The 58,054-nt window shown below is 34.9% G+C and overlaps 1 protein-coding gene across 1 annotated transcript; it reads right to left on the reverse strand.

Annotated features, from left to right (window-relative positions):
- Positions 1-8,901: 8,901 nt before the first annotated feature.
- On the reverse strand, positions 8,902-51,327 carry LOC149800815 (polypeptide N-acetylgalactosaminyltransferase 13-like). Its single transcript, XM_089954220.1, has 10 exons — positions 51,218-51,327; positions 40,063-40,229; positions 39,380-39,554; positions 35,713-35,916; positions 34,831-34,948; positions 32,279-32,464; positions 18,898-19,032; positions 18,250-18,354; positions 11,514-11,645; positions 8,902-9,272 (listed from the first exon to the last, which is right to left on the reverse strand). Exons 1-10 carry the CDS (start codon positions 51,310-51,312, stop codon positions 9,144-9,146), a joined length of 1,446 nt encoding a protein of 481 aa, XP_089810346.1. The 5' UTR covers positions 51,313-51,327; the 3' UTR covers positions 8,902-9,143.
- Positions 51,328-58,054: the final 6,727 nt, after the last annotated feature.

The raw sequence follows: 58,054 nt of genomic DNA on the forward strand, positions 1-58,054 counted from the left end.
TTAATAACTATAGCATATCCCATATCCATCATTAACACGCTCTCGACAACATTGATAGGTACAAAAAACAATATCATTAAGAACGAGCTTTTTTTTTCTCTAACCATCCAGGAACTTCAACGTCGATGTTTTGCCGACGGGTATCTGATGGTTGATAACACCATGGTACAATAAATCTGAAAATTTCTCTCGATGAAGTGAAAATAATCTACGTTGAGGACAGTCACAAACTGTTTTCCCAGATGCGACTATGAGATTGCAAGGTTCCATAAATTCCATAATTCATTAATTATTGTTTTTGGAATTACAGTGCGCATTATCTTGCATTGAATTTTATCCGACTGCAGTCTCATTAACTCTTTGTTTTAACTCTTTCAGCAATTCAGCAATGGCTCTGTAATCATCGAATATTTCTTCATAAACGTTTACGTATTCTCGTAACCAACGATGTGGTTATTCACCGACAAAGGGCTGTCTTTGACCATGATGATTGCAGTATTTTTCGTCAGTAACCAATCAAGATATATGTTTAACACATTTTGGATACCGTAGATATCCCGTCCCAGATAATAATCCTGGGGATAAATGTTTCATCCATTCGTTCAGGTGTCCATGTATCACTGCGCCATCGAAAGAAACTGTGATAAGTATGAGACTTAACACCTCGTTGCTTCATCTCACTGGCAAGTCTATGCGTCGGTGATAGTACCACCTTGTCTGTGCTCTTAAATAAATTTATCGCTCGTGTTGTTTTACCAGAACCACAAGTTCAGTTTTATATATACATATAGGATCATATACCGATGGCGTTGATGACGGTTGTGACATTTGACTATTTTGTTATATATCACAACATGTTTAACGTCCGCGGAGTCAAAATAACCAAGCATCATGTCATTTTTTACTCATTAATGTCCCAAGGACACTAGTTCCCCTGGTGCTTCTTTTATACTTCTATCACATTCATCTAGCAGTCCTACATTTTCGTTACTGATATAAAATGAATCTGTGGCGGCTCTAACAGTATCCTTAGGAAATCTGTTAATGATCGATAGTAAGTTTATAGAAACATAAGATAACATCGATGATCTCAAATGTGTAAATTGCGGTGAATCAGCATCATAATAACATACAGGTAGTTCACAGTCTTGTGTGTCAATCACATTCTTTTTGTTGGGGTTTCTGTATTTACCTAATATTGCGATATGTGTGTCCTTGGTTAGTGATAGCCACTTGCTTACTTCTCACTGATAAAAGGTCACGCCCGTCAAATGCTTTTCTGTCTTTTTAGGTATAAACACGACCGGGCTGAATGCTTCCGATTATGCTAAGATATCGTCAATTTAAATTATCATTAAAAAGGTGTTCGATCATATGAAGTGTTATGTATATTTGATTTACTTGTATCTGATTTAATATATATTTATTTCAATTTAATTGTTTGTCAGTTTTAAAATTTTATTCTTCATTACACGATATTGATTATATTATAGTAAATTTATTCACCAGAGATGATTTTTTTTTCAGAAAATAGTTTGACCTTGCCTGTTATTTTATAAACACCAGGTGTTGATCTAAATGTTGTCCTTGTTTCAAACTTTGTAGCAACCATCATAAACAAGTTATATTTTATTTTAAAATGATTGGTTGTTTTCGAGGCCATGATGAGACTTTGTCTTTAAGATGTGAACCATTTTTTTTATTTCTTAGAGTAAATTGATTGGTTTTCGTCAGGGTCACACTGGGTAAATGTGATCTGTAACAAGTGCTTGCTTTCTATAACCTTCTAGGAGATGATCACGTGACCCCTTGTTTACGTTAAGAATACGATATAACCCATGTTTTGGAGAATTAATCTCAGTAGAAGCTGGGCTGTTAAACTGTTAGTTGTATGTTGGGCTATCTGAAGTTATTTCAAATTACTTGCTTTGGAGTTATTTCAAATTACTTGGATTCAAAAGAGCAAATTCTGTTATTTGTCTGGAAAATACGTGAGCTCATGTAATATTGTGGAACAAGAACATTTTTTTAATACAAATTTATTCAGCTATCAGACTACTAAAATTTTATTTGTGGATTATTCTTGGAAAGCTCATTCATACGTCACATCCAAATTTACGTTTTGATCTTGCAAAGAATATTAGAGTAGTGCCCCCTTTCAGAGAAAAAGAAGTAGACAAATATTTCACTCGTTTTGAAAATGTTGCTGAAAATTTGAAATGGCCACGGGAGCATTGGACTCAGTTATTATGTGTAATCACTGACAAGGATGGTGATATTTACAATTCACTGTCGGGGCCCCGAGTGGCCGAGTGGTCTAAAGGGTTCTCCGTTACGGATCACTGCCATCTCACCTCTGTCTGCGTGGGTTCGAGTCTCGGATTCGGCTAATATGGGTATGTGAAAAAGCTTGCCAGTAGCTTCTCGTGGGTCGGGGGTTGTTTCCGGGGTTTTCTCGGGTTCTTCCTCCACCATTAATACTGGCCTCCATGTATAGCCAACCGTGTGCTGAAAATGGCGTTAAACCCTACACCAAAAACAACAACTACAATTCACTGTCAGTTCACCAAAGTGGTAACTATGATGTGGTTCAAGAATGCACCCTAAGGGGTTACGAGTTAGTTCTTGAAGCTTATCGGTAAAAATTCAGAATCTATAGAAAAGAAGCTGGACAAACTCATGTCGAATTTGCTAGAGAAAAAGAGCAAATATTTGATAGATGGTGCTTAGCCAAGAAAGTTGAACGAGATTATGAAAGTCTTCAACAACTTTTATTACTTGAAGATTTCAATAACTGTGTCCAAACTGACAGTAAGTCTTAGCTAGACGAGCATCATATTGAAACCTTGGAAAATGCTGTTCGAGCTGCTGGTGAATTTTCTTTAACTCATGAAGTTCCTTCCGTAAAGAAAAGTATTTCAACCTAATACAAGCTCTTCTAAAACTCAGACTGGCACAACTTTTAGAAATCAAACTTCGGAGAAGCTTGATTCAAGATCCTTGTCTCTTCCGACGTGTACCTATTGCAAAAATGGACACGTTATTTCTGATTGCTACGAATTGAAAACTAAGCACCAGAATCAAGGCAGACTTTATCCAAATGTTCTTATTTCTAAGAGGTCAAGGTCACGGTCATGTATTGAAAGCAATACATTTGTTGGGTCTTTTATTGTCAGGTACTTTGCCTTTTTCTGAGAAGTCTTCTTCTAATGAGAGTGTTCTTATTCAGGGAGTAGAATGCGGCTTTGTTAATTTTCCTCTCCATTGTGTAAATTTGTCATCAGACGTAGTCGCAGGACCCGTGACAGTTGGAACAGTTTATGTTTCACCCGTTGAGGGGATTCATTTGTTACTAGGCAGCGACCTAGCTGTAGACAAAGTTGCTGTTAATCCACTTGTAACTGACAAGGCTTGCATGGATCGGAAAGTGGATCCAAATGAAAAAGAATTCCCTGATGTATTTCCAGCTTGTGCTTTTACCAGAGCTATGGCAAAGAAAGCTCTTGAGAATGATGTTGGTAAGGAAAGTATTTCTTTAGTTGACACACGTATTGGTCAGGCTTTTGATGAGGTCACTTTCAATCTTTGTTCGGATCAATCAGAAGGTATTGATCACAGTGATCCTCTTTTAACGACTCATTCTCTTTATTCTAATCAGGGTGATAAACGACAATCACTTGTCGTTCAACAGAAAAAAGATCCTGAGATCTCCTACTTGTTTCAGAAGGCCTTTAGTGAAATTGAAGCTACTGAAGTTCCTGCTTGTTATTTCATAAAAAATGGAATTCTTATGAGAAAATGGAGACCTCCCGAGGTACCTGCTGATGACAAATGGTCAGTGAACTATCAAATTGTAGTCCCGAAACCTTACAGACAGGAAATACTTAGTCTAACCCATGAAAATCCATTGGCTGGTTATTTAGGGATCAGTAAAACTTATCACAATATCTTAACTCACTTCTATTGGCCAAAAATCAAAAGTGATGTTGGTAAATGCTGTAGATCTTGTCATACCTGTCAAATGGTAGGAAAACCAAAATCAGAAAAATTCCCTGGGCTCATCTACAAACTATTTCTGCCTTTGACGAACCATTCAGTAGAATTATGGTATATTTTGTTGGTCCCTTACCTAAGACCAAATCAGGTAACCAATACATGTTGACCATTATGTGTGTGTCATCAAGGGTTTCAGAGGCAATTCCCTTGAGGAATATAAAATCTAAAACAATAGTAAAAACTTTGATATAGTTTTTTATACTAAATTTGGCCTTCCCAAGTCCGTACAGTCTGATCATGTCTCAAATTTCATGTCTGGAATTTTCCAGCAAGTTATGTACGAATTAGGCATTCAACAATTCAAATCTTCTGCCTTTCACCCTCTGAGCCGAGGGGCATTAGAAAGATTCCATCAGACTCTGAAAAATATGATTCAATCATATTGTTTTCATACGGGTAAAGATTGGGATGAAGACATTCATTTGCTAGTGTTTTGCTGTTAGGGAATCAGTTCAAGAATCTTTAGGTTTCAGTTCCTTTGAAGTGGTTTTTGGACACACTGTGCGTGGACCATTGAAGTTATTGAAAGAGAAACTTCTTTCTAATGAAGAGACTGAAATTGATCTTCTTGATTATGTTTCTAATTTTAAATACAAGTTGTTAAAGGCTTGTGAGGTCGCAAGAGCAAATCTGAACTCTACTCAATCCAAAGTGAAGTCAAGATATGATAAAAACTCGAAGGAAAGGAGCTTTTAGCCTGAAGATAGAGTCCTGGCTCTCATGCCAATACCAAAAAATCCTCTTCATGCCAAGTATTATGGTCCCTAACACAGTTGACAGGAAAATAAATGATTTAAATTACATCATAAATACTCCTGGGAGGCGTAAGCAACAACAACTCTGTCACATTAACTTGCTAGAAGAGCATATTGAATGAGATAGCCAGGTTAAACATGCATTTAATTTAGTGTACCTGTCCCACTCATTGAGGATTTAAGTGAAGGAATATCATCGGATTATACTGACATTGGTCTGACAAATCTTCAGAATTCAGAAATTATGAAAGATCTGGACCAGAAACGTTTACATTTGCAAGAGCAAGAAAGAAATGAACTTACACAATTATTTGAATATGAGCACTTATTGCCAGATGTTCCTACAAGAACCAACAAAATTTTTTCATGACGTTGAAACTGTAAATTCCAAACCTGTCAAACAACACAGGATGAACCCTCTCAAACACGAATACTTGAAAAAAGGAATTCAGCATTTGCTGGAGAATCATTTTATAGAGCCCCGTAAAAGTGACTGGAGTTCACCATGCACACTTGTTCTAAAACCAGAAAATCTTTTCGTAAGTGTACTGATTATCGGAAGATGACTAGTATGACAAAAACAGATTCATTCCCATTACCAAGAATCGATGACTGTATTGATAAAATCGGGAATGCCATGTATGTCACCAAATTTGACCTTCTGAAAGGATTTTGGCAGATTCCACTAACGGAAAGAGCAAAGGACGTAATTTGGCATTGATATTTCATTCGCCGCCGATAACGTTGGACCGTATACTGTTATGGCGATTCTTGTTTCGTTTTCTGTGATAAATCTGATTGATATTAAATAGTTGATTTTCTCGATTTGATAACTTCCGGTTGGAATACCAACAACGTTCCAATGGGGAGTTCCATCGGGTTATTTTTATATACAAATACGAGAGAGATGTTTGCGTGGATCCCCCCCCCCCCAATGATTTTGATTTAATATTTGACCATCTATTATAGATTCGAAGTTGCGCAAACGCGATTTCAAGTGACCGCTTGGATCCGCTGGATCCCACGGGTGCATAAATTGGTGTAGGAAAACTAATGTCAAATTCTAGTTGCGTTGACTTCACTCTGTCATCATGGTGCATGGTGGTATTGTATTAGCAGCGATTTGTTCAAGTAATTGTGTTACTCTTTAATTGTTTGTCATTATTAATTTTACGTAAGCACTTAAAGTAAGCACCCTCATTTCTTGGGAGCAAATTATGGACTGAAAAGGCTGGCAGGTTATTTCAATGTATAAATAGTCATTATTAATTAGTGTTTATGAAATAACATTGTCATGAAAGATCACTTTTAAATATTAAGTAGCCAAAGCCAGCCACCTGTACAATAATATTCCATTGTTAAAGTTTTACGTTTTACACCTCCACGTATCTATTCATATATTGCAACAATATGAAAATAGATGTACCATAAACAATATGAAAATAATGAACCATAAACGATATGAAAATAATGTACCATGAACGATATGAAATTACATGTACATAAACAATATGAAAATGCATGTACCATAGACTATATGAAATTAATGTATAATAAACAATATGAATTACATGTACCATACAAAATACATGTACATAAACAATATGAAAGTACATGTATCATAACGAACATGAAAACACATGTACCATAAAACATATTCATTTCATAATATATGCAAAATAATATTTAAAAAATCTGTTTTATCACTCAAGCTGTAACTGCTTCCGGTATTTCCATGGGTTTTACCATCACCAATATAAATAAGTGAACACTAAAAATGCTGTCCGGAATATTGGAGAGTCTGCTTAACCAAAGTATAAACATTTCATGAAGACTTTCGTTTTCAAATGATAAAGAAAACTGAACCAGGTGAAAACAAGCAAAGCTGAAATATGCATCACAACCTGTAGAGAAAAACATATAAAGGAATAAATCTTTGATATTGGTTAAAAAAAATACAAACACGCTGATTTAGAGCAATGAGATATACTTAACAGTATTACATTACAATATTGATTTGTATAGGGTATATGTACCTAGCATACAAAATATCAGATACACATAAAATCTGCATGCAGGATAAAATGTAGTGCTCATAAACAATGTTGAATATCATCTGGTATTTCCTTCACCACCATGTTCATAAATAGGAAATGTATACCGGTAACGTTTTTCATGGCTGAATGATTGTACAAATATAAGTGATAAGACTGGACAATGCATGAATTAAATAAAACGTATCACAAACTGGGCAGAATAGTAATTAGAACTAGTGACAGTAAATGGTGACAGTATTTCTAGAAGTATCTTGACTGGCATCTTGAATACTCGAATCCTCAGCATGATGCCACCCTACTACTTAATTAAAGGTATCAAGTCTGAATTTTGACATCAGAACTTATGTTCAGACTTGAATCTAAGTTTAGAATCCAGTGATCGGATTGGCTGAAATTCAAGTCTGACTTCATATTGACCAATCAAATGTCTTACATCTACAATTAACTTAATGCTAATGTTGATGAACTTAAAGCCGGATTGTATATTTGTGTTCCTAATTGAAATTAAATTTATGTGGAAAGACATGAAGCTATCCATCTTGAAGAACGAATAGAATATGCAAATTAAAATAAAAAATCTTTATATGGTTGAATAATCATAAGCAAGAAAATCCTGAAGTAAAAAAGAATATAACTGATTACAAATAATTCCTAGTCAATTTTAGACCTAATTCAAAACTGATGACTGATCAGTGAGTTGACATTAGCCAATCAGACGTCATAATCTTAAGTTGAGTCTTCAATCTGAGTTTGAAAATTGTTCCTAACCTTGGTCTAGTTCAAAGTTTACATACTATCAGTATAACAGAAGTTTCGAGGACACATAATTTTAAAAATACACTCCAAATTAAAGGGTCCTTGGCATATCCAAGTTGACGGTGTATGTTTGCATAAAGAAACAACAATCATTTCTATTCCATTCAATTTGTCCTTATTGATTTGTAATGATTTGATGTATTATTCATAATGAGATACTGAAATGTATCAGAGTGAGGACATTTGTATTTCAGGAAATATATATGTATTAATATTTTTGTTTACATATTTTTAGCTATTTGCTCTTCTTCATCTTTCTCTCCTACTATCCCTTTTCTCTCTCTTCCATCAGGATGAACACAATAAAATATCCCCACATTTTCATTCAGAACCAATATCATAATTTGTGTTTGGTGAAAACGCCATGTTAGAAGGAAGAGCATTATGAAGATTTTCAGGGTGACTGTAATGGTGACCATACTGGATGCCATACTGTCACCATTTTCTTATTGTACAAACAAGACATCATCAAAAAAACTTTGGGTGAAAACCTACTGTCAATTTGACTTCCAGGCTAGGAGGAGTAGTGATAAGAACCCCATGTTGATATAACCATCTTTTAATAAGACCCCCAAGGAGGAGTAGTGATAAGATATTCAAGATTGCCACCCTAGTGGCCATCTTGAATATCAGTTTGGCTCCATTTGTATTTAAGACCTTCTAAACTATATTGAAAAACACCAGGCTGATTTTGAATTTTCACCCTGGTGGCCATCTTAAATATCAGTTTGGCTCCATTTTTATTTAAGACCATCTAAACTCTATTGAAAAACACCAGGCTTTTTTGGAATTTCCATTCATGTGGAGTAGCAATAGCAAGATTTTCAACATGGCTGCTATGGTAGGCATGTTGGGTGTCAGATTAGCACCATTTTCATTTAGGACCAAAAATAGAAGTCTATTTTAGTCTATAGTGAGACCTCTATGTTGATAAAACTATCCATTTGTGAGACCCCCATGTCGATATAACATGGAATTGAGTATTTCTTCTGTGGAAATGGCAAAGAGATTGAATTAAGTATTTAATCTGTTAAAATAACAAAGAGATGGAATTAAGTATTTATTCTTTTAAAATGGCAACGAGATTGAATTAAGTATTTATTCTATGAAAATGGCAAAGAGATGGAATTAAGTATTTAATCTGTGGGAATGGCAAAGAGATGGAATTAAGTATTTAATCTGTGGGAATGGCAAAGAGATGGAATTAAGTATTTATTCTGTGGGAATGGCAAAGAGATGGAATTAAGCATTTATTCTGTGGGAATGGCAAAGAGATGGAATTAAGTATTTATTCTGTGGGAATGGCAAAGAGATGGAATTAAGTATTTAATCTGTTAAAATGAAAAAGAAATGGAATTAAGTATTTATTGTAAGGAAATGACTAAGAGATCTCTTATCCTCCTCCTTATCAGCTGATATTGGTAGATGATATGGTGTATGTATGATGATCTTTGTCTAGTCATGAAGTGGACTGTTGAAAAGTCCACTGCTGTAAGTGGTTCTTTGGATCACAGAGATTCATAAATAGTAGTTTGTCTTCACGGATCTCCAGACATAGGCCTGAGTTCATATGCCTCAGAAGTCCATCCTGAAGTCAGCACCAAAAAAAAAATTAAGAATGTAAGAAACTTACTATAAATGAAACCTCTAATATTTCTCACAATTTTCCTGAAGTAAGAGCATGTGGCAAATAACTGTGATGGTAAATTAAATAAATTGGTACATATATTGTATTGGTACATTAAGTAAACATTACCTGTATTTGGTACATTAAATACATTGGTAAATTAACGGTATTGGCACATTAAATACATTGGTAAATTATCAGTATGTGTACATTATTAAATACATCCGTTGGCACTGAACATCTTTGCAAAGTTAGGGACAATAAGAAACAGAAGAAAAAAATAGTGTCCATAGATTAATTTACATTTCCATTTGTTCTTGATAATTATTTTCTACTGAATGGATATTGATTGTTTTTTATTTGATGATGTCCAATCCAATCACTCAGCAGATGTTAAAATTTGCAAATATATTACCTCAAGAATTCTGCAAAAGAAAACCTTGGCATGAAGTGTCTAGCCTGCATAATAGTTTTGGATTTATAAATGAACATAAGAGCATATACATAATACATACTGTAATAGTACATTACGTTCCAGCTAAACACAGTAATTATTGTAGAATATAAGACTTTCAAAAGGTGATAGACAGTAATTATTGTAGAATACAAGACTTTCAAAAGCCGATAGACAGTAATTATTGTAGAATACAAGACTTTTAAAAGCTGATAGACAGTAATCATTGGAGAATGCAAGACTTTCAAAAGCTGATAGACAGTAATTATTGTAGAATACAAGATATTGAAAAGCTGATAGTAATTATTGAAGAATACAAGACTTTCAAAAGCTGATAGAAAGTAATTATTGTAGAAAACAAGACATTCAAAAGCTGATAGACAGTAATTATTGTAGAATACAAGACTTTCCAAAGCTGATAGACACTAATTATTGTAGAATACAAGACTTTTGAAAACTGATAGACAGTAATTATTCTAGAATACAAGACTTTCCAAAGCTGATAGACACTAATTATTGAAGAATACAAGACTTTCAAAAGCTGATAGAAAGTAATTATTGTAGAAAACAAGACATTCAAAAGCTGATAGACACTAATTATTGTAGTATACAAGACTTTCCAAAGCTGATAGACACTAATTATTGTAGAATACAAGACTTTTGAAAACTGATAAACATTAATTATTGTTTAATACAAGACTTTCCAAAGCTGATAGACACTAATTATTGTAGAATACAAGACTTTCAAAATCTGATAGAGAGTAATTATTGTAGAATACAAGACTTTCAAAAGCTGATAGTAATTATTGTAGAATACAATACGTTCAAAAGCTGATAGCAATTATTGAAGAATACATGACTTTCAAAATCTGATAGACAGTAATTATTGTAGAATACCAGACTTTCATAAGCTGATAGTAATTATTGAAGAATACAAGACTATCAAAAGCTGATAGACATTAATTATTGTAGAATACCAGACTTTCATAAGCTGATGGTATATATTGAAGAATGCAAGACTTTCAAAAGCTGATAAAAGTAATTACTGTAGAAAACAAGACGTTCAAAAGCTGATAGACTGTAATTATTGTAGAATACAAGACTTTCATAAGCTGATAGCAATTATTGAAGAATACAAGACTTTCAAAAGCTGATAGAAAGTAATTATTGTAGAAAACAAGACGTTCAAAAGCTGATAGACTGTAATTATTGTAGAATGCACGATGTTCAAGAGCTGATAGACAATAATTATTGTAGAATACAAGACGTTTGAAAACTGAATGACAATAATTATTGTAGAATACAAGACTTTCAAATGCTGATAGACAGTAATTATTGCAGAATACAAGACTTTCAAAAGCTGATAGACAGTTATTATTGTAGAATACAAGACTTTCAAAAGACAATGTACAGAATCTCAATGCTGATGCAAATGATGCTGCCATTACAAGCAAGACCGGAAATATAGATGTGATATAAAACTTTAAACAAAAAGTAAAACAATCTAAATATTGCTGCCAGAAATGGAGATTCTCAGAGATTCATGTCATCAATGCTGTTCGCAGGTAGAGATATGTGTTAGAAATACAGTTCTCAGAGACATCTGTTATAAATGCAGTTCTCAGAGATATGTGTTATAAATGCAGTTCTCAGTTAGACATATGTTTGTATATTCTGTTGTTTTCCATCTTGAAATGGGGCATGTAAGATCCTACTGGTATTTGTTGAAAGACGGGAAGATGTTATACCTTAGAATATTGCCAATTCTCCGTCGTGTTCTGGAAACACCCTTCCATAAAAGGAGTTTTCTCTAGGTAGCCTTTTACCACAATACATTGCAAATTAGTGCGTAGTTGTAGTGTTGATGTCAAAGCAAATATCTGAAATATACCAGTAAGTATAATTTAAAAAATGTATGTATGTATGTATGTATATATGTATGTATCCAATAAATATGGGACAAATCCAATGATAACAAAACATTCATTCAAATGGATATAAAACTGATACAGACCGTAATTATTCAGACCATACAAAATAACATAATCAGCATAATAAATTACACTGTGTCATACACAGTATAGCAAAATACACTTGTTTAGTTGTCACTATAGATACTGTTTCACAACCTAAAGTTTAGTTTAAAAGCAAAGTATGCAAATTATGAAACATTTGTAATAAGGCTTATTTCCTCAGTGAACATTAAATTTGTAACTTTATCTGCTGAAAGATTGACATAATACATCTCCAAGATATTTCTATCTTAAATTGTACTTTACACATATGAACATAGGATTTGTACTCATAGGGTATAGTCCATATTCACCAAGATGAACATAATTATTCACCATATCTGGTACATTAGGATATCTTTCTCAAAATCAGTGCTGAATTGCTTCTATTTCTGGTCAGTATTCCAAATCTCATATTTTTTAACTGCAACATAATATTGGTTTCACCAAAGCATCAGATATTTTGAAATATTTCCTGTACATGTGATATTCCAAAAATATTTATTGATATATAAAATTATATTGCTTTCAACGATCATGAAGCCAGCATGGTTTTTGCCACATTCCAGCTCAATCTCAATGTTAAAAGGAACCCCATATATTTATGAATTGTTTCAGTAGAATTGCCCATATAATACCAAAGCTCGTAATTTCTCAAGAAGCCACCATTTTGAAAGACAATTATTTTGGTTTTGCTAGATTAATTTCCATTCCTGTTTCAACAAAAAATTCATCTGAAACATTAATTGTTGTTGCAATAACCGCACTGTTTCAGCACAAATATCCACATCATCTGCCTACAATAAGGTAAAGATCTATGGTATATTCATTGTGATTAAAAATACCCATATTTACACTTAGTTTAATAAAGACAACACATATTTGGGCTTAGAATACATCGTAGTCTTATTCACACGTTACAATTGATATATTTGGTGTTTGTACACAGCTTTTCAGGCAAGAATACATATTTTGAAAATTTGTAAAATATTTCCATTAATATCTTTCTGCACAAGTGAAAACCACAGCATATTATTTTGTACACAATCAGAAGCTTTTGAAAAGTCAATAAATAAGCAGTAAATCTACCATCAGATTTACATATATACTTTTGAAAAGTCAATAAATAAACAGTAAACCTACCATCAGATTTACATATATACTTTTGAAAAGTCAATAAATAAACAGTAAACCTACCATCAGATTTACAGATTTATTTATTGACTTTTCAAAAGTAGGTTTACTGTTTATTTATTGATGGTAGGTTTACTGTTTATTTATTGACTTTTGAAAAGTCAATAAATAAACAGTAAACCTACCATAAGATTTACATATATACTTTTGAAAAGTCAATAAATAAACAGTAAACCTACCATCAGATTTACATATATACTTTTGAACAACTTTACGCAAACTGAATATATTATCACAATTGCTGTAATCGTTTTTAAAGTCAGTCTGAAATTAAACTATTAAATTATTGATTTCTTCCCATCTATTCAAAACAGATGTGAATATTTTAGAGTGCGTTTATTAGAGAAATTGCCTTGTAATTGCTGGGGTTGTTCATATTCCCACTCTTAAATATTGAGCATATTACACTTTTGACTACTCTTTTGGAATTGCCCAGTTTTCAGGATCCTATTACACATTAAGAAATGAAACAATGCATGGTAAAAATCAACTGATGACAAATGACTGGAATCTTGTCGATGCTTAGAGTTTTATTTTTCAAAAAGCGAATGCTATCAATTAATTATTAATCTGCAATAGGCTTATTAAATTTGAAATTGTCATTCTCATTTCAAAATTATTACGGTTTTCATGCTTGTCAAGGAAGATGTCAAATTGTTACTGTGATTGACGGCACACCATATCGGTGGTGAGTGGCAAATTCAAACAAGATTATAGTCAATTGCAGATTATATGCCCACACAGTTTCATAGACCTTTATCAAGGCACTAGTAGGGCATGGTTGAAATCTTTAACAAAACTTACCAATATAAACCAACTAATAAACTTCTATTGACTACCTTTGACCAATAGACATAAAAATATACAGGTGTTTTTATAATTCTATATGTGAGCCATCCATAAAATTTGGTCAAGGAACATACTCTGGAGCAAGTTCTTACGTAAAACCCCAAAATCTCTGAGTCACATTTACCATGATATCAGACCTTTAAACGCCAAAATCATTAAGCCTCTTCCAAACTTAAAGTGAAAGCCCTCCACAAACTTTGGTCACGGTATTTAGTCTTGAACTCACTTATCTTCTTTCCGTCGCACTGTCTTTGACCTGTGATCTTTTGATACAAAATGTTTTTAACTTTCTACCTTATTCCAAGCGCACTCCATCCATAAGGTTTAATTTAGGTCAGTAATGCAGAACTAACATTACTGTGCAGAACAGTTTTTGGTGCTAAGTTGCCTAATTTGAAAATGGAAATAAATAAAAAAAATCAAAGGGCTTCTTCCATAACAAATGTGTGTGTACGATTTGGATTTTTAACGTACCATCAACAATTTTTCAGTTATATAACTACTATGTCTGCAGTGTGGCAGTTTATTGTAATGTCTAGCACTGGGACATCATGCTGCAGACATGTACTATGATGTCCCACCGAGTCACATTATCCTGACCAGTCCTAACACTAACCTCTTAATGCTGAGCGCCAAGCGAGGCAGCTGTTAGTACCGTATTTTAAAGTCTTTGGTATGACTTGGCGCGGTTTCAACCCGCAACCTCATTATTCCGAGGCGGATGCGTTAACCACTTTGCCCAATGGAGTGATTTGTTAAACTGTACAGAGTGCTTCTGTCCTAAAATAGCAATGAATGAAACCCTAAACTAATATTTATATACAAGTTAACATGGTGCCTTTTTGGCTTCATTTACTGTATGAGTTTGCAGCTTCCATTTTGCAAAACGATATATGCAGAAAAAGAACTCCTATAGACACACACAAACACACACGTAACTCATATAGACACACACAAACACACATGTAACTGCGAGAAAGAGATTCAACATACCTGCTATAATAATACATGTCACGCTTACAACAAAGATTTTAAACTCCCAAACTCAATGATATCGTCATGATTCGAAAATAAAGATTTTCAGTAATCTTTATTAAAAAAAACCCCACAAAAGTAACAAACAGAAAAAGGAGCAAAATAAAACAAACACCGTTTCAATATTTGCCAGTAGCATGCATAGATGGTTCACAGTCCTGCATAGCGCTCATATAAGACCATCCTTATGGCAGTTTATACAGCATATTGTCATACAGGCAATTTAAATCCAAAAGGGTCTGGTATAAAGAACCACCATTTCACATTTGACTTAATTGGATAGCAATAGCTAAGATAATGTGATACGTCCTTTAAGGGCGGGGGGAGCAAGGAGTCTAATTTGCATACGTAAATTTAGTACAGATAGTAATTGAAGTTACAACATCATACCTGTGGTAAAGTTCATAATTCGTTTTAAGTTATTGGTAAATCAAAGAGATGCTAGGTGAATGTTGAAGAGTAACAGTTATTAAACATCATTGTCTTGAATGAGAATATTTAAACCATATGTGCCCCATCTGCGTGTGATGATTACTTCCTTTTTACAGTTTATTCAGGGATCATTACTGGCAGACGCACCTTAATGTTCAAAATGTATGTAAAATAGTATTTATCACTTTAAGCACTATAATAAATACCCTTACAAGACAATGTGTTTTTGTTGCCATTTCTACAAAAGTAACTCTACCATGGAATTGAGCCCTATTTATGGGGGAAGAGTTGTCTGCTCAATGATGCATGCCAATTAATTTTTAATATGATACAAAGAGCCATGTTGGGGTCTTTTGAATGCACAAGTCATTGATCCATTGAAGCATCAGTGGTTTTTCAACATTTTCCTCGGGCAGGTAAGATTTCATAACAAAGATTACTGGCAACTTTATGGACAGAGACAATATATCTTTGAAGTCGGATCTTACTCCATATATTAAATGCAAAGAATGATTATTTCAGTTATCAGAATAGTATTCAATTGTGATTCATTTTTAAGGTAATTAAGGAAGCGATAAGATGCTAGCAAAGCCAAGCAAAAAAAAATGTCAGATCTGCTGGTTGATGGAGTTTTGCTTTGTGAAGCACATGGGGGGGGGGGACTTGATTGTTTGCACCTACTGCACACAACATATCGACGTAAGTCATTCTGGATTGCATGACATCTGTTAAGATAGGAACACCACCTGCAACTGTAACATGTTCAACATGCTGACCATTAGGATAAGTTCACTTTATTAATATTCATTATCTTAATCTTGTTAAATTATGTTAATTGACCCATATTTTATATTCATGAAATAAACTGCATGACAATAACACTCTTTTTGGCGCAGTTGATTTGTGTTAATAATGCGTTAACATCTGTACTAGACAGAGGTGCTTCTTACTGTTAGACTACCTGTAAAGCCCCCATTGGATTGGAAAATATTATGACTCCTCCTCCTACCCCCAATTAAATGGTCAGTCCCATATGTGATACAGAATCCAGAAGGGACGATTGAACAAAATTACCATTTAGTCTCTAGCAAGTATAAATGACGCTTGCATACTTTCAAAACCACCTACTGAACTACTGAGAGCAGCAAATACTGAAACTAATTAACCAAATATTTTACCATTCAATTGATTTTAAAGACAGAAACTTGGTGTCCGTTTTAATTTAATGCCAGTGTGGTTGGGATTGTGTGAGTGTTTACACATAAGTGTATGTGTACGGTGTTATTTCACAATGCTAAGGCTACCAACTATTTGTGTCGTTGTAAGTGTATTCATTACTTTGAAGAAAACGGACAAGTTATTTTCTTTTATTCAGATTTGAATTTCCAATCATTTCATATTTATTTATACAAAAATAGAGCTCATTCTCAATCTAATGACATCACATTGTTCGGTCACGTGCATTGACCCCCCTTGAAACCTCAAAATACACATTTAAAGTTTCAACACCACCACCCTTCAGCATTGTCTGGGAATATGGCAAGTATCATGAAAGAAACGGAGACAGACAAACAGAGAGATATTTTAAAATATCTTGACATCAACCCATGGTATAAAACAAAAATCTATCATGTGTATTTCAAGCGTAGCGAAGTTAATCTAAAACTGTTAATAGAGACAGTGCAGAGAAAATATTCAACAATGTGAATAGAGTCAGTGTAGAGAAATACCATTAATAGAATAAGTGTAGAGAAATAAATCAAACACCGTTATTAGTCAGTGTAGAGAAACATAGTCAGTGTAGAGAAATAAATCTAATGTCATTAATAGAGTCAGTGTAGAGATTATTTCCAAGACCGTTAATAGCTATAGTCAGTGTAGAGAAATATATCTAACACTTTCAACATAGTCAATGTAGAGAAATAAATATAATACCATTAATAGAGTCAGTGTAGAGATTATCTCCAACACCGTTAATAGTCAATATAGAGAAATATATCTTACACTGTTAATATAATCAGTATAGAGAAAAAAATCTAATACCATTAATAGGGTCCGTGTAGGGAATATATCAAACATAGTTAAAATCAGTGTAAAAAAATATATCAAACATAATTAATAGTCATTGTTTATCTAACACTGTCAATAGTGTCAGTGTAGAGAAATATATCTAACACCATTAAAAGGGTCAGTGTAGATAATATATCCAACACAGTTAATAGTCAGTGTAGAGAAATATATCTTACACTGTTAATAGAGTCAATGAAGAGAGAGAAAAAATAAAGTCAGTGTAGAGATTATATCTAACACCGTTAATAGTCAGTGTAGAGAAATATATCTAATACCATTACTAGGGTCCCTGAAGGGAATATATCAAATACCGTTAAAATCAGTGTAACGAAATATATCAAACACCATTAATAGTCATTGTTTATCAAACACTGTTAATATAGTCAGTGTAGAGAAATATATCTAACACCATTAATAGTCAGTGTAGAGAAATATATCTAATACTATTAATAGGGTCCGTGTAGGGAATACATCAAATACCGTTAAAATCAGTGTAACGAAATATATCAAACACCATTAATAGTCAGTGTAGAGAAATATATCTAACACCATTAATAGTCATTGTTTATCAAACACTGTTAATAGTGTCAGTGTAAAGAAATATATCTAACACCATTAATAGGGCCAGTGGATATAAATATATCTGACACCATCAATAGGGTTAGTGTACATAAATATATCCAACACCATCAATAGAGTTAGGGTAGAGAAATAAATCCAACAGGATTAATAAAGTTAGTGTACAGAAATATATCAAACACCATTAATAGTCGGTATAACATCTACAATTCCTTAAATACGCTTTAACATCAAAGTCTATGTTTTGGTTTTATACAGTAAATCTGCAAAATTTGCAACTATTCAAGGAACATCACATGGAAACTCTACGTACTTGTTGGTAGATACTGCCACTGCAGGGAAAAGCCTTTAATTCTTTTTGTACAGTGAAGAGATATTCCTCATTGTCAAGGCAGTAGCGTGTCTTTTTATTTATCACCTGCAAACAGATTGTACACATCTAAAAGGAAATCATATAATTACAACAGCTTAAATATCACCCCTGATATTAGGGTGTCAACCCATTTCAGGGAACCGAAGTATTCATGTAAAAGACCAGCACAAGAAGTGGTAGGATGGAGGGAGGCAATCCTGTAAAACACACACACACACACACACACACACATATATATATATATATATGTGTGTGTGTGTGCGTGTGTGTGTGTGTGTGTGTGTGATATGAAATGCCAACAAATCAGGGTACAAACATTGGTATTTGGTATTAATATACCATATGTTTCGCTCAATACAGCGACTCATGTGGAAGATAAATCACCTTCTGAGACCTTGTCAACGAATTTTAATGTTCCGGGCACCATCTACGTCAAATAAAATTATATCCATGTCTCCACATTCATAGGCAAGACAAATGTTTTGATAACTGGACAAAAGTAAAGGATCCTGTAAAAAATAGTTAAGCATAAGAAGAAACAATTGATGGTGCAAATGAAAAACAAAGATGGAATTCTTCATTACTTACATATCCCCAGAAGAGAGCATTCTCTTGGTAAGGCAGAAGGTCTGGCCATACATTCTGGAGGTACCAGCTGAAGGATTTACAGTTAAGTCTGGATTTCATATCAAATCTTTCAGACAGATCACCAGCATCTACAGCCTTAATATAAAAACAAAATCCTCAAGTATTCGGAAAATGTTATTATGTACCTGCATTATGAATTGTCAGAACTCACTTAACTTGAAAATATAGCATGCAAGCACACGATAAAAGTAACGATTAAATGCGATCGTTGTTCAAGTTTTTAATGCAAATCCGTATGCTGAATGGTTAAAAAAAACTAAAATTACTGTGATTTTGTTATCTTTGATGACATATTGCTTTCTGCATTCAACTTGTAAAACTCATTAGTTAATTGCTTTCATATGTAATTTTGCTCCTATTCTCTTATAAGAACTTTACTTTCATGACACAAAGGATGTTTTACAATACATCTTAGAGCTGAGTTAGTCCAATTTGCCTCTGACCCTTCTCACCCTATTTTAAATATTTGGACATTTGTATATAAAATGGGGTGGGAAGAGTCAGAGTAAACTCAGACTAACACCTTGTGAAAGACATCATGCTGACATTAGTGAGCTTGCTGATTAAGCAGGAAGTCATGACAATGATGTCTGCAATTTTCTAGCAACACTATTGATATAATAGGCAAGGAAACTTTGAATGGGATGCCGACACCTGGGCAAGATTTGTATGAGATAGGGCCAGTAAATATAAAACATTTATCAAATGAGAAATATTTAGTGGACTTGAGAAATACATAAATTTAAAACAGAACACAACTGCTTCCTTGAAAATCTTAAGAAGAGTTGCAGTCTTACAAAGGGATACATGTACTTAGCACATTGGCATATGCCAGAAGTACGAAATGTTTCCAAAGTCTGGCCATCACATTATTATATTAACTCGGATACTAAATATTTCTTCCGGTAGAGTCCACACAAATGTAGTCCAGTCTTCCTTTAAATCAGATTTTCCTCTCTCATGTTGGTGGTGATACCAGAGTTAGATTTAGGCATTCTAGGTATTGATTTTAAAGTAATTATTTTGTTTTTAGAGTAGGAGCATTTTGGTGTGTTTGTCTGTATGTATTTCGGCACAGTGAGTAGTGATGCATTGATGCTGACCCGAAAGTGAAATCTGTTGAGCCACAGAGAAAGGAGGAGCCCTTAAGATATTATGGTGTGCTGTAGAGATTATACATATATGGTGTGCTGTAGAGATTATACATATATGGTGTGCTGTAGAGATTATACATATATGGTGTGCTGTAGAGATTATACATATATGGTGTGCTGTAGAGATTATATATATGGTGAGCTGTAGAGATTATATATATATGGTGTGCTATAGAGATTATACATATATGGTGAGCAGCAGGAGAGTTCATAGAGGAAGCTGTAGAGATCAAATATTAAGCAGGAAATGACTAAATGAAGTAATTAAGATTTAGAAAGTATAATTAAGATTTGGAAAGTGTAATTAAGATTTAGAAAGTATAACTTAGAAAGTATAATTAAGATTTAGAAAGTGTAATTAAGATTTAGAAAGCATAATTTAGAAAGTATAATTAAGATTTAGAAAGTGTAATTAAGACTGAGAAAGCATAATTAAGATTTAGAAAGTGTAATTAAGACTGAGAAAGTATAATTAAGATTTAGAAAGTGTAATTAAGACTAAGAAAGTATAATTAAGATTTAGAAAGTGTAATTAAGACTGAGAAAGTGTAATTAAGACTGAGAAAGTGTAATACTGAGAAAGTGTAATTAAGACTGAGAAAGTATAATTGATACTGGTTGAGAGTAAGTGAAAGCAACCTTGATCTTGACTAATTTGGTACTACATCAAAATGACACTGATACATAGTTCAGCAATGAGGCTGGTTTCAGAAAAAATGTAACCATACTAATATTGAAAAGTTATTGATTTGTTTTTCTAGATATTTAACAATTTTGATTATAAGTTCTTGGAAAAGTTCCAGTCTTTGCTCTTGTTGAGAAAAAAAAACTAAATCGTAAGTATCAGTTCATGCGGAGTAAGAGTATCCATGTTGATCTCTACTGGTTCTTTCAATTGCATCAAATTGTAGAAGAGAATTATTGATTTGCTTTTTTGAAACCTTGAAAAATATTAAATTTAATTTTCCAGTCTAAGGGTTTCCAAGATAACTGAATCAACAGTAAAGGCTTACTATGGGACAGTCATACATGTAATTGGATTTAACAAAACTCTCTACTGCCCTGCAGATCTTTTTGAATTTCACCTTGTAACATTCTTGAATGATGGTCCCGAACTGTATACACATAATATATATATGTTGAAACTAAACCAATGAAAGCTATACATGCTTTGGGCAACATGATAAGTTAGTCTTTATAAACCCGAGGAGTGATGTTCTTTCGAGTACAATTCTTCAATGTGAAGGTTCTATTTCGGATTGCTAGAAACTGTCACTCCTGAAATTTTATTTCTTTCTGATTTTATAAAGAAGCACATGTCAATGAATATGACATACGGAGTTTATGAGACTTTATTTTTTTTAACTTGCATTATATTGGAACATTTCGACTGGAATAATTGGAGCTATTTATCAAGTAAATTCTCATAGAGGAAATTAAAAATCATGGAGGTCGGTCAGGTATAATCATTAACCACTCCATGTATTACTTAACTGATGAAAAGCTAAGGTGAGTTGTAAGTCCTTTAAAAACGGCTGTGAGTGAGTGGGTGACAGTGAACTAATTAACTTAGGTAAAGTTTACAAAGTGGAACAACAAAATTTGTTAAGATATAAGTCAATCAAAGAGGTTCTAGATACATGTTGAAGAACAAAAGTTATTACACATCACTGCGTTAATGAGTGAACCGCCGCAATGTTTCTTTGATGTCAGAATTTACGCCATATACAAAACACAAAGCATGGTTGCTTCAATTCACCAAAGATTAATCAAGTGTGATTCATTGTTATAGGTAACTCAGAAAGGCCATATAAAAGATTACAGATCTCCTGGATGACTGAGGTTTACTTTGCACAGCACAGCAGCAATGGGGAGCATTCGATTCTTTGAAACAGGAGTTACACCTGTATGTAACATGATTAACATGCTGAACAGGACATTCCGATTCTCTTTATTATGTATTCATTATCTTAATCTTGTTGAAATACAAACTTTTAATTGACTCTTGCTTTTCAGGATGGTTTTTAGCCAAGACATAGATTGACTGAAAGACAATAATAAGCATGTACATCAGATAAAGTTCCGACAATGCTAGAGTTATGATCGTACTGAACAATTTTGTTCTGGCCAGGACTCACTCCGAGAATCAAGCAGGGGAAGTTTGAAGAGCAGTGCAATCCAGTCTCTAGTGAGTGCAAAGATGAACAGTAACAACAACTGCATTACCTTCCTACTTACTAGTGAATTACTGACATGATCAGAACTGCATCTCACTAACCATATATTTTGCCATCCAATCGAATGTAAAGACAGAAGCTTCATGTATGTCAGCATTTTATACAGTGTAATTGTGATTACACGTATGTGTATGGTGATATTTGATAATACTATGACTACCAACTATTTGTTTTCTTTGTAAGTATACTAAAAGCTTTAAAGATAAAACTTCGTTTTTATTTACTCTTGAATTTCATATAATTTCTGAAGGCCTGTATTCAAAAATAATTTATTCTGAGCTTGATGACATGGGTTTTTTTTTGGTCACACATGCATACCCCCAACACACCTCCTGAACCTCAAAACACACTGAATGAGTCTCACAAACCTGCCAGCACCATCTTGGAATATGGCAGGTATGTAAATTTATTTATGTCATTCGGTAGCATCTTGGTATCCTGCACAGTTCATATTGATTTGTAATATATACTGCTATATGCAAAAGTGAATTTTCTAAAGCAATTCCTATCATGGTGCCATTGATTTAGAGAGCGAAAATAACTGGCCTAAGTGCTGTGAGCTATTATATTCCAAATGCTACATTGGACAAAGTACTGTATCATATTTTACTCCAGAGGCAACACTGGCCCTTATACTGTGTCCTAAGGTACTCCAGAGGCTACAAGGCCCAATCACTGTGCCATAGGGTACTCAGAGGCTACAAGGCCCAAGTACTGAGCCCTAGGGTACTCAGAGGCAACACTGGACCAGATATTGTGTCTTAGAGTACTCCAGAGGCAACACTGGCCCAAGTAATGTGCCCTGTGCTTCTCCAGAGGCTACAATGGCACAATCACTGTGTCCTAGGGTAGTCAGAGGCAACACTGGCTCAAGTATTGTGTCTTAGGGTACTCCAGAGGCAACACTGGCCAAAGTATTGTGTCTTAGGGTACTCGAGAGGCAACACTGGCCCAAGTATTGTGTTATAGGGTACTCCAGAGGCAACACTGGCCCAAGTATTGTGTCTTAGGGTACTCCAGAGGCTACGATGGGACAAGTAATGAGTATTCACCATGCATGCAATTCCATAAATAAATCATTTAACCTATACATGGAGGAGAATGTCAAAAGCTTTTTGAAACGTCTAGTGCAAAAATGTTTACTTCTCACCAGAATGTTTAGCCCTGTCACTAATAGTACAACTCAGTTGTGTTTCACAACTGTGAAATTTCAGGAAGGCATGTTGTTTGTTAGATATTATATACAAATTATTTACATGCTTCACGATGTTAGAAGACAAATAATATATTGAAGCCCGTTACAGTCGACACTGGTGAGAAAGACTAAACACTCATTACTGGCTGAACAATGGGCATATAATTGCCAAAGACCAATCATCTGGGATTTTGCAAATATTCAACAATTGTTGAAACAAGTGTGTAAAATCTGGTGCGAACTCTGAAGATGAATCCTTAAATATCTCTGTATCTGTGGGACATTTCAAGGGTTTAAACCATGTAGCAACATTTGAACTCTAAAACATGTTACCATATATACTCGTTTATAGGTCAAACTGAAAGCAATATAGATACTGATCTGCCACAGCATAATGCACCTATATCGATCAGGGTCTATGTTGCTAGTTCTACTAGTTATTCCTAAGAAACCGCAAAGGCCTAGCTCTATGGGCGCATTATGTGGTGGCATATCTGGCGCGTTATGTGATGGCATATCTGGGTCTGTACAGTTTGCAGTCGAACTGGTCTATTAACTGAATATATACGGTATTACAATATTATTTGTAACATTCAAAACCTATCCAGTTAGAAGATATACCCTGAATTGTATCAGATTCTGAAATACTGAATTACATTAGCAATCATTATGGATCCAAAGATTGAAGTTACATTGCACAGCCTTGTACAAATTCAGGACCCGACCATTATACATGCCACACTGTTCTATACAGGTTGGAAACAACCAATCATTATCACTTATGAGCTACTTTCATACTCTCCGTTCCTGATACCCATACATCTGTGTTGAATCTAACTTTTGCAGTGATCATAATGAATGACCCGGATATGTCCTTCTACTAACCTGCTCTGACACCAATCTGCAACCACCATTATTATGACCATAGTTGAGTACAATATTGCTGACCATAATCAGGATTTATATAAGTCTTCTATGTTATGGTATAAAGTGTCTTACCAAGTTGTTTCAACATGGGCAACATGTTATGCATTATGCACTATTTATATGTGATTGTAAATTATATATTAAGATTACCATTACTTGTGGTTAAGCATGTTAACTTTGATTCGAGTTCTAGATGCAGCCTTGATTCTGACCATAGAAGATTCCAGAAACAAATTTTGTTTATAGTTTTATGGAAATATCCATTAGGATGACCCTTATCCTGGTCCCCTAGGGTTGTTTATACCACAATTATTCATTCCTTTCTTAGATCGGAAGTGGAATCAGTCCTTAAAATTGTGTTCCGATGTTAATTTTAGAGGATTTACTTAAATTATTCATTGGAATTACAAAGTGCTCAATACTTCTTTCAGACTAAATCACTAGTTTGGGATTATTGTGAATTGATTTAAATATATTTTGGAGTACATAATTGTGATACATCAATATTATTAGCACATTAACATTATTCCAAGCCATTGGTACATCAGCACATTAAAATTTAATTCATTTGGAACACCAATTGAATTCATTTGGAATGCTCTATACTTTGGACTTGAGAAAGAACTTCCATAACTATATCGAACTTTATTCTCAATATTGAAACTGCTTAAATGTTCACCGTGTATTCAAAGGAAATCAATTAATTGCCGAATTTTAAAATAAATTGTTAGATTTTGTTGCTTTCTCTTACTTACATTAAGACCATAGTGTCATAAAAAATAGTGTTCTTGGAAGGGATGTACTCTGATTAATGACAGTGTCCATTCACATTTCAAGGTCACACAGGGCTAAACTGGTTGTAAAATTGCTTAAAGAGGAAACTAGCTTAGAAATATTATCAAAAGTGAAGTGCAAGAGAGATAAGCAGGCTTAGCAATATTCTCTCTGTTAAGGGCTAGAGGGATAATCCTTCTTATCCATATTATATATTTGAAGGGCGAGAGGGAAAAGATGACTAAACCATATTCTCTATATTAAGAGCTAGAATGATAAGCCAACTTAGCAATATTCTCTATCTCGAGGGTAAGAAGGATAAACCATCTTAGCCATATTATATATATATATATAATGTGTGAGAGGGATAAGCTTTTGTCCGAGATGAATTGACTGAGTACTGGAAAATTCCGGATATAAACTAAAGATGAAATGAATACCATATTTTCCTCTTCAAATATTTGTTGAACATATTTACAATTATAACCAAGGCACATTAAGAAAATTAGTACATTAAGTAATCTAAAACAAATTAAATGATAAAACCGTGAGTGAATCAAGTCGTCTAAAGCTAAGCAGATGAAATGGTATGGGTCTGAAATGAATGTAAGTGTTATTATTCCTTTTTATATTGAAACGTAATATAAACAAAAGCATTGACTTTAGAGCTAAAGATGGCCAGTAAAGGGCGGAAACCCAATTACCTGTTAAGATGGGAGTTGTCTCACGTTTTCCTTTAAGTGATTTTCCCAATCAAAATAATACAGACATGTGGCCTATTTAATTTAAATGAATTTTGTATACTCTGCTTGCATCTCTATATTTGTCATCCCAGTATTCCTGTATTATGTATATATATATATATATATATATATATATATATATATATATATATATATATATATATATATATATATATATATATATATATATATTCTGCATCTTTAACTTTTGTCCAAATGGAGTGACTGTTTGACCAAGTTATAAAATGTCCAAAACAGACACTGGGAATTTCTGTTAATCCATAAAAATTCTTCTGATCTTATATGTACGAATTACATTGTAACAGGTGTGACATGGTACTTTTGGCTTCTGTAAACAGTATAATGTAATCTATACCTCAGCCTGGTACCTAGGAAAGAAAAAGTAAAATAATCCCTGCACAAACTTGAACTTGTATGAGATTTACTACTGACAGCAAAGCTAGTGTGTAGCAAGATTTACTGTAACAGCAAGCTCTCGACCCCGACAAAGAAGGCTCAGTTTCGAAGTCATATCCTCGAACATCATACTGATATAAAACTAAAACTGCATTACTTGCTTTAAGGCAAATAAAGAAAAGACCAGTGTTAGAGTTGAAGCATATTAGAAATTCCAGACATGCGCATTGACTGCACAACTTAAATAAAGGTTAAATGTAGAACATTCTAAAGTACGATTATGGGGTTGGGTGGGAAGACTGATAATGGCTTGCGTGATAACTACAACTGCTCCTGAAACCTCGAGTGTCCAACAATAGTTGATATATTTATGGTTAATATGTAAATGCTTTTGTTGAAAAGAGTTGACATTTATTTGGTATATAAATGCTTTTATTGACAATAGTTTACATATTTGTTTGATATATATATGCTTTTATTGACAATAGTTTACATATTTGTTTGATAAGTGAATGCTTTCGTTGACTATAGTTGACACAGTTGATATGTAAATGCTTCTTTGACAACAATTGGCACAATTTGTTTGATATGTAAATGCTTCTTTGACAACAATTGGCATATTCGTTTGATGCTTTTATCGACTTTGATATAACCAATATTGTTCAGCACATTGTTCATCAACTTGAAATATTATACATCATCTTTTCAAGATGAAAGCAGATGTAAATGGTGGTTGTGTGTGAAATAAGACTATTCTGACATTATGATTATTCTGTGAATCGGATTGTGATTGAACAGGTTTAAAGTTGTTCCCTTAAAAACTAATTCAACTTTATATAGTTTACAATTTATCTTGTTTGTTTCGTGTACAAAATGCTGCCAAATGCTAGATAAACAAGATAAAGAAACCACTTTTGAGTTGAATATTCACAAAAGTACCGTAAGCTCAAATGTTTGGATAATCATTTCAAATGCAATATAAACCAATATAGCGGATGTAATCTGACTTCAGTCAAAAGTGAAAGATCTTTTAACGATAACACAAAATTTAATTAAAATTCAAAGTGCTCTGAAACTAATTTTCCACATAACCAGTCTAAAATAATTACAGTTTAATATCCCTACAAATAGGATTAAAAACAACATATAAAATAGCTTCCAATAGATGCGCCCTTCGTTGTTTATGCCAGCATTTAAGACAGCGTGGAAGTGGGTAAGAAGTAACTGGACAGGGGAACTGAAGAGGAAGTAATTATATGAATGACTAGATACTTGATTAATTTAAAATAAAGTAGACAAAATAACTAATATTAAGGGAAATGCATTCTGACAATACATTCTGATAACTGAGTAGCTTTACAGTTATTACAGACAGCGGGATAAAACGGCAGTTCTATTTGATTCAATCTGAGAACAACAATTTTTTATTCACGAGTAATTTCAGCCTGAGAACACATTAACCTGTTCTCGATTTACATTAACCACAAAAGACCATTATCAATACAAGCCCCTTTGCTGTCAAGAATGAATTTGTGTTGATCCTGCAGTGCATCACATGTGAAATAAATAGTTTAAAAGATTTTGATTATATTAAATTAAAATGCACATGAAAGCTACACCACTATATAGTGTACCATAAGAGAAACTTACTGTGTCATCGTTGTTGTTTTTTTATATGCTCTTACATGAGTGCTAACTACAAAATAAATTATATCAAACGAGTCAAATAATTATTTGATGAAACCAAAATGCAGAATAGCGAAGTTCAATGATTATGTTATGGAACCAAACGCAGAATAGCACAGTTCAATGATTATTTGACGGAACCAATTTGCAGAATAACGCAGTTAGATAATTATTTTGTGGAACCAAATGCAGAATAGCGCAGTTCAATAATAATTTTTTATGGAACCAACCGTGCATATTAGAGAAGCCCTAATCTTTCTGTATTGGGATAAGAGGTGGGTATTTTCTTTCTTAATTATTGACAGAAACTAGCACCTGTGTCCCCTTTAAGTCTGGAAGTTGTCATGTCCATAGTTTTCCATTATGTAATGCCCCCTTTAAGTCTGGAAGTTGTCATGTCCATAGTTTTCCATTATGTAATGCCCCCTTTAAGTCTGGAAGTTGTCATGTCCATAGTTTTCCATTATGTAATGCCCCCTTTAAGTCTGGAAGTTGTCATGTCCATAGTTTTCCATTATGTAATGCCCTTTTTAAGTCTGGAAGTTGTCATGTCCATAGTTTTCCATTATGTAATGCCCCCTTTAAGTCTGGAAGTTGTCATGTCCATAGTTTTCCATTATGTAATGCCCCCTTTAAGTCTGGAAGTTGTCGTGTCCATAGTTTTCCATTATGTAATGCCCTTTTTAAGTCTGGAAGTTGTCATGTCCATAGTTTTCCATTATGTAATGCCCCCTTTAAGTCTGGAAGTTGTCATGTCCATAGTTTTCCATTATGTAATGCCCTTTTTAAGTCTGGAAGTTGTCATGTCCATAGTTTTCCATTATGTAATGCCCCCTTTAAGTCTGGAAGTTGTCATGTCCATAGTTTTCCATTATGTAATGCCCTTTTTAAGTCTGGAAGCCATCATGTCTATAAAATTCCATTTTGCAATGCCCCCTTTAAGTCTGGAAGTTGTCGTGTCCATATCATTTCATTTTGTAATGACTCCTTTAAGTCTGGAAGTTGTCGTGTCCATAGCTTTTCATTTTGTAATGCCCCCTTCAAGCCTAAAAGCTGTCATGTCCATACTTTTATTTTGCAACAACCTTCTACTACTGCTTCTAATTTTGTTTTTGTCCAATTTATAACATTAATCAGGCTGAACAGTTACAAGTATCAAACATGTACCCCCCCCCCCCCGCCCTTAGTGCATGTCTTATATAGGAAACACTTCATGGATAAGGTTTGAAATGTCTGTCACATCTTCACAGAAAAAAACTTTACCAGTAAGGTTTACCTTGGCTGTCGCATCAACACAGGCAAAACCTTAAGGATAACATTGACATCATCTGATGTACATTGATTATGTATGGTGTTTGTAGGAAACATAACCCGATGATTGGATTAACACTTTCTCTCTCAATGTAATTTGACATCATCATTGCTGCTGTTTAAATGAAAATTATATATACTGAAGATCCATATTTCGATTTCTACCTGACAGAAAAACACAAACTTATGAAGAAAAAAAATTCATCTGGTATAAAATATAATCAGTCCATATGTACACAGAAATAAATACAATTGCCTTCTCAAAGTGTTTCTTTCATGTGTGTATTGTAGTCTATGAGCAGAAGGTCGGTAAGCACCTGACCAAAATGCCATGAGGTACTAATGGTCGGTAAGCACCTGACTAAAATGCCACGAGGTACTGACTAATGGTCAGTAAGTACCTGACCAAAATGCCACGAGGTACTAACTAAGGGTGGGTAAGCACCTGACCAAAATGCCATGAGGTACTGACTAATGGATGGTATGAACCTGACCAAAATACCACGAGGTACTGATTAATGGATGGTATAGACTAGACCAAAATGCCATGAGGTACCGACTAATGGTCGGTATGCACCTGACCAAGGTGTCATGAGATGCTGACTGATGGACGGGACGCAAAAGACCAAAATACCGTGATATACTGACTAATGGACATTATACACCTGACCAAAATGCCATGAGGTACAGACTGATGGATGGTATGGACCAGACCAACATGCCATGAGGTGCTGACTGATGGACGGGACGCAAAAGACCAAACTACCATGAAGTACTGACTAATGGACGGTATGCACCAGACCAAAATACCACGAAGTACTGACTAATGGACGGGACGCAAAATACCAAAATACCATGAGGTACTGAGTAATGGTCGGTATGTACCTGACCAAGGTGTCATGATATACTGACTAATGGATGGTATGGACCAGACCAAAATGCCATGAGGTACTGACTAATGGTCATTATGTACCTGACCAAAATGCCATGAGACACTGACTAATGGACAGTATGCAAAAGATCAAACTGCCGCTGCATAAAGATCTGCATTCATATTTTCAGGTTATATTTAATTATCCACATGTTATCAGTGATAATGTCATTTGTTACTGGCCTATTGGATTTTGACAATATACTGACAATCAACCCTTGTCATGCTAGAGTTTTGTGCATGCTTAACAATATCCTTTGCACACAGCGAGAGAGAGAGAGAGAGAGAGAGAGAGAGAGAGATGGATTTGGGACTGCCTTTAGTAATTGTTAAGCATCTAGATGGTTTCCCTGGGTTTCTAATAATAAGGGTACAATTTGATTCTCAAAGTCCTGAATTTTTTGGGACTGCCTTTAGTAATTGTTAAGCATCTAGATGGTTTCCCTGGGTTTCTAATAATAAGGGTACAATTTGATTCTCAAAGTCCTGAATTTTTTGGGGCTGCCTTTAGTAATTGTTAAGCATCTAGATGGTTTCCCTGGGTTTCTAATAATAAGGGTACAATTTGATTCTCAAAGTCCTGAATTTTTTGGGACTGCCTTTAGTAATTGTTAAGCATCTAGATGGTTTCCCTGGGTTTCTAATAATAAGGGTACAATTTGATTCTCAAAGTCCTGAATTTTTTGGGACTGCCTTTAGTAATTGTTAAGCATCTAGATGGTTTCCCTGGGTTTCTAATAATAAGGGTACAATTTGATTCTCAAAGTCCTGAATTTGACTATCTAATATAAGGATCACTATTTATCGAGAGGACAGGGGATGCTACCATGTTACCTGGTTGGGGATTCTCAGTGGACTACAACAAATTGTAAAAGGTACAGTGTTCATGTAAATAGTGGATTATACATCTCAGTCGTGGGTATACCATTATGAGTAACGATGTTGACAGAGTCATATAAATTCTCTATGAAATACAACTTACAATAACATACCCCCTCCCTCCATCAACAATGACTGTCTTTTAAGTTAAGCAGACCAATCCAATGAAGTCTAATACACAATTCAAATACAAACCAAGTTCTTAACCTGAATGTGATCGCATTAAAAAGCCAATATACACCATTGATACTTCATAGTTAGTTACTTTCTTGGCTACAAAGTTACACAGTTATAGTGTTTTCACTATGCTTTCAGTGTAATTTATTTCCCTATCATTCTCTGATTTTTTTTTAAAATTATGGATAGAGTTAACCCCTTTCAATTTCCCTCTCCAATTATTTATCATCTCTTCCTTTCTCTGGATTACTTCAGACCACCCTCTTCTGCTCAGTTTCAATTATTCGAGTTGTTTTCACTGAATTACTTGATCTTGATTACACCAACTCATCTTCATTTCCACAGTACAATGTAACCGTTTCATCGTTACTCTATGATCCTTCATTCAATGACCTCTCCCACTAAGCCTGCAAAATCTTTCCAGCCTACCACATCATCTCTCAAGCTTGTTTTTTTATTTCCCTCTCAACTACTGACTGGTCACAATGCTGATTACTTTTTCCACAATTTAAAACATTTGGCAATCCATAATCACCTCGTCCTTTGCATGAGCAATGAAAATTTGTATGGTCTACATTTGCACAATTCCCTGTGACTTTTTCACTTATTCTCCAGCCATCTAAATCAATAAAGTACACTTCATTGTTAAAACTGACCAATGAACAGTACATAAAAAGAGATCAAATCTGAAAAATAAATCAGTCTGCAATTGCAACAGCTTAATCCAAGTCATTTAAATTGCAAGAATTACACATACATAATTACATTAACTTCTCACACTGAATGGTATCGCTTGAAAATAAAACTGTTGCTAAGTAATAAAGAAAAACGATATTCTGTACTTGTTAAATTTATGATGATTCAGTGAAGAAAAGCTTAATCATTCATACCCTCATACTTGGAAAGATGTTGTATACGTAGTTTTTATACTCGTCCATCCACACTTCAATAGCTCGCTTATAATTGTAGGCTTCTGTTTCTGAGCGGCCATCTGGAAAGTCGTATGGTTGGGGTCTGGCAATATGTCCTATCCTAGAACATGGCACGTGTATTAGACGACCACCACACATCCAGACCTATCGGAATTATACAATTATAATATGATTTAAATTAAAGGGACTTCTACATGTCAAGTGATATTAAAGTGCCAAAAATACTTCTCAGTTGAAAGTGTACAAAGATGAACCTTTTCTGACTTACCTGTAGGAAATATTCAGTTAATTTTATTTGTGTAAAAAGAGGAAACGTAAAAGGAGTGTCCTGAGTCAATATTTCCCAAGATTAAGCATAAACCAATGGCTGACATCCTACACGCGCTTTGACCCGGCAAGTTTATGAAAACTATACTTAAGAGACAAGTCAGTCACAAATAACTGGACTTAAATACCATAGAAGGTATTAAAAAAATCAAGCACATTTGAACTTCATAAAGAAGGGTTACAGGGTAAAAGTCAAATATATTTGAACATAATAACAAAGGGTTAAAGCATAAATTTTAAGTACATTCGAATAACATAACGAAAGGTTAAAGTACTTTCGAATAACATATTGAAAGGTTACATAATCACAGATGTGAGTACAATTGGTAGAATAATGAATTAAGCAGCCAATATCAGCATGTGTGACTTCACAAAGAAACATAATGCAACATTTACGAGTATCACCGACGGTCTTTTATAGTGAGTTGTTAACATCAGTAAGCCTAGACAGGTACAGCTCACCATTTTCTGCCTATTTGAGGGGATCCTCACAAGACAGCTATACAAGCAAACAAAATCTTAGACTTGCATTACCTAAGCAAGATGACACATGGCATTTGCTTTAAAGTTTGTGTTCTTTTGTTCAGATAGGATAACTTCTCTATCATCATCAGCATATTTGGGTTACAAGGCAAATATCTTAAATGGCTAGTTGCGTGATTCAAGGAGAATGCGAATTTTAGTATAATATGTGAGCAAGTTACTTTTAAATTAAATAGTCCATTCCAATAAAATTTAAAGAAATATATGCCTGCAATATCATGAACATGAAACAAAAAAGAGAAATAGCCTGAATTAAGTACACGGCACATACCTGCAAAATGCTAAAGATTAGGGGTGCAACAAAATATTGGTATATTGTGGTTGGTATTCCGGCAATACAGTGCACAATGGAGGTTACTGTACCGTGATTTTTTGTCAGTTTACTTTCACCCAACAAATCACTGAATACGCACAATATTTCTAATTTAATTCAAGAGCCATATTTTCTTTTTTCTCCTAGATGCACACTAATAGCACGAGATTGCAAGAAAATATAAAGCCAGATGCATCGTACCATTATTCGGGCAAAGTGTAATAAGGGGGTGCCAAGTCAAAAGCTGGGGATATTTTTACAGTTATAAAAGAATATAAACTTCACTTTGCCTCAGATAGTTATGTTCTACTAGTAATGACGCTAAATGAACAGTACTCAAGAGTCTGTATTCATAAATATATCAATCCCACTAAAATATTTTAATTTTGTCATTCAAACATCCGTAATGTACACACAACCAAAAATCATGCAACTTCGGCTGTTATGATTGATAATTTAGATTCGAAGAATAGAGAGAGTGCAAAACATTTCAACCAACAGCGGCTGCATCTCATGTCTTCTAAGTGAACTACATGGCCAATGAGATCAAAGTGCTTCAGTCACCTTAACTTCCTTAACTTGTCTTTTACTGACAACACATTTTTAAAGTTAGCTGATAGACACGTAGACCTGAAGCTTAATTTTCAGAATTTTTTCTTCTTCAAATAATGGATTTTCAAATTATTCCCAACAAAAAAGCAAAAAAGTGCAATGTAAGAATATTAAAACATAGATAGACTAGAAATGGCAGTGAGATTTTTATTTGCTAATAAATGAACAACTTTCTGGTGTTTGTAGACTTGTTTCATTTTTAGGTTAACTTTATTTGTTCATTTGACTACTATTTGAAGTCTTACAAGGTATCATCACCTAGAGATGTTGTATTGATCAAGTAGTAAATGTTATTGTGATTATTTTATTGCTTTTATTAAGTGTTACTGTATTGCAATACGTATTTCTATATGGGGTTGGAATATTGCAATATATCACAATACATTTGTGGGTGTATCGTTGCAACCCTACTAACGATTAGACTTAATCATTCTCTACAAAATATATTTTCATACACATCCTATGAAAATATGCCATGCCTTATTCATTATTTCCATTAAATGTTCGTTTTATCGTGTTCAGTATTACCTCATAAGAAATGTGAATCCATAGTCTTTTGCATCCACAAGATATAAAATAGTAGGGATAGAGTTATGTATATGTACCAAGCTATTCAATAAATGGCAAAGATCGATTGCAAATCATAATGTATCTTGATAATGTATTCATAGTCTATTCAGTTCTTTACAAAAATAGAAAAACTAAGAATACTAACTCGCCAAGGAAACTCTAAGTTTTCCCCTCCCCAGATTTTCATTCCGCTATCATATGTTCCGAGTTCTTTGAAGTACTGCACATCCACAAGAAAGGCTGGTCCAACCATCACCACACCACTGTCAAGATAAATGTATTAAAAACATTTCCTGAATATAAAATATATTATTTCTACATAATTATATAACCCAACATCCAATAAGGCAATTCAAATGAAATGTTACTTCATAGAGATCTTTGATGGATATAAAATATATTAGTTTACATCCCATGGCACACAACCGGAGAATCTTTCTCGAGGTAAATATATTTAATGTAAGTCAATTGTCACATCATATAACAATATACATATTGCTTCTGTTGGTAAATTTTGATTGATTTGAGAATATGTTGCAAGTATTCTGTAATGTTATTGAATTTTCATACTTCTTGTTAACAGATGTGATTACACAATGACACAGGTGGGTCAAAGACTGAATGATATGCAGTCAGAAATTGGTTGCTTCTGGGTACAATTAAATCAAAACGACAATAACAATTAATTGGAAAGAAACCAATTAGTGCTAGATCAATTCAATTAAAGAGTGCTCAGTTTTGATTTTGAAAAGTCTTTGATGAGCTGAATCACCTTATTGCACACTTATGCAAGACCTTTGCTAAATCCAGCACTGTTGAGAATGATGCCATGTAAATTGCAACATCATTGCTTTTTTTATTCACATCATCAGCAAAGCAACCAGCAGAACAATGCACATTTTTAAATATATGTATGGTATATGGTACTATGCACATGCTACTTTTGGGGACAAAGTTTGTTGTTTATACTTTGAGAAAGAAAGAATGGAACTATAACTGATTCGACATAAAGAGAAAAAAGACATACGGAAGAGGGTCTGTTACTGACTTCCCTTTCAATTGCATGGCTGAGAAGTAGGTTTCAAAGAAGACAAGTCTCCAGTCAAAGCCATACTTTGTCCTATAGCCCACTTCAGATTCGTACTCAAAGTTCCCCCGATTGATATAATCAAGCTGAGCCATCGGTACGGTTTTCCTGTCCTTCTGTATCTCGACAAGCAGTGGCTCTATCCTACATAATGATAGAGCAAACGTAATTGCAATGGTACACTAGTACAAATCAACACACCTTTTTGCAAACTCTTTTTCCCCTCCTTTTCGCTCTGGTGAGTACCACTGGGTTAATAACTCAAACTCTGTGATGTGTATTCATGCTGTTTATATATATATATATATATATATATATATATATATATATATATATAACAGTTAGCTAGAGAATATCTAAAAATGTCATTGCAATTTTAATTGCAGTACATCTGACATAAACAGATACCCATAAAACATGGGAGACAAAGAAAATAGAAGTTATCACTTTTAAAGATGCTTTCACCCTACGTTTTATTCAGACAATAGTTTAAATCTATTCACTGTATCGAACGTTTCTTTGCCAATATAGACCACTATGTCCCACAAGACACACACACACACACACACACACACACACACACACACACACACACAAAATAGGGAATTACCCCCATCCTCTTCCCCACATATATGCATTAAATATTTATAGGTTAATATTATATTATTTATGAAAATTAAATTCGAATTGAGTGTCACACTGTTAGGTGTATGCATCACGGAGTGGCTATAAAGGTCAAATATGCTTTTACTTCAAGTATACTGTACTCATTCACAATTTGAGTGGTTTTTAAGGCAACAAAACATACATCATCACGATACACAACGTAACAGTTGCCCATTCTACAATGAAGGATTATCAATTCCTGCAAGAACTCAGCCCAGTGTAAAAAATAGTCCAACCTTATATCATGGAGATTATAGCCATTTTATCTTTGCCTAAAAAACACCTTTCCAATGTTCAATGGAATAGTTGTTATATTTGATGGTTAATGTGCTAGATATAACTTTCAGACTCAGACAATATCTTGATGATATAAACACACTTATCATGGTTTATCGAAGTCTAATATAAACTAAAGTCTATGGAGAAGTAACAATCTCTGCCAATCAACATGTCTGAGTAAAATCACACCTAAATTTGGTCTCTAGAGGGGTATCAGGCTCTGCCAATCACCATGTCTGAGTAATATCACACCTAAATTATGTCTCTAGAGTGGCAACAAACTCGGTCAATCACAGTGTCTGAGTAATATCAAGCCTAAATTCGGTCTCTAGAGTGGTAACCAGTTCGGTCAATCACAATTTCTGAGCAAACTCACTCATAAATAATTACAGTATCTAGGGAGGTAATAATCCCAATTTCACACCTTAATTTGATTTCTACAGATGTAATAAGCTCGGACAATCACAAATTCACACCTGAATTCGATCTCTAAAAAAATAATAATCTTAGCGAATCGCAAATTCACACCTAAATTCGTTCTCTAGTCAGGTAATAAGATCGGACTATCCCAATTTCACACCTTAATTCCATCTCTAGCTCGGACAATCACAAACGCACACCTAAATTCGATCTCTAGAGAGGTGTTAAGCTTGGACAATCTTTAAAAAATATACATTTATGTAGATCTTATTCGTAATCAAACTTATCCGATATATTGATCATTATAGGTTACTGCATTTGTACCGGAAACTATGAATGAGTTTTTCGGATGGAAATATTGCACGACCTTTAGAGTGCAGTATATCTATCCGACAAAACGAGTTCATATTTTCCCATACAAATGCAGTAACCTTTTCATTATATACTCATTTTCTTATTCTATCTAAGGCTCAATTATGTAAACAAAATACACTACAAGAAACAAAATAACCGAATATGTTCCAAACTAAATAGACAAGCGCAGATTCGTCATTATACAACAACAATATTATTAATAACCACATAACTCAGCCAGATAAATTTGAACGTAGGCGCGTGATAGACATAACTTTTGAAAGAAAACTGCGTTTTGGTCTAATTAAAATTCAAATTTGGAGTCATACTGTGAATGAATGCGCATGATAGCAACTTTTCCATTTGATCTGGAATAAATAGATTTTGGTATTTTTGTCGCGTTTACGAAATTTCGTGATTCTGGACTGGATTTATCTGTGCGAATTCTACATGAAGTACATCAGATTTCAGCTGCAATGGAGCAGCGTGTTGACATCTGCAAGTGTCTCTGTTCAGTCCTTGAATGTTTGAAATTATAATGTGGGGAGAATATGAAGTCTTTCAGTTGCAATTATCAAAAAGACGCTATGGAATATAATGTTTATTTAATTTTGAGTGCAGTAAGGAGGATGTAATTGCACTTGGAATATAGTCGAAATTAGAGCACAATTTCAAAATGTGTAATCAAGCTTGAGGAGTCATGACATGGCTCATGGAATTCTGATTTGCAGAACTAAGAATGAACATTTTGAGGAAATTCAGGATGTAAAACTGTAAGTATATTTTTTGCCATTCATAATACCAGCTAAAGAAGACAGTTTATGCCTTGTCTCTTGCATGTTATTTTTAAGAACCCTGTCTGGCGTCTATATCTAGCCTAACTCCGGAACATTGTATCACAAAAGTTAACGCGGAATGTGCCAAAGCAGCTGGTATGTGGCAGTCCACGAAACATCTCGTTTAGTTCGTTCAGAAACGAATTTAATCAAACAAAACGTCAAGCGTCTACTAAGAGATTGTACACGATTTGTTTACAAAGTAGTTCCTATTACACTAATGGGCACACGTGAGTTCAATACGAAGCTGCGCGCGAGTGCAATATCGTAAAATACTGAACGATTCTGACAATGTAAAGTTAACGGAGAAAAATATGAGCTTATAATAATACGGACTATTTAAGAACTCTAATCAAAATTTAGTTATAGATAGAGTCGTTATAGTATTCACAATCTCAACCAATCAGAAACAAGTTCGCCTTATTAACTTGCGTGAATCTCGCTCTTTATCGAACATATCAGAGATTACTATGTTATAAGTCCAAATTCCAAGTTGGGTGGAAACTGTGGATTCCAGAGTGATAACAATCTCAGCCAATCAGACTGAAGATCACCTCATTAATGGCGCATCTCGCTCTTTATCGAACTGGTCTGAAATCTTGATAACGCAAGCTAATATTCTACATGTGACCAATTTTAGACCAGAAATATGACTAACAGATACACAAGCACCTCGTTAATGTGTGTCGATCTCGTTCATTAATGAACTCGTTTCAGATCTAAATGAGATATGCTTACTCCATGTTAGATCAAATTAAAATCAGAAACATGGCCTCCAGAGTGATAACAATCTCAGCCAATCAGGTGAATGATCTCCACACAATCTGAGTGGATCTAGATCACTATACAACTCGTCGAAGATCTTGATAATACAGTCCGAGTTTAATAAAAATCGGCTCAAAATATTGGCTCCAGAGTTAAAACGCAATAACTGACGGACAGACGGACGACGAACGCAGGCTCATACCATAAGTAAAAGCTCACGTGACCCTACAACCGTATGATCTAACAATTTTAGAACTTTGACTTATTGTAAAGAGCGCTATACCAACCAGTTTACATTAACCTCCATGTGACTGTCGAAGAACGAAACCACCTGACCGGTTACGTGTTTGAAGCCTTCCAATCTGGCACGAATCAGACCTTGTCTGTAGGGAAGACGAATCAGTTTAACAAGGGGACTTGTGACTTCTTTTATCTTCTGCTCAAATTCTTTCTTGAGACTTTCTGAGAAAAAAAATGTTCCTACTTCGATTAGCAAAGGTAGCTGTTTATGACAGCGATAAGCAAAATTTACAGACTGCTATTACGATAACTACTTGAGGGAAAAAAGATAAAGGACAACAAACGATATAACCATGTTGCAGTCTACAATCGACATGTCAAGATGTACAAATGCAAACCCTGGTTATTGCCAACAAACCATCCGAAGATTTGGAGAACATACTACATGTCTTATCTACACTAGTTGACGTCGTTATACCCCCTTCCCCCGTCCCCATTCTGTCTACCATTTGTGTTATTTAATCATACGGAAAATCTTATTCTGATCTAGATATGTAAACACATAACAGAGATTTAAATAGTACTTGCTTTATTAGTTCAAGTTTTTGCTTGGCGTTACAGAGATTGTAACTGTAAAATGTCAAGCTTTAGTACGATTCATATTGCATCAGGTAAACTAGCTGAATGAATATGCAAGAGATGTTGGTGCTTTTTTTTTTGGAGTACTTACGCATGTCACTGGCGTCATCTACAAGAATGATTTCCTTCAATAGATGAGTGGGGGTCCTGTTCAGAATGCTGCTCACGGTTCTGAGGAGGATGGACGGCCATTCGTTATAGAAAGGTATTACTATACTGGTGGTCGGCAGATCAGTAGGATATGTCAACGATTCACATCTGGAAAATTTATTATTATGCCATGTATAGTAATCTATTTTGGTGTATACCTTAAGATGAGGGAAATTCTTGAACCCAAGGTGGTTTTATGAGGGTTCACATCATATTCTAGGCCCATTGCCAAGTGTTTTAAGTCGGTAAATCTCATATAATCGTTTTCTTACGAAAGTAACCTGGATATAAATCAATGAATAAATTATTCATTTGCGAATAGAATCACTCTTTAAAAAATATTGAATCACGACACAGCAACTTTATCTTCAACTGACATGCAAAATATTCTACTATCTGAAACCGGTTGATGTCACCATAATGGCATGTAATGATTGAACCATTGTGTCTATTAACACGCTGCTTGTTCATCGCATAGGAATTTCTAGATAGGTCATCAGTCCTTTTCAATAATGGATGTTTTTATATTTGACTACTAATATATAAACATTCGTACTATTTAACACGACTTATCTAATCATACTGTGATTCCATTCATCTGTCTGTCCGTTACCACCCGCTGGGTAGAAATTACGAAACTTGCTGTTTATATGTTTCCCTTGAGGTAAACATCTGCAAGATGGGTACGTAAAAGAACTTGTCAATAGCTTCCCGTGGGTCGGTGGCTCTTATCTAGATTTCCAGGGTTCTTCTTCCATCAGTTATACTGGCTGACATGCATATTTTATATTGCGCTGAGAAATGGTGTTAAACACAAAATAACAACAACTTCAGATTAGCTAAGCAAGGAGTTAACAAGCTAGTGACGTCTGTATTACTACTTTAGTCTGATTCAATTTTGTATATACCACTGTGGTATTCATTTTTATTCGGTTAAAACGTATTCAAACACCAAATTAAAACAGTTTCTTTTCCCGGACTCAGAACAAAACACGATATAGGCTTTTGTATTTATATAATCTATTCCTCTCTTGCACGCTTTCAACATATTTTTAACTAAATAGATGGACATGAATTTATAGTCTGATCTAATGCAACTAAGAATATCAACAGGCGGACGTAATTGAAAACACCAATATAGGTCAAATCTGGGCGTTCCATATAATGATAGAGATTCAACATGCATATCAAACACTAGATCAACCACATAAAATTAAATGGGTATATAATAAAATTTAATTTCTTGTTACTTAAAATTTCTCCTGGCCTCAATTCAAGACCTTGATGTTGTTGCCATATCTGAAGTTCCCAAAGCGGTCCATATAGTCTCCCCCCCCCCCTTACGTACATCTCGCAACCCTATGCAGACATTAAATGGTACTTAACATGATTATACCGCAACAAGGGGATAATGCTCCATCTAAATTGATGGATGACGCTGTCCAGAAATAATCATTAGCTGGGAAGGGAGTGGGGGGTGGCACAGTAATACTGATTTGAGATTTATGGTAGAAACCATCTCACCATTATGTCGAAGAGAAATATAAGACAAGATATGAATCAATAAAGAATTTCCCAATCTATACAAGTTAATGATAATGAAGTATGTTCTCTCACGAGCCTTTTAATGGTGATGTTTCCTCTAATATTCAAACTACATGTGTTTTTTGTTGCTTACGTACATCTGACAGTTTCTGAAACCATTTCATAGTAGTCATCATGGTAGCTATTTACACTTCTGTCAACCATTGTATACCTCGTCGTCTATTGATTTTCGATTCGATCACGAGGCTTGAAATGATTGCTTGCATTTTTGGGGGATAGCCCAGCGATGCTATTGTGTCAAAGGTTTAGAAGATAAACCTGTCTTGTTTTATTGTGTGTAAGTGTGCGTATATGTGTCTTCCTCTGAATACTCTGTCTAGAAAAACAAATTAATAATTAAATATAAAAAAGATTAAAAAAACCATCGGTGGAATTCTTATTTGCTGCATATCCAATATAGGTTTTGTTATGTTAAAGCCTATTACAAGTTGAGATTGTTCACAAAGAATCGACTTCAGGCAAATATCGTGGGATAAAATGATAGACATGCCATAATCACTTTGCTCAATCGTTACAAGAAAGTGTGTGATTTGCGCCAAAAGTGATGGTGTCCTGTGCAAGAAACACTCATCGTTTTGTCCGAAAAACAAATTTAGCATTTATGGGAGACACAAACTTGTTTATAAGTCCAATTCAAATTGAAACAATTTAATCTTTTTTATTTTACCATTAACCCAATTATCACAAATGAAAACCATAAGCCTATAACTCTAATCATGCCTATGAATTCTTACAGTTAGTACAATTTCTACAGGCTATCATCACCATTTGTATAGGCTATCATCACCACATGTACAGACTATCACTACCATTTGTACAGGCTATCACGACCATTTATTTGTACAGGCTATCACTACCATTTATTTGTACAGAGTATCACAACCATTTGTACACGCTATCAGCACCATTTGTACAGGCTATCATCACCAATTATTTGTTCAGGCTATCATTACCATTTGTGCAGGCTATCGCTACCATTTGTACAGGCTATCATCACCATTTATTTGTACAGGCTATCACTACCAATTATTTGTACAGGCTATCACTACCATTTGTACAGGCTATCACTGCAATTTATTTGTACAGGCTATCACTACCATTTGTACAGGCTATCACGACCATTTATTTGTACAGGCTATCACTACCATTTATTTGTACAGAGTATCACAACCATTTGTACACGCTATCAGCACCATTTGTACAGGCTATCATCATCATTTATTTGTACAGGCTATCACTACCATTTATTTGTACAGGTAACACTACCATTTGTACAGGCTATCACTACCAATTATTTGTACAGGCTATCACTACCATTTATTTGCACAGGCTATCACTACCATTTATTTGTACAGGCTATCACTACCAATTATTTGTACAGGCTATCATTACCATTTGTACAGGCTATCACTACCATTTGTACAGGCTATCATCACCATTTATTTGTACAGGCTATCACTACCAATTTATTTGTACAGGCTATCACTACCATTTGTACAGGCTATCACTGCAATTTATTTGTACAGGCTATCACTACCATTTATTTGTACAGGCTATCACTACCAATTTATTTGTACAGGCTATCACTACCATTTGTACAGGCTATCACTGCAATTTATTTGTACAGGCTATCACTACCATTTATTTGTATAGGCTATCACTACCATTTATTTGTATAGGCTATCACTACCATTTATTTGTACAGGCTATCACTACCATTTGTACAGGCTATCACTACCATTTATTTGTACAGGCTATCACTACCATTTATTTGTACAGGCTATCACTACAATTTGTACAAGCTATCACCACCATTTGTACAGGCTATTAACGTCATTTTACTGTGCTCATTGCTACCATTTGGCTCGATAAATAATATCTGTATTCTTATATTCGTCGTTGAGTTTTATTAATTTTGTAATCAACAGATCATGTAATTGTTACTTAGGTTCCATAAACATAATGTAATAAATCTAGGGTATGCGCCATTTGGAGTTACGTCTCCATTGTCTGAATTTATTAGATTTTAGTGAATAATTGTTTGATCATGGAATGTGTATGTTGCGGAAATATTTCTTAGCCCGAGTAATTAGACAATTTCTAGCGGCAAACGTCACCGAGTGCAGTATGGATGAGGTTTTATGATGGCATGGTTTAGTTACGTAGCGGAGTTCTGGTTGGAACCGGATAAGTGAGCATGGAGCCAAGTAGTTCCTATCTAAATCTAAAGGTGCTGGTTCGTTGTGTATCACCATTTGAAATGTTTGTGATAGGGATCGATATTTTGTGCATTGGAATAATTGAGAAAGGATTATTCCGCCTTTCGTTGTTGGCATGATGGTAAAGATTGAGTAAAGTCACGTCTGTAATGAGGCTCCAAATCGAAATAAGGCTGACTCGGGGATAGAGAGTGAAAACAGTTCCCTGTATTTGGTGTTTGAGTCGTGGTTTATATTTTATGATCTTTGAGTACTGACGTTACTCTGTGGAATGCTAACAAGGTGAAGCCATGCAGTTGTGAGGTTGCCATGCACGTGTGAGGTTGCCATGCACATGTGAAGTTCTGATGCAAATGTGATGTTGGGATATTTTGTGGTCATTGACTGATTAGAGGAAACTTACTGATAGTCTTGGCGTGTTATTAAAACTTCATTTGATAACTATTGTTGTCGAGAAATCCTTGGAAATAAGAGGAAAACAGGGTACTTCGAACCGAACCCATGCGAGTGTTTGATTCGCTCAGTAAAGAGACCATTTGCCGAAAACAATACGTTATTACTTCCTTTTTGTATTCTATAATCATGTCCACGTGTTTTAAAATGCAGTCAAATCGCGGATATTTTTAAAATACTACGGAAATGTATACAACTTTTATTCACACTGCATTATTGTTTGGCAGATAATAACAAGGATAACAGGCTCATGCTCTTAATATAGGACATTTTAGCTGTCAGAGGACGTTGTCACATTATCTTGATTAAATACAGCCTCGATATTGGCAGTCGTTAACCAAACTGCACGGAGTAATGTATGGTTGGAAATGGAAACCTACGAAGGAATTAAAATATTCTCAGTTAAATTATGGTAAAGACGTTCTGTGATTTAAAAAGGATACCATCCAGAACACATTGTAACTATCTTTCAAAACAGCAGATTACAAACAATTTGGATCGGTGGTGTTTTCGAATATATATATATATATATATATATATATATATATATATATATATATATATATATATATATATATATTCGTGTGTGTGTTTGTGTGTGTGTTAATTCAACTGAAAATTATTACTATATTCGTACGCTAGATGTGTCCTCGCTATGGATGTTCTTCAGTATTTAAAAAATGAATAAGGTTTAAATTTATATTATGTCATTACCGATCAGGTGAGATACAAGCAACATTTTTACATCTATATAGGTACACCTGTATACTAAAACAGTAATAAAAAACCACATAGGTAGCTGACGCGACCTTTATGTTGAAAAAAGCAATAGCCTGAAGGAAAAACAAATCACGCCGAGAGACAAATTTGCCTCAGATCACTCCTTTGACCCGTCGTGACATAGAACCCTGTCTACCACTCGGTATGGTTTCTTTTCCCTTCGTGGTTTTTTTTTTTTTTTATAACTTTAAGCTCGCGTCAGTTACCTGTGCTGAAACACGTTTGAAAATCTGACATAGCTATTAAACGCCGTCCACAGTCCGAAACTAAACAAGACAGAACAAAAGTTGACAAAAATGCACAAACGCAGAACGGTATTGTATGAGTGCATCACTGTACTGATAGCAAAAATGTTTTGAAATTCACAAGATAGTTTGTGGTTTTTTACTGTCATGTTATGAAGAAACATAAGTGTATTGATACAATGTATAAAGTCTCCCTTGTCATTTTTCATGATGCTGACCGTAAAACTACATATTGCAGCATTCGTCATCGTCTTCTATCTTGGATTCTTCATCGGGATTCGAACGTGAAATCAGTAGAAGATTTTTTTATTAGGACTGCACAAATTTTATTCTCGGATTATTTTTGGAGTCTTTTTGGATTTGATTCTATAAAACCGTAAGTTCATTTTTTATTTTTATTTTTACAGAATTTTTCCAGGGAAATAAATTATTGTATTTTTCAAAGCTTGTTGTTTTCACTTTTTCTTGTGTTACTGTTTATTTGAGCCTAAACAACTGACATAAGACATGAAAGTTTTACGCACATTCAAGTGAATCGGGAGATCTGGTTCTTTAATTACTACCACAATACGATCTCTACGGTAACAAAAGAGCAACTATTTTTTGTAGTTGAAAATATCCTGATATGCACGTGCGAGCTTGCCACGTCGGGGGATTGGGGTGGGATGGGAACTGCACAATACACACAAAAGCCAACGAAACTAACAAGAAAATTTCCTTTTTTCATTGTAATATTGTAGAAATAATCTGTATAGTTCCACTGTGCACAGCTGACTAACTTCGACACAGTTTTAGATTTTACTTTTAAAAATGTCCTCTTACAGAATTGATATACATGTCAAAATCTTGCCAGAATCGCAAAAAAGTCCAAGGTGTGTATTTCTTAATTGTTTTCTTCACATGACTAACATATCCTTTTGTACAAAAGTAATAGTCCGATACAAATAACCAATCGTCTTTCCGTCATTTACATATTATATAATAAATGATAATTTCAAAAGAACTGCATACATGCAACACATGAGTGTCATTTATATTATACAACGCCGTCTGATATATAGCTTTGTAATGAAAACCCCAATAGTGTCATAACGGGGATTTGAGACCGTCTTGCTATTTTTCGGATCCCAGGCCCTACCCCTACTTCTTTGGTCCTTTTGACATTTTCCCACTGAGGATTTTTCGTACACGAGTACATCTGTGACTGTAGCTCACGTGAATCCACGTCGAAGCTTGTCATGGGTTGGAAGGTACAGTGTGTGTGTGTGTGTGTGTGTGTGTGATAGTCATATCGCTATGACGTCTGCAATGTGGCGGTTTATAGTGATGTCTAGCACTGGGGTGTCATGCCGCTGACATGTAGTATGATGTCCCACCCAGTCACACTATCCTGACACCAGGCCGACCAGTCCTAACACTAACCTCTTAATGCTGAGCGCCAAGCGATGCAGCTATTAGAACCATTTTTATAAGTCTTTGGCATGACTCGGCCGGGGTTCGAACCCGCGACCTCCCGCATCTGAGGCCGACGCTCTAACCACTAGACCACCGGAGAGGTAGTTACAATGCTATGATCTCGCAGAAAGATTAATATGCACAGGCATTTGTGTACTCGATATTTACTGAATGTAAATCAGTTACCTGTTTTGGGTCGCCAGTACCTACGTTCCGTAACAGCTGCGGATACGTCGGTGGTTTTCTATCGCAACCAGCACCTCTTCGAATTCAACCATGCTAATTTTTTTTTATCTTTAATTGCCATCAAGTCTAGTTTACTAATTGTGTTAAGATTACTTTGAAACGCTGTGAGAAGTTTTCAATATATGCGTTTTCGTGAATCTAGTCGTAGATAAATAAATTTGCCAAAGCCACACACGACACCAGTTACTACCGATATAGCCCTGAAAGTAAATCCAGTTAGTTTATCTATATTGGTTGATGTAGTCACAGTTCTAGCAGGACCAATATTGATGGTCGTGGCAGCATAATTCCAAAACAGTAACTACGACCTCGTACATACGTGTATATTTTGCGAGCAAAACGGTTTTCTTGTGATTTCATCTTGCAGAGTTGTTCCATTTTAGCTATATTGTTTTCGCATCTGTAACTTTGAGGCAAGATCACAGTTCTTCCGTCAGTATTGTCATCGTAGAGATAATTGCTAGACAGACTGGTCTTGTTCAGCTGAAAATCGCTCATGTACTTCCAACCAAGCATCTTTCTGCACTGGTACAAGTGTCATGCAATCATAAAAAACATTTCCCTCTGAAATATTGAAGATTCTAACGACTCTGCGTTCTTGGAACTTGGCACCAAGTTGATATACAACCATACTGAGTCCGTTTCTGCTTTATGTCTCTAACATAATCGCTGCGACATGAAACCGGAGTGGATTTGGCGATACATTTTATTTCATCTTTATTGAACAGTATTTGGGTGATTTCACGCTCGACGGTGATGTTTCATTTTGGCAGGCATTTTCGCGTGCTAATGCTACGTCTTCAAGCTGGTCTCGAGTTGGTAGTGGCACATCAGACTGGTGGTTCTAACGGTCGATTTCTATCTTGCTCTCGCTTGGATTATATTTAAGCCTATATGAGGGCTTCTAAACACAGCTATGAAGCCGACATTCATCGAAAAGTGGCAAAATTGCTATGTTAGCAATCGCGGTTATTTGATCAAGAACCCCATCGTAAATTCCGTAGCATCATCATCATCTCGTTCAGAATCCATCACGTATATATAGCGAGAAATCTTAAACAGAAACTTCAAAGACCGTTAAATGTTGAGTCTGTCAATAAGAGTTTCGTCTCCAGCGTCTAAATGTACAAACATTCTAAAATAGCGACTTCATTCTTGAAACGTGCTTTTCGTGTTGTTAAACAAACATGCAGCTCATCATTTACCAGTAATGACATTAGAGCTCATTCCCCTTGACTTCCGGTATTGATCAACAAGTATGATCCGGGCTCGCGCACCTATAAAATACGAAGTTTAAATCTAGCCAAGCTATTTTCCAGAGAATTAAAAACAAGTCTACCATTTGCTATTTTGTTCTTTTTACCTCTGCTTCACAGAACAAGGCTTTATGAAATTACAACACAAATTGATATGGGTATGACTGGCAGCGAGATGGCGGCCTTTACATCTATGTAATTTTTAATCTCTATATTGGCAACATCGACTTAGTCTTTAATAAAAGTAATCGACACACAGGCATCTTTGATTTCCTGATATTAAGTGATGTCGGCTAGTTTTTTTGGCGACGACTCACTGCAGAATTAAAATAACATGGCTGATGTCTAAGTTATATATTTTATGTTTTCCGATTTGATCCTCAAAGTCACAAACTCTCACAGATCGACGCCAACAAGAACCCGGATGCATAACTCAGATCGACATTAGTGTTAAACCTTTTCAGATCCACATCATTATGGCGCCGTGTCGCAGCGCTTGCGCGACCGGAAAACTCAAAACACATTTCGTACATGCTTCAGGTGTAGTGTCTACGTGATTATGTAAAACCAATAAGTGCTTAAGGGGTCGTACTTGAGGAAGCGATGCTTCTGCGATGTCCATATATTGCGCTGTCTCCTGGGTTATGTCCATATATTGTGCCCCCCCCCCCCCCGGAGGTTGTAATGGTAGCATTATTTAAAACAGTTGCAGATGCATCGGTCGTCCAGATCTTCCGCTTCCAGCAATGGCAGCCCACACCTTATGTGTAAATAATCAACAACTTCACATGACGTTGCAAGCCCGTAAAAGTCAAAATATGAAAAAAATTATGTTGAAATGAGTTCCAGACCCTATTGGTGATGAAGCCAGGTTAGCAATGTTGATCGTCCACGGGCTGATCGACACAATTTTATTACGCATGAACATACCTCGGAGATGTCTGACGCTGTAATCATGAGTAAATCGAAATTGACCAACGGTGAAGACCAAATACTTTTTGGAATTTTCTTGGGTAGTCGAAGGCATTTGCATGAGGGTATTTTTGTAATCGTCCCTGTAGTCGAAGCCCTTTTCTTTTTTACTTCGTCTGCGATACACTATGAGACTAGCAACAGCCTTATCCAGAGCCATCTTGTATTCGGTTCCAACGGCCCCTAACACAGCTACTTTACAACCTCTTTTTCCAGAGCCATCCTGTATGTGGTTCCAACAGTCCTTAACGCAGCTACTTTACAACCGCCTTTTCCAGAGCCATCCTGTATGCGGTTCCAATTGCCCCTAACGCAGCTGCTTTTTCAATCCCATTTTCCAGTGCCATCCTCTATGCGGCTCCAAAGGTACCAAACTCAGGTGCTGTTGCAATGACTGGAGATGCAGCTGCCAACAAAGCTAGAATCGCCACGAGAAATGGACAATATTATACCTCTCTTACTTTGATAAATGTAATGTCAGCTCATTGAGCCTATTAAGTTGTGCTTGAGTACTCCACACGGGAACAATACAGGTTAACTTGGTTAGAGAAAGCCTCAGTGTGATCCACACTCATTTCTTACTGCACTCCTTATTTTTGCAAGCTGCGTTAGGTAATTCCAAATGTAACTTCGTGCTATGACATTATTATTTGAAAATGTAACAGGTTCAGTTACGAGTTTTAGAAAACTTTGCTAGTTGTCCACCGGCGCGTCAACAGGTCTCATGCGACCACTTGTGCCCTCCAAGAACGCCATCTGCATTCACCCAAAGGACCAATATACAAAATGTATGTTTATTCCACTAACTACATCGGAGGTTTAGACTGGAAGGAAATGGCTGAGCGATATTCCAATTGCTTGAATAATGATCAATTTAACACAACTCTGAAAGTCTAATATATAATAATATTTGAGTTAGGGATATAATGCATTCTTTTAACCAGACACTGCCAAAGAGAGACGTGTCCAACCACAGGCATTTTGTAATTCTATCATTGTAGTAATAAGTGAATCAGAGAACATCTGAGAAAAGTATACGCAAAACAAGTTACACACACACACACACACACACACACACACACATATATATATATATATATATATATATATATATATATATATATATATATATATATATATATATATATAATACAGAATTAGAATGGTTGGCAACAACTTTTCTATACCATTCAAAATATTTTAAAGAATCCAAAATTAACTAATAAAATGAGTTCCCTAGTCATCTGTCCGCCATCGTTCCATTTTTTGTAATGTCGGTAGTTCCAATATAATCAAGAAAAAATCATTGTTGATTCAAAATTCACAAGACTACACCATTTAAACTTTCGATTTTCCTCACAGAGTTCTCCAAAACCACTCCCACCTCCAGGAAGAGGGTGAAAACACGAACCCCGATCCCGACATTCGAAGTTTGTGTACATTTCAAAATGCTCTAGCTATGTCCATGTCTGTAATTTACCATCCAATATATAACGAAGTTAAACAACCATTAATGTAACCTAACATACAATTTAAACGAAACAACAATGCCTGTAATTTACCATACAATGTTCGACGAAATTAAACAACCTGGCAAATACGGGGGTTTTGTATGATATCCGCAGCATGCCGGAAGGTACGCGCTAAAATGAACAATTCTAATTTTCTGATTGCTATGGAGCGTTTTGCTGTGGAACGTGATCAGAAGTTAGGAAGACCATAATCACTTTTTTTGTTTACTATATCTCAAAATCTTTACGAAGCATTTTAAAAATGAATTAAGTTATACAATTCCGGTGTCATCTGTTGTAAATAAATCCAGTTGGTAAAATCAAAACGTTAACTAGTCAGAATTGGTTACCTACCCTGATGGTCTTGAATCGGGTATTCGTCTGTTGATGGGCAGTAAATCACTGAGAATAACATTTACTTCGTGCTGTTTTTCCAGCTCTTTAGCCATTGGTGACTCGAGAATTTTCTCCGCCTTTTTAGCATCCATAATTCGCACGTTTACCGCTTGACCATTGAACCATATGGTATCCATCCCGGTATAGAACACTGCAGTGTCCTTTCGGTTTTGAGCAAAAATGTCATCTTTGAGGATCTTCTGCTTCTGAAAACTGAGTTTATTTCGAGCGCCATATTTCGCACGAATCCTGATCAAAGCAATGTATATGACTGTTGCAAGGAGCACAACCAAGCCAAATACAACCAGTGTATACCTTCGAACCAGTCGCATGCTCGATACAAGTCCTGTTTATGTTTACAAGTTAAAATAGGAATTTGCAGTGCTAAAATAATTCCTATAGCCTGACGCCCGGGACCCCTCTAATTTTTTTAGTTCGGGCCCGTCCTGTATTCCAAGTGAGGTGTCCGTCGGGCTTGTCGAAGAAAATAGTTTACCTGAGGAAACTTTGATCGTGCTGATGAAATGAGTTAATGTACTTTCAAGAAGCTGACATACGTGCCATAACACGGTGCAGTCTAAATCAGATTACCACTGTCCTACATGAAATTGAGATATGGTTTTAAGAAAATGGAAGCTTTGCTAAAAATGCAATTTTGTACTTCCAAAGCCCCTGACACGGTCGTGTTTCGAGAAAACACAATTTTCAGTAATCTTAACAAAATTATTTTAAAAACATAATAACAAATGACCAAAAAGAGCTTTCAGTCTATGTCCGTTACATGTAGTATGTATAAACAGTAATATGTAAATGATTGGAACTGATATAAAACTGTCCCTTGAGCGGATTAAATACAACAATTAAACAAGGTAAAGTATATAACCACATTAACTGGCTGGACAATAGCTAGTAAGATGTGCTGAAGGTTGCAGTGGGTGAACCCATTGTGCTTATTTGCATAGGTAAGATCAGGAATTAGAACAACCCCTTATAGGTAAATCAAAGAAATGATAAATGCTTGTACAAGAACTAAAGTTATTATATATTATTGCCTTGAATGACAATGTTTAAGTCGCTGTGAATTATATTTTTGACAAGTTTATGAACAGCGGCAATATTTCTTTGAAATCGGATTTTGCTACATATATAGAATACAAAGCATGCTCATTTCAGTTTTGGGAATATTGTTCAAGTGTAATTTTTATTAAATTTATATTCAAATTTGTAGCTATTGCAACGTTGTTTGACAATATTAAAAGAAGGGGAAATTTTGGACTTTTGAAGTCTGACATAACTGTTAACTTTTCTAAAGCCAATTAGGAAGAATAACAAATAAAATTGTGAGATTGGGACATAAAATAGGGAATTTTTTACGCGGCATGTTTTAAGCGCTAAATTCAGTAAATATTTACTGATCTTCCAGATCCAATAAGGTAAGGACGCGCCAGAAGCCCGCATAAAGGTTTTTTTTTTTGGGGGGGGGGGGGGGGGGCACGTAGTGATCAGCCATGAAATTTTATTGATGTAGGCCAAAACATGTTTAAAGGTGAAATTGAGGGTGGCAACTATTGCCCCCACTCCCTTGTCCCAATTTGACGCGCCATCTCTCCCTGTGACACGTTTCATTTTCCCCCAGGACAAGACCCTTTTTTCATATTCTAAACAGCTGTGGCTAAACTGCATAATAGCTAAAGGTTAGACTTAAGTACGCAAACATAAGTCCAGTGTGACTAATTAGCAGTTAATCCTCATCAATGCATTTATCTTGTGAAACGGACTGGCCCTTCGACATACTTCAAAGAAACCATGTTCTACAATGTGTATATAGGACACACGATACTAATGGTATGAAAAAATGGGAATCATCCTGGAAATGGGTGAACCTAAAATAGAGTATATATGGGTTTGGCTGACCAGGATTGGTTAATAATGTAAGTTATGTTGTAGGAAAAAGAATCTTTTGAGATCTTATCCTAATTGTAAGTGAAAAATAGAGACATTGTTTTATTGATGGAATTTCAGTCCTTTAAAAGTCTTGAGTTTGGAACACTCTACTAAAATTAGCACCCGACTCTTTGGTGCGGAATTGAAAGCACATGTTTCAAACACATGCAGGTCCAGAAAATGCCATAGCTCGTATCCTTTCCTCTACACAGAAGCTGACATCCAGGTTTCATCTATGCTGATAAATATAGGTTTGATCATGAGCACTCAGAAGTTTTAAGTTATTGAATTTGTAATATCATAGTGTTTGCACAGGTTACTATGGGAACTGAATTAGTACCGTGAGTCCTATAAGTACCGTCAGTTGATTGGCAAATAAACGAAGCCATATTTTGTTGTAACGTACAATGCCTAGGTTTTGAAAAACATGGTGTCTCTTCTATCTTCTAACCACCTATATATGCTGGGATGGAGCTAAGGAGTGTCAACAAAACAATGCCTAGGTTTTGAAAAACGTGGTGTCACTTCTATCTTCTAACCAGCTATATATGCTGGGATGGAGTAAGGAGTGTCAACAAAACAATGCTTAGGTTTTGAAAAACATGGTGTCACTTCTATCTTCTAACCAGCTATGGAGCTATGGAGTGTCAATAAAACAATGCCTAGGTTTTGAAAAACATGGTGTCACTTCTATCTTCTAACCAGCTATATATGCTGGGATGGAGCTAAGGAGTGTCAACAAAACAATGCCTAGGTTTTGAAAAACATGGTGTCACTTCTATCTTCTAACCAGCTATATATGCTGGGATGGAGCTGAGGAGTGTCAACAAAAACAATGCCTAGGTTTTGAAAAACATGGTGTCACTTCTATCTTCTAACCAGCTATATATGCTGGGATGGAGCTAAGGAGGGTCAACAAAACAATGCCTAGGACCTCATATTAACAGTTCACATCTGTAGTCACAAGTTACTGTACATGTGACAATTGTTTATTCCACATTTTATATCCCAACTTATTTGATAGGTTTAACTCTTAAGGCATGAAACACTGTTTACTGAATAAAATATTTACTCTTAATTAGCTCTTTGGGGGAACATATACTGTGCGGTATATTTTGTTCCATTCCTTCTTTTAACTTAATCATGGTAATAAAAGTTTACATATACGGTAGAGGAATGCCAGGTGTTTACTGGCTGAATTTCTTTGGCGGAAATGGAGATGCCATTTTGTTTGCAGAGAAAATTACACAGCATTCACGATGATCATTCATGGGATTGAAACTAATTGGTGACATTTTTTAAAATTATTTTTAATTTTGCTATAGTACTGTTGAAGGGGTTTAAAAAATCTGAAATTTACGTGAATAAAGTTTATTCTGAACAATCTATTTACTAAAACTTTGGAATGTGATATTAATTATTTCGTCACAGCATTATTCACAAGCGATAAAATAGAATATGGCGTCTGTGGAGTGCATACGATATAACTATTTATGTCGGGCTTGTTAGGTGGTCTTGTTTGAGAAATTAAAATTGACAGACAAAATGTAATAATCGGGAGTTCTCTGAAAAAAAAAAATAAAAAAAAATCGGGATATATGAGATCGGGTGGTAGGTGTGGAAATACTTCCAAAATCGGGAGGTTTTTCTATCGGCTTGAGAGTTGACAGATATGAACGGTCCGGGATAATGTAATTTCAGTCAGGGCTTGTGAGTTTATTTAAGTTACCAACCCGGAGCTTGTGCCTAAAAAAAAAATTCTTTGAGTACTGATTTACACGTATCTACATTTAACAAACATGATACACGTTTATAGAAGATATTGATATATTTCACTCGCTACAGACGATGAATGTTTCAATGGTTTATATAATTTGAACACAGTCGCATCCCCCTTGCTTTATTTTCTGTCAATATCATCTATCACTGTGAATATGAACGTATACATGTACACTACTGTGAATATGAACGTATACATGTACACTACTGTGAATATGAACGTATACATGTGCACTACTGTGAATATGAACGTATACATGTACACTACTGTGAATATGAACGTATACATGTACACTACTGTGAATATGAACGTATACATGTACACTACTGTGAATACGAACGTATACATGTACACTGATTACCGTGATCTTGTACACTGTTGTATCTAGCCATATATCATACACTTCCTTCCTTAGTAAATCCCTTGAGCAGTCTTAATATGAAGTTGCACGCAGCCTTGAACCAAAAATACTGAGCAAATGTCGCCTCGATGCTTCTACATGACTTCAGGTAAATCTTGGTAAATATAATGAAATGTAGCTAAAGATCTGCGCACAGGTATATGAAAGAGTGTACCTGTTTCAAAAAATAATTGCGTCTTGAAAATGATAATGGACTGAGTTCACAAATCATGCGACCTCTTTGGATAAAATAAAATCAATGCATAAGTAGATATATCCCAACTTGAAATCAAGATATACATCCTGTGCAACAGGACAATCGGTATGTACAAGCACAGGAGTATGACGTTTTATCAATAAAGTACGATGAAATATCTGACAACACGAAATCACCTTATCGGTACTTTAAATGAACACAAGGAGTGCAAGCGTGACTCCAACCCCAACGCCTGATGGTGTCCTGAAGAAAGACTGCGGGTGACAATATTCATCGATGCTTATTTTGTTCCTATATAACCTTATGATGACATCTTTGTTTTCTTAATTACCCTTAGATATATGACAATAATAATATCGTGCAGACCTTTTTCATCTGGAAAATATATAAATAAATTACTGTATATTGACTCCAAATGTGTTCGCTTTTTTGTCCTTCTGTATGTGCATATGCATGCATCCGTCTTTTATTCTGTTCTTCGGTATGTGTATATTAATTCATCCGTTTTCCTACCGGTCTTTTAGACGATTTGTATGTTTATATTAATGCATCTTCAGTTTTTCTACCAGTCTCTCAGTCTGTCCGATTTCAAGATGACCAGCCTGACTTTTGTTTGTGTATGTCTTTTGCATTTAAAGTCATTTAAATGCGTGCAACAAAATTGCTTTGAAGGTAGGCAGGATGATTGATTTGGCATTTGGAGAAAAGAGACAGAGAAAAACACAGAGAGATAGATATTAATCTACAGGGATATCTTTCCTTATAGACACATGCAACACACGCACACACACACACATACACACACACACACACACACACACACACACACACACACATATATATATATATATATATATATATATATATATATATATATATATATATATATATATAATAGCGTAGAATTAACAAGTCACATATTAATGAGTATAGTTGTTTGAAAGATGTGTTGAATATATTCACTTCTGGATTCAGATCACCTGACCTGAACAGTTGTGTTTGTTTAACGTTACAGAGGATCTTAAATTGCTGTTTCTTTGTCAAAGAGCTTCTAAAGATATTGTATGATTTTTTTCAAATGCGTCTTCCGAGTTTGTTGATAATGTAATTGACTCATGTATTATCTTGGAACATCAACGATGTTAACTTGGTAATCTGATGAAGAAACAAAATTGGAAATCAATTATATGGTACTGTGCACGAAAACACGAAGTGGCATTGATACCAATCTTGAGAAAAAAATATGAAAGTTTATACACCGATTTAGAAGCAAAAACAGTTGGCTATATATGATACAATTAATAAAGATATACTTAACCAAAGAATATGGGCTACATGGATTATATGTGTAAGTTTCAGAAAACGTTTGAGAATAGTTTATATTAGTGCAAAAAATATGGTTTAAAATATGGTTTAAAATTTAATAACACATTAGGGTTACATGCTCCTTATTTTAGCTTGAAGGAACTTTTATCAAACTAGAGACCTCGCCTGTTTGGTCGGGGTTGGGGATATGAGCTTGTTTTGTTAGCAGAACCTGATCTGAGATTAAACTCACCTTATTAGGTAATACTAATAATAATGACCTTGTTTAAAGAGGGTAACACAATTTGCTAAGAACTAATCTACCTTGGGGCCCTCATACAAAAGAATTTATTTATTTTAGCTGCGTCTCTGAAGCCACTGGATATATTGGGTTTGGAAGAAGGAAAAAGAGTGGGCATTTCTAATCTCAACTGGAATACTATTTCAGAGCGGAGTTCCAGAGTATTGGAAACTTTTTTAAAAAAAAAATTACTCCTTATTTGGTTTGGGAATTTATACTGTTTCGTAGACATGGATCGCAGGTGAGGAGTATTACCAGGTAGCCTATACTGGAATAGTGATTGTAAATATTCAGGAGCACTATTTTTGGATATCCTGAACATTAATTTGGCTTTTCTCAAACAGATTCGGTCTTTAATAGGTAATATTTTTAACTTACCAGCTAAATTTTCCTTGCTTTCTTTCTGGATTGATATTAGCCCTAATGCTCAATTTTGAAGATGTGCCAGCTTTGCTATGTTTGTATTATTTGATTTACCCCATACTGTATTACAGGAGTCTAAATAGGGTTGTATGTAACTGTTATAAAATAGTTTTCTGTGCCTTTCAGGGAGAAAATGTCTTATCCTACTGAGAAACCATAAACTTGAATTGACTTTTTTTTTACTGATATGTTTGATATGTTCAGTCCATGATAGGTTATTATCTGCCAAAATACCAAGTAGTCTATCATGACCGACCATTTGCAAACTTTTATCTTTCCATGTCAGACATAGTTCATAACTATCAAGATTTGTCCTTTTTTTGCCGTGTTGAATAAGTAATATTTTAGTTTTACCAGTATTTACCACCATGCCATTGCATGTGCACCATTTTTCCAGTTTGGAAAAAGTATTGTACAATTTATAG

This window comes from Sinohyriopsis cumingii, chromosome 4 (assembly GCF_028554795.1).
Source record: "Sinohyriopsis cumingii isolate HCF-2022 chromosome 4, ASM2855479v2, whole genome shotgun sequence".
NCBI classification, from domain to species: Eukaryota; Metazoa; Mollusca; class Bivalvia; order Unionida; family Unionidae; genus Sinohyriopsis; species Sinohyriopsis cumingii.

Bases quoted from the DNA above. Each gene is read 5' to 3' on its own strand.
- LOC149800815 (XM_089954220.1), bottom strand. From the start codon at position 51,312: ATGGCTAAAGAGCTGGAAAAACAGCACGAAGTAAATGTTATTCTCAGT. The intron at 39,555-40,062 runs GTAAGTACTCCA...TTTTTTTCTCAG, and splicing joins AGATGACGCCAGTGACATGC to AAAGTCTCAAGAAAGAATTT. The intron at 11,646-18,249 runs GTACGTAGAGTT...GGTATATTTCAG, and splicing joins GTGGCAGTATCTACCAACAA to ATATTTGCTTTGACATCAAC.